This window comes from Neolamprologus brichardi, chromosome 23 (assembly GCF_056152115.1).
Source record: "Neolamprologus brichardi isolate AB-2024 chromosome 23, ASM5615211v1, whole genome shotgun sequence".
NCBI lineage: Eukaryota > Metazoa > Chordata > Actinopteri > Cichliformes > Cichlidae > Neolamprologus > Neolamprologus brichardi.
Genome location: NC_142125.1, coordinates 6232609 through 6284004, shown reverse-complemented (window position 1 = coordinate 6284004; position 51396 = coordinate 6232609). Strand labels below are relative to the sequence as shown.

The 51396-nt window shown below is 40.0% G+C and overlaps 6 protein-coding genes across 9 annotated transcripts; 2 read left to right on the top strand and 4 right to left on the bottom strand.

Moving 5' to 3' along the window:
• Nucleotides 1–332: 332 nt before the first annotated feature.
• Nucleotides 333–9859, top strand: fsd1 (fibronectin type III and SPRY domain containing 1). Its single transcript, XM_006809388.2, has 13 exons — nt 333–522; nt 1236–1331; nt 1410–1541; nt 3304–3405; nt 3627–3649; nt 4077–4198; nt 6455–6664; nt 6753–6851; nt 6964–7111; nt 7205–7287; nt 7678–7929; nt 8146–8234; nt 8340–9859. The coding sequence occupies exons 1-13, from the start codon at nt 508–510 to the stop codon at nt 8448–8450; spliced, it is 1482 nt and encodes a 493-aa protein (XP_006809451.1). The 5' UTR covers nt 333–507; the 3' UTR covers nt 8451–9859.
• A 671-nt stretch (nt 9860–10530) lies between these two features.
• LOC102776568 (signal-transducing adaptor protein 1-like) lies at nt 10531–16240 on the bottom strand. Its single transcript, XM_006809389.3, has 13 exons — nt 16103–16240; nt 14210–14281; nt 13979–14098; nt 13669–13725; nt 13422–13573; nt 13003–13134; nt 12581–12650; nt 11933–12035; nt 11745–11843; nt 11223–11294; nt 11037–11087; nt 10790–10921; nt 10531–10669 (listed from the first exon to the last, which is right to left on the bottom strand). Exons 1-13 carry the CDS (start codon nt 16187–16189, stop codon nt 10605–10607), a joined length of 1212 nt encoding a protein of 403 aa, XP_006809452.2. The 5' UTR covers nt 16190–16240; the 3' UTR covers nt 10531–10604.
• A 2662-nt stretch (nt 16241–18902) lies between these two features.
• On the bottom strand, nt 18903–22703 carry LOC148095979 (uncharacterized). 4 transcript variants are annotated; one of them, XM_087836054.1, is made up of 8 exons: nt 22544–22703; nt 21427–21513; nt 20944–21084; nt 20684–20823; nt 20431–20567; nt 20232–20325; nt 19992–20091; nt 18903–19874 (listed from the first exon to the last, which is right to left on the bottom strand). In XM_087836054.1, exons 1-8 carry the CDS (start codon nt 22662–22664, stop codon nt 19009–19011), a joined length of 1686 nt encoding a protein of 561 aa, XP_087692180.1. In that variant the 5' UTR covers nt 22665–22703; the 3' UTR covers nt 18903–19008. The 4 variants fall into 4 exon arrangements, 3 of the variants coding, with proteins under 3 accessions (XP_087692180.1, XP_087692181.1, XP_087692182.1); XM_087836055.1 differs by having other exon boundaries at nt 20684–20802; XR_015717184.1 differs by lacking the exon at nt 18903–19874 and having other exon boundaries at nt 20009–20091; nt 20296–20361; nt 20457–20567.
• Nucleotides 22704–26644: 3941 nt separating this feature from the next.
• LOC102776856 (ras-related protein Rab-11B) lies at nt 26645–31515 on the top strand. Its single transcript, XM_006809390.3, has 5 exons — nt 26645–26828; nt 28043–28238; nt 28328–28521; nt 28615–28695; nt 30550–31515. Exons 1-5 carry the CDS (start codon nt 26789–26791, stop codon nt 30693–30695), a joined length of 657 nt encoding a protein of 218 aa, XP_006809453.1. The 5' UTR covers nt 26645–26788; the 3' UTR covers nt 30696–31515.
• Nucleotides 31516–34376: 2861 nt separating this feature from the next.
• marchf2 (membrane-associated ring finger (C3HC4) 2) lies at nt 34377–44753 on the bottom strand. The gene is made up of 5 exons (XM_006809391.2): nt 42352–44753; nt 38490–38787; nt 37901–38096; nt 37407–37616; nt 34377–37306 (listed from the first exon to the last, which is right to left on the bottom strand). The coding sequence occupies exons 2-5, from the start codon at nt 38684–38686 to the stop codon at nt 37148–37150; spliced, it is 762 nt and encodes a 253-aa protein (XP_006809454.1). The 5' UTR covers nt 38687–38787; nt 42352–44753; the 3' UTR covers nt 34377–37147.
• An 82-nt stretch (nt 44754–44835) lies between these two features.
• Nucleotides 44836–49262, bottom strand: LOC102777446 (ras-related protein Rab-11B-like). Its single transcript, XM_006809392.3, has 5 exons — nt 49104–49262; nt 47134–47329; nt 46393–46586; nt 46198–46278; nt 44836–46108 (listed from the first exon to the last, which is right to left on the bottom strand). The coding sequence occupies exons 1-5, from the start codon at nt 49141–49143 to the stop codon at nt 45963–45965; spliced, it is 657 nt and encodes a 218-aa protein (XP_006809455.1). The 5' UTR covers nt 49144–49262; the 3' UTR covers nt 44836–45962.
• Between the last annotated feature and the right edge of the window lie 2134 nt (nt 49263–51396).

The window sequence follows — 51396 nt, the reverse complement described above, 5'->3', positions numbered from 1 at the left end:
GCAGACACAGAGTTTTGTCTTTTTAGTAGCTAAAGTAGATACAGAGATTTTAAAAATAACAGGAAAACCTAAAACCATATCCAAGAAGATTTTTTATTGGGACCCTAAATGGCTCTGTATTCTATCTATCTATCTATCTATCTATCTATCTATCTATCTATCTATCTATCTATCTATCTATCTATCTATCTATCTATCTATCTATCTATCTATCTATCTATCTATCTATCTATCTATCTATCGCGTTGTCCTTTCTCTGACTGCACCTGAAAGCAGCATCCCTCACCCGCGCCACCAGAACATCACTACCCAGAATCCCCCCGTGCCGCATGCGCCCCGCTTACTACGGCCCAAAGGCGTTGGTGGTTGGTGTCCGTCCGAAGATGCGTTGCTCTCCGGCAGCATCAGTACCAGCTCCGCCGTGCTAATACACCAAACCCCGGGGGACGGAGGAGACATACCGGCGGTGTGTGGAGCTGCGACCGCGCCGGTGCACCTGACTGCAAGATGGGAGACCAGAAGGTGAGCCGGAGCCGGGGGAACAGGTGTCTCTGATGGGGGAAGCCGTTTCAGGGCGTAGTGTACAAAGGAAGGAGGGGGAGACGCGGCGATATGAGGGAGTTTGTGGATGCAGCACGGGCTTGAATTTCTCAGTCGTCTTGTTTTTGTACTCGGTGTTTGTTCGGGTGGATGTGGGGTCGTTTCTGTGCTCGCTTTCGACCGCTTTCTTATCGATAAGTATCGGTGTAGCAGTCGGGGACGTGGGGAAGGGGGCCTTGGCGTAGCTCCTCTTCCATCAACAAACATTGCACAGTTCTTCTGTATGAATGGGCTTTTTCACTGTGGCGTCAGAGCAGTGCAGCAGGAGTGGCAGCAAATCAAAAGTGTGGGTTTTTCTGTGTAATATCGTGTGTCCGGTCTTTGAAGTCGCCTGCGTAACGATTGCGGAGCTGCATTATTAAATTATAAATGCGCATCCTTCCGCCCTCCCTTTGCGCCGAGAGTAGGTCCCTCTCTGATCTCATCTGTTTAAAAGGGAGCTCAAAGCCTAAAGCTCTGTGTCCACTCATCAGACAAGGGCTGATTAACACATCTTATCCACAGAGGAGGCTCTCCTGTGCGCTAATACAGGGATCCTGAGCCTGCCTGAAAGGGTCAGATTGTGTGTGAGTTCAAAGCAGAAATGTTAAGAAAAATCTGAATTGACTAAAGGAAAATTTTGTCTTTTTCTTCAGGAATCTCTGCGGAAGATCACCCACACACTGGCCATGAAGAATGAGGAGATTTCCAACTTCATCTGCACTCTCAAGCAGAGTCTGGACAACTTGGAGGTACAGTAACGCGAAGGGCTCAAGTTAAATTTGATCTCAAATGATACCCTGAACGTTTTTTTTCTGTTGCGACACCAGGCAAACTCCAACCGGGTGCAGGAGGACCTGGAGTCTGAATGCAGCTCCCTCCATGCTGTTCTGGACGAAATGAAAGAAAATATGCTGACCCGTATCAAACAGGAGCGAGCAAGCCGTACCTATGAGCTGCAGGTAGCTGTTATTGTTTCTTGATTTGAAAAGTCTAGATCTTTTTAATCGGGGGGCATCATTACATGTCTTAGACTTATTACATGTCTGCATACGAAAGCTGGTGTTGCATCAGTGCTTGTGAGGACGTTGTTTCATTCTTTGTTGTTGTACATCCCATGCTCATCTCTTGATCACTGATTGAGTAAGGCGGTTCGCAGGATAAAACCGGAGCCTCCTGACCTTTAAGTCAGACTAAAACTAAACTTTTCTAAGTGAACAGCAAGCAGAATGCAACGTACTTTAACACGATCTGTTAAAAAATACTGTAACTGTACAGAATACAAACCACAAAAATACAGATAACAGGTTTAAGTGGAGCATCATCGTGTCTCTCTCGCGTTTGTCTTAAGATCTATGTTTTTTAATGCCACTGTAATTTATAATATTGGTGAGAAGCTTTTATCCTTCAAGCTGAATTCTAAAATGCTTCACATGTTCGGTTGTACTTCTCTTGAAAGTGTGTTGACTTTATGTGTCATTTGTTGGTTTGGAAATGCCTCTGAGGCATTAGGAAGACAGTAAGAATAGCTAGTAATATGTTGGGAAGTGCGTTGCCAAGCTTAGAAAGATTTATAGGGGACTATGGAGCAAGACAAATAATATTGCCACTTCCTTTAAACTGCTACCATCTGCACGGTGCTGTTGTTCCCCTTTGTTTGGGAAAAAAAAAGGTCCAAACTGTCATTTATTCCTCGAACCATGAACCTCCTGAACATGAATGGTTCGGCCAAAATTGCCCCAAAGATGCAAGGAGACTGAAAGTGTCCGTATGTGATTGTTTTGAAGTGGTGTGTACAGAATCAGGTGACTTCTGCTCCAATCAGCTTTCAATGATTTCCACCATAGCAACACTGTTTTTTACTTTTTTTCCTTTACATTGCTTTAGCTTGTTAAAGTGCTTTAAAAAATGAAGTAAGAAAGAAGACCATAGAGAGAGAGAGAAGAGAAATATACGCTATATGCCTCAAAACTTACTGAGCCATCTCCACATTACACCTGCAGGAGCTGTTCAACCATGGAAACCCATGCAGTGAAGCTCCCGGCACACAGTTTTTGTGCTGGTGTTAATGCCAGAGGAAGTTTGGAACTCTGCAGTTACTGAGTCAGCAGAGCGTCGGGGAGTTTTATGCACTCGGCGACCCCGCTCTGTAACTTTATGTTGTCTGCCGCTTCATGGCTGAGCTAGCATGGTTCCTAAACACTTCCATGTTGCAACAAGCCTCTTACAAGAGATTTCAACAGAGGCATCCTATTACAGCACCATCGAATTCAGTGAGCCATGCAGTCTGTAAAGGCAGACTGCATGCTTGATTTTTATACACCTGAATTCAAAGATTACGAGGCGTGGTCCGATACTTTTGTTCATTTTGTGTAACAATAAACTTGCAGCTGTGGAGCCAGGGGTACCTGCTGAAATGCTGCAGAGAGGAGGTGAAAATGACTCATCTCAAGTTTGCACTTTTTGCTTTTTGACTCTCTTTCTTTGCAACATTTATTCCAAACTAGCTGCATGAATGAAGGCTGATATTTGTTTTCATTCATCTCAGGTCAAAATACCAATAATTCAAAAACCTCTGTAGCCTCAGGACTGAGCGATGACTCTCAAATGATGCAGCCAGCTCCATGGCTTCTGCTGGCAACACAATCAACTTATTATACAGACGAATAACCTGTGGGAGTTTGCAGATGCGCTCCATTTGACTGTAAGTTGGTCTTTTCTCAGAGTCAGCTGAGCGCCTGCTCCAAAGCCCTGGAGAGTTCAGAGGAGCTTCTGGAGATGGCCAATCAGACGCTCTGCTCCTCTGAGACGGACGGTTTTACTCAGGTAACTGCCAGTCATGCTGCTGCGCCGTTTGATGTGAATTTCAGTGTCCACATACGATCGAATCTGTCCTCCTTGTGCTGTCATACTAGCAGTGATTTTAACATGGCCACCGGCAGCTTTTTGTGTTAAATGACAACATGATGGGCTCCTACTCAGTTCTCTCTTCGCTCCGTGTCTCTCCTCTTTTTTTTCCTTTCCCTCTCTGTGCTTCTCCTCTCCAGGCGGCCAAAGACATTAAGGATAGGTATAGTACTCAGCAATCCATTGCTTTCCTTTTGTCATAGCCTCCTGTAACCAGCGAGCCATCTAATGAATGTAGCGTGCATGCGTTCAAACCTGTAGCCACCGCACCCATTTCATAGACAGTAAGCACGATGGAAGCTTTCCACTCTTTTGTCTCTGTGTTTCCCCACTGTCATCTCGAGTCTGTGCCATCCTGTGTCAGCCCCTCCCTGGATGAATGCTGCTCCCTCTCTAGCTCCGCTTTTTGAATTAGGGTGATGAGTTCAGCGCTAGTATGTCAGAAATGTAGTTAGTGGTCTTTTCTTAGCGAGCAGTACTAGAATCACCTGTTTTCTTCTTTGTCGCCCTCTGGTTCAGTTCAATAATAGACCCGCACTTGTTTCCACCCCACGTCTTTGTGTGTTTTTTGTGTGTCTCTTTCTCCGCAGCGTCACAATGGCTCCAGCCTTTCGCCTCTCCCTGAAGGCTAAAGCCAGTGACAACATGAGTCACTTGATGGTGGATTTCAGCCAGGAGAAGGAGATGTTGCAAGGACTCAAATTTCTCCCAGGTCTGAAACAAAGGAGTTGCTGACTTGCACAACATTAAAGCAGCAATCTGCTTCTCTACTTCTATTTAATTTTACACACCCGGTTGATTGTTTAAAGCTTCTGTTTAAAAGGGATAACCAATGATAAGAAAGTTACACATGCACACTTAGTTACATCTATACTCGACTCTTGTAATGCACTGCATACATTAGTAGGTCAATTACTGGTTGATTATTTACAGGTAGTTCACTGACTGGGACAAAAAAAGAGAGATCACATTAGTCCCGTGTTAGCAGCCATGCACTGGCTCCATGTGCACAACAGAATCCAATATAAAGGAGAACTGTTTGTGTTTAAAGCCTTAAATGGTCTTGCACCTGGATATGTGGTAGATAGTCTGCCTCCATACACTCAAGATCATTAAAGTGTGCCACTCCTGATCATTCCTCTGATTGATGCTTCCTGAAAAGGGAGATGTTTGCCTCGGCTGTTTTTGCAATCAGATGAGCATCGCTTGTGACGGTCGTTAAATCTAAACTGAAAATGTACCTCTTCTTTTTTTTTGTCAGGCTTTTGGAAATAGTTAATCTCTGGAGGATAGGTTCCTGCTGTGCAATTTTATGTAAATGTTGTGTAGCATCAATATTCAGGAACATGTTTAATTTATTTAGTGTTAGTGGTTTTTAATGTGTTATATAAATAAAGTTAAAGAGAGAAGGGCTGAAGGTCAGATAAAATTAGGGGCTGCAGTACAGCTGAGCATAAGATTAGTAAGGATTATTTTGAACTCTATAAGAGTAGCTTAGCATGATTCAGAGTCCAAGAATTTAAATATGGAGCTGAAATTGAGGTTCTCCTTAACAGCTCTAGTTACTAATAATTACTTTGAGTAATTATTAATTACAGCTGTAGTATTTTACTATAATTAGTAACTAATTACTTTACAGTTTTTGTCTGAAAAATTACTTTTTTTGGTATAAAGTCTGCATCTAGTCATGTCATTGTCGGCTCTTGTCGAGTGCCAACCAATTTAATGGGTTTCAGTTGTTTCTCTGATCAGCAGAGCTGCACGTGAGGACACAACTGTCTCGATTGCATCGGAAGTTAAACAATCTGTAACCTGCCTGCTCCCTCGTACAAAGTCCAGGTATTTTTTCACTAGGTCATATAGTAGAGCAGATAAAATATGAGGAGAGTTTACAGCAGCTAGGCGGGATGTGCGTCTGTTCAGGCAGCGAGATCTCCTAAACTAAACAGTGTTTTTGAAGCAGGCTGCGTGATCCGGTGTGCTGCATGTGGGAAAAGGGGGGAAAATCTGGTTAATGTTCCCACCTGAGTTCATGTGTGAAAACTGTTTTAAGATTAGAGTTTTTGTATTGTTACACCTTGAACTGCTACACAGTACATGTAGTCTAACTTCACCTCAGTGAATTTCAAAAGTAAGACGATGTAATCTAGATAAAACAACCCGAAATGAGTCACTACACATTACACTTAATTTCACAACACAATGAAGTTAAGAGTTCAAAAAAATACTTCTGAGATTCTGGTCAGGCTGTGTTTGGTAGATAAAGTATAAGCTGCCACCCTGGAGGTGTTGTTAAGCGCAGTGTAGGCATTTTTGTGTTTTTTTTTTTTCTCAACCAGAACAAAAGAAAGGGTCGATGTTTGCTGTGTGTTAAACTTCCTGCAGTATGTTCCACTTACCAGCATTTTTTTATATTAATGAGTCAAATGAATACATGTGATGTGACGGGGAGTTACATACAGCAATAAAACCACAGAGAAGTATCACTCCACAGCTGTGCGAGACCTCCTAACCTCGTTATTGCACCGTTGCGGTTTGACAGCCTACATATGTAGTGTGGGTCTCAATCTGATCTGAATCGCCTGCTTTTAGCTGTAAAGCTAAGACACACAGAGCTAAGGCACACTGCCGGTTAAACAGGATACAGTAAATGGAAAAGGTGAAAGTTTATCAGATGAATGTGAGTGAAGACTATAGTTGGGCACAGAGAAGGTCGACTTTTTTATCAAGTGCATGTAAAAAAATAAATAAAAAAATCTAATAAATATTTATATTTTGCCACAAGGTCATATCAGACTTCTTTTAGGAAAATACTGCCCCCTTGTGGTATTAAATGCAGCTTTAATATTGAACTGTTACACTTCTTGACTATTTTAGTACCTTTTTTAAATGAAAACAACACTTAAAGAGTATGGAAAGTTGATGTTGGACACAATCTGTAACAGGTAAAAACTCTTTTTGTCTTCAGTTCCTGCTACTCCTGAGATCCAGGTGTCAGAGTGCCAGGTGTGCGACAATACGGTGACTGTAGTTTGGAGTTTACCAGAGCCTGATAGCAAGATAGACCACTACATAATAGAACACCGGCGCACAAATCACGAGGGTCCACCTCGCATCCGAGAGGACTACCCCTGGATGGTGGTGGAGGGGATACGAGAGATGGAGCACACTCTCACGGGTAGGAAGAGGACTGTGAGGTGATGTTTGGCATTTATAGTTAAACTTTGAGTAGATTTGCTAACCTAGAAAACGTCCCTAATTCCAAGGTCTGCGCTTTGACACCCGGTACTTGACGTTCAGAGTGAGAGCGTGTAACAAGGCTGTGGCGGGAGAGTTCTCTGAGCCGGTTACACTAGAAACCCACGGTGAGAATACTTGGATCTGGCTGCTCTTATTTTACTCTGACTGACAAAAGATGTGGGGCTTTTCAGTTTTCTGTACACTAAAAGAAAAACCTTACTTCTTTCCCATTTCCAGCTTTCACTTTCAAGCTGGATGCTGCTTCAGCTCATCAGAACCTGAAGGTGGAGGACTTGAGCGTTGAGTGGGACAGCAGCGGAGGAAAAATACAGGACATCCGAAAAGACAAGAACCGAACCAACTCACCAATGCACTCCCCAGCCAGGTTTGTAAGCTGCTGATTTCATGTGCTAACTCGCATTATGAATAAAGCTCAGAAATATTGAATCTTTCTAGCTCGTGTCTTTTCTGTAATCAGGTCAGCCCTGATGTCGCCTAAGAGAGCACCGACCGCCCGGCCCGGCAGAGACAGGTTTACAGCAGAGTCGTACACAGTGCTGGGTAAGAATACGTGCAGCAAAAAAAGAGGGAAGGACAGACACAAACTTGTATGTGCATTACCAAACCGCCTCAGATTGTAGATTGTAAGATACAATGTTAGAAAGTTACACAATAAAGTAATCTGATCTTCCTTACCACCCAAGGTGAACTAGTTAGTTGGTGTAATGAAGGCTTTAAACGAGAAGAAATGATCCAGATTTTTTTGTTGTTTCTTTTAATTACTGCACTTTTTACAGTTTTGGATATTTTAAACCTTAATCATTTCCACATACCTAACTTTTCAAATCAGATTTCCATCTCTTAGCGAGGCAGTTGTTACATAACCACAGCTGTCAGCATGCGTAAAGACAGTGGCGATTGTTTTGACGCTGGCCTTATGTGTCGTGACAGCTGACACTATGATTGATGCTGGACAGCAGTACTGGGAGGTGCGTTTCGACAAGGAGAGCAAGGCCTTTGCCGTGGGCGTAGCCCTGCGGAGCCTCGGCCGATTCGACCAGTTGGGGAAAAGCAGCGCTTCCTGGTGCATCCACCTGAACAACTGGTTGCAGCAGAGCCTCACAGCCAAGCACAACAACAAGGCTCGAACCCTCGACTGTCCCATCCCAAATAGCATCGGAGTCTACATCAACTACGATGAAGGTAGGATCCAAACAGATCAATGGGTGAACTCAAAGATTTAGTTTGCCTCAGCCACAGTTTGGTAACTGGAGCAAAATGAAATAAAAGAAAAAGTTTAGCGTTATTTGTGGATTAAAGTGAAGCAAGAATAAGGCTACTTTAACTTCCACACATTTTAAAAAGCAAATCTTTATAAAATAAACCGTTAAGTATGTTTGCCTTTGTGTTTCTCTCCAGGTATTCTGTCTTTTTACAACGCCAAAACTAAGCAGCTGATGCACACTTTTAAAACGAAGTTTCAGCAGCCAGTTATCCCAGCGTTCATGGTGAGGAAATTCAAGCCTATTTTTGTCTGAAAATTTTGCACCACCTTCTGATTTTTATTTATTTATTTTTTTAATAAACTGGCTGTCATCTGCTGCCCCCTGCAGGTGTGGAACGGGAGTTTCTCCATAGTGACGGGCCTGCAGGTTCCTAGCGTGGTGCAGAGCGGCCAGAGGAAGAACAGCGGCACCAGCAGCTCCAACGCCAGCCTCAACTAGACCCATCCATCCACCTAGCCAACTGGACTGCTCCCACCTCCACCCAGCCTTGGTCAGCGCCGCAGATCATCTCCTCTGCCCTGACGGCGGTCGAAGCCATATCGCAGAAGAGTTAAATCACTGGAGTATGACAGTTTATCCTGTTCCACATGCAGTGTCTGTGTTGCATAGAGACAAACTTTAGGTGGGAAGAGGTGGGTCTGCTGCTCCCTCGGTGACAGAACTCTTCAGATGTATGACTCTGGCTGTTGTGAATGCTGGCGATACAGTAGGTGTAGGCTTGCTAGGTTTCCCGTCTCTGCACATCCATTTAGCACCACTGCTGCTAGAGCACTGATTTAGCGCTGGCCGCTGTCCATCCTTCTGTCAGCCGAACTGTTGTGCAGCCAGCTGCCGGTTCAGGGTTACGCTCTGTCCTGTCTGCTCTCTCTCCCTGTGCCTTCCTGCTCATTTCCAAAAAGATGAAATCGGGTACGCTAATAAGCTTTCTGTTCCAATTAAAACTATGTCAGAAAATTTTGGGTTAGCGGTTATTACCTAACCAGCCAGCAACCAACATACGGTCTATAACCCAAATAACAACCTGCAGCTACACACAGTTACTGAAGTCACTGAATCGCTGCCAGCAGCTTTTAGATACAAGAAATTAACATATTTAGGATGCTGAATTTGTTTTGTTGCCAAGGCATGTGCATTTAACAGTGTCTACTGTATTTCATATAATAGCCAGGACCCACACTTTGGGCTCTTTTGGCTCCTGCTGAGGTTTTGTTAGTTTAAAATCAGAGATGGTGTTAACTGTGGAGGAGTCTGTCGTACAGACTAAAAGTCAGAGGCAACTTCCTTCATTTTAACTCCTTGTAGTGAAGTCAGAGCGCTCATGTGGCTTCTGGATTTTTGAAATGATTGTACTGTATACTCACATAACTGCACTCTAATGCTTGTCCCTGTATATGCACCATTTCTTTTGCAGCAAAGAGTTCCCATTACGAGTAGTGGGCTGATTTTAGTCCTAAATATAACAAATAGCTAGGCAGTAGCTGGAGCTAATAAATCATATAATAAAGATTAGCCATTTATGGAGCCACCCAGGTGAGAAACTAAAACGATAAACCCTGAAAACTTAGTCTGAAGTCTGTTTTTGTGCACCGCCTGACCTTTGAGAAGCATCCACCTCGTGCTGTATGTAACACACGGTAACAGTGTTGCTTTGCCACATTTCTCCCTCTACGTGTGTTCTGATTAATGTAGCCTGCGATGCTTTAAAGAAGCGAGAGTTCTGTTGACTTTGTTTCACATGCTGACAGATGTCAGAGTTTATTGTAAATAGTTTAATTTTTTCCACTATAATGTGTCAGTCATTGAGGTAATAAAGGAGTGAGAGCACTGTGTTTGTCCGTGGATGTCTGTCTCAAAATGGAAATCAACAAAGGAGGACAAAAAGGTTTGGCTGTATGAATAATACATAAAACAGAAAGAGACCTGTCACAGACCGTCATAAAACCGATCCTGTTGCTGCATGGCACCTACTAGAATTTGCTTGATCACATGACCTGATGCGATAGAGCAAGTTTTACTTCAGTAAAAAAAAAAAAAAACATTATATGCAATACATTTACAGAAAACAAAAGTTCATCTGGCAGTTCTGTTTTTCTTCATAGGGCTGCATCACTAAAAAGGTGGGCAGTAATACACTGTAGTTCAAATATGAACATCCTGCCTGTAAGGCACAATATAACCATTGTAGCTATGGAAATCTTACAAAAACAAAAACACAAACAAAATCTAAAAACACTGATAAATGTGATTCAATAGAACAAGGGAGAAAAAAAAGTGCCACTTTCATTGGCAAATGTGCAAAATGTACAAGAGAAAGGTATAGATAATGTGACATGTGCACTGCTCTTTACAGTTGATTAATTTGCTAATGAGTGTCCGAGAGAAGCAAAAATCAATAGCACGTTAATCTTCTGAGAGGCTTTGCTGCTTCTGTGCTGCCGACAGAGCCGAGCTACACTGCGGAGCAGGGGGAGGTTATCAGCGGCCCGTTTCTGCTCCCATGTGTCGGTTCATCTTGCAGGGACGGTCTGACACAGCAGCTTGGCCATATTGTCACAGATGGAGATTGCTCTCAGGGGTTCCTGTCACGAGAGGTCACTGGCACTTTCCCTTGTTTTTTTCCAGCCGAAGTTTCAGCTCAGATATTGTTTCGCGAGCAACTAAAAGATAAACAGATTATTAAGTTCAACATGAGAAAAAAGTAAAAATAACTATTTAGAAAAATATTAAATGTGTTTCAGATTTCACTGAGGTAGGAAAAAGCCTTAAAGTAAACCTACGCTGATTATCGGGCTCTGTAACACCTTTCACCTTCACATCTTGTTTTGTGGTTGAAACAGAGGAGGGAAAAAATTTGCGAGGTGCAGGAGTTGGAGGCATGAGTGGAATTTTCTGGGTTTTCCCTTCTGGTTCTGTAGTGAAGACAAAGACACATACAAGGGGGGAATTAGCCATGCAGCGTCAAAGTGAATATTTTCCAATAGTTTCTTAAATTAGAAAGCGAGATAGCGATCGAGAGCGACTTACGTGGCAACGCATTGACTGAGGAATCTTCTGTCTCTTCTGCTTCCTCATTCCCTGTTTGAACACAGACATTGCTTAGAAACAGAAACTGGAAAAAATGAAGTCACACCTGTTTACACTTGTGAAACACAACAAAAACTCATGATTGATGAGCTGATTGATGGCACATGTGGCAATGGTGATACTCACAGTTCTCATTCAAATACAAGCACTCTTCCACTGGCAATTCCTCTGGTTCAGCAGATGGTGTTTTTCTACAGACTGGAAAATAAAAGACATGATTTTGATTATTGGAGCACCTAATAAAAAAGAAAGAAAGAAAATGACCAGATTTTAAACAAAAAAAAAAAAAAAACAGGTACTATTTAAACCAGCAACCTTGGGAAACCACAAATGTGCAGACAATAAACACGGCATATTATGTTCAGGTAAATAAAGGTTAACGTAATATGTTTTAGTCACAGGAGTCTGGAATGAATTCATTATAATTCCAAACAATTGTTTACTGTGACCTGTAAAAACACAACATTCACATCAGTCTAAGTTTAATGGTAATTAGCATTTAATTTCTAAGTCCAGAGCCAAAAGAAGAAACTAAAGTTAAATCACTAAGAGGAATCTCCCAACTGTTGAGGTCAAAGCACCAAAACAAAGAGGCTTACAAAGCAGAGTAAACAGACTGATGTATGAGTTTGTGTTAATGGGAAATACCTGGTTTGGGAGGCTTGGAAGGAAGGCTTGGTGGAGGACCTTTTTGCGAGGGCTGCTGAACACTCTTTTCTCCATTTTCATTATCAGAAGAAATATAAGCTGTTAAAAAAAGTCCATAGCTTATATTAGTCATGGAATAATTATTACAGAAGAACAAATAGAGAGACTATATCAGGTTCTGTACATACATAATTTCTTTTCATATGGTTCTTCAATAATGAGGGGAATCAAAACTCCATCAGTTGACGTCACCAAATAGCTGATCACATCGTGCAGAGTGTCACAGGTGACCTGCACAGAGAGAATAATCAAATACACAAAGTTAACAAGGGTGTGTGTGTGTTGACTTGGTCATTTATGGACCTGCAATGATAAATTGTCTTGCAGGAACTGCAGTGAGCACTGCTGCTGAAATTCACTTTACAGACTGAGGTGTGTCATGAGAGCGCAGAAGGAAATGCATGCAACTTTCAAGCACAAACCCAGCGTTGTACCCGCAAACTAATACAAAAAAAAAACCACACACACCAGGGCTGAGTCATGAAAACAGCAGCCAGATTAAGACAATCATCTGCTGCCATGACAATTTTATTCCCACCACAGCCTTTACTGTTAAACACCTTATTCTTTTCCAGGAGGTCATAACACTTTATAACACTTGATCTCTATCACCAATAAAACCATGAAAGCCACACACAGAAGATTTCATAAAGCAATAAAAAAGGCAAGACCTGCATAGAGAATAAAAGATTCCACTTAAGTTACTCAGTTGCTCGTTTATTTGAGGCGCACATGTACAACTGAACCCAGAATTGGGCTTTAGTGTTAATACTCACTTTAGGCTCCACATCGATGATGAAGCCGCCGTCGTGTTTTCGGATCACGCGGTAGTGTTTGACTAAAGGGCTGCAAGAAAAAAAATGAATAAAATGTAAAACCTGAATAAAATACCAGCATAGTTATTGCTATCAGCGATGTTGGGACACTGCAAAACGTAACGTAAAAACAGAACAAATAAATCCATATTTCATTCATAATAGAAAAAAAGATGAAATGTTAATAATATTTTTCCTAATACGTTGTCTGAGTTCTACTGTGAATATACAATATGATGGGTTTATGAGATTTTCAAATCACTCCATTCTGTTTTAATTTTACGCAGCATCACAACTTTTTTGGAATTAAGTTTGTATATTATTTGTGTTACGTATGAATGAGTGAGCACATGTTTATATCTGTGTCCGATGTGTGTGCGTACCTGTCCAAGTCCTGCCTGGTGCTGACAGCGAAGGAGCTCCCATCGCTTCCAGGTCTCAGCAGCAGGTTTCCTCTTTTGACTTCTCTGTCAAGAAGCAGCTCGGCCTCCAGGCGGGAGACATTGTGGTAACAGCTATAGGAATGACACAAATGTGTCACTCATCAGCAGCTGAGCTCGGTATATAATTAAATTCTAATGGAATGCATATGCAAAGAATGTTTCTGGCATAAGAGTCAATCTTGACTTCTTTCCAAAGAAAACAAAATTCCAACATGTCTGGCTTTTGTTTCTTTCCCGAGAATGAAAATGCAAATAATTCAGTTAAATACCAGTTAATGCATTTACAGTTATAGCAACACCTCTTCGCCGTAAACATAGTCAGCAACAGTGCAAAAGTCACGAGTGTCTTTGATACTGACGCTGGCATGTCTGCTTGTAGGGTGACATAAGAAGGGCAGCTGGTCTCAGCAGATGGAGGGCTGTTCTGTTTTCTCTCCGTTTCCTTTTGTACTGCCTCTTTCAGCATGTGGATCTGACCTGGCAGCAGATTCAGAGAGGTGGGCACGGCCAGCTGCGGGAATACATAATAATAATTTTAAATACTCTGCGTTACATCAACAGCTTGTTATTTTTCTATAAAGTGAGATAAAGGTTTGTGCCACAGACCTCAGCCACAGCTTGGATATAGCCCTTCCAAAACTCACGAACTTCTGCATTTGGGACCTAAAGAAGTGACAGAGGAGGAGGAAAAGGTCAAAAACAGAACATCCTCCTGTGATAGAAATCAGACCAGTTGCATGTATTCCACTGTGTGTGAATGTAGTTAGAAAAAGCACGAAGTATAGATAAAGTGCTTGTGAGAATGGGTGTGACTGGGTGAATGTGACATGTTGTATAGAGCGCTTTGAGTACTCCGGGAGAGTAGAAAAGCGCTATATAAGAATCAGTCCATTTACCATTTACCATATTCCCTTACAGTGAATTTGATATTTCCGCCTTTCAGCCGGAGATTGAATCTGGCTGCATCCAAGTTACGGTCCTGTCTGGTCTCATCTGTTACTGAGATAAATCCACTGAGATCCAGTTTCTCTATGTACTGATAAAACACACACAGTCAAAGAGGGTTAATCAAGAAAAGTTTGGGGGGTTTTGTTTGTTGTTTTTTAAAAAGAATAATTCATTTGTGAATTTCATTAAGTCAACTCACATCGCAGTCCTTTTTGTCATTGAAGAAAAAAAGGGTGTTTCCACAAAGGGCGGTCCACAGTTTCTGAGATGTCTGCACACAAAAAGAAAAACAGCTCAAGAAAAGTGACGAATCCAAACACGTGGATAGATATTTTAAAAATAAAATCATCCATTTTCTTTTATCCATTTCATTTATTTCGTTCCAAGTAAAGAAGAAAGGAAAGTTACACAACAAGGGAAAAAACATCAACAACAACAAAAACCAGGCTGATGACATTTCTGGGAAAGACCTGATGAGTCAACTGATTCCTTTAATGCAAAGGAAACCAAGAAACCTCAACAGATACAGGTGTATGATATTAATAACGCTGCTCTACATGCTTGTTTGGATTCCTTTGGACCTGAGGGGAATCATGATGCTGCATCACTGAAATAATTAAATGTGTTGGTGTGTAAAGTGTGTCAAATCCCAGTATGTGTACGAACAAAGTTAGGATTGTTTTCCATTAGTTTTTATTTTGCTTGTTTGTTTGGTTTTTACATTTTTGTTTTCATTTCAGCTTGATTTCAATTGATTTCTTTGTTTTTGATTTGATCAGTTTTAGTGTTAACTCTGCATTTGTCTGTTATGCAAGGTTTTACTATTGTGTGGCTGTCACACTGTAGGAAGTTCAGAATAGAGCAATGCACAATGCAAAGATTTTGTATGAAGTCACGCAGACGTCAGTTTCAGTCAGCGGGTACACCAGACTTGTTTTGCCTGGACTGAGAAAACCAGAGATGTATATTTCATGTATAATTTCATCTTATTTTGGTCTACAGACAAAGCAAAGACCCGGATGAAGCTCTCTTTTTCCATTTTCCAACACTGTGACCTGCTGGTAAATATTAAGGCTGATGGCAAAATCTCTAAGGCATTGGATGCCAAGCTCAAACAAATTGTGTTGAATTTATAAAGTGAGATAAAGGCTTGCCCTTCAGTCTCATGTGCACAGTCTTATCAGTAACGCCTTGTAAGAACAGCCCTCAGGATTTATGATCTCTAAAGCTTGATGTTCTAGTTTATATCTTGTGTTAGTTCCTGGTTTTCTCAAATGATTACGACAAAACCAGTAAAGAAGTCAAACCAGTCTGACAGGCAGTGTCAAATGACGAGGAGCTTCTCTACCACAGTAAACAACTTTTCCCCTGTTTTTTCTATCTAGGTCTTTTACCTACATCTGTTTTAAAGGGTAACTGAGCAGTAACCATGCCAATGCAGTGCTGTTTTATCATTTTAAGCATAACGACTAAGTACAAATATTACATTGGAGTACAGTTTATATAACCATGGGCTTGTGCAGGAAACAAAAACTACAGAACTACAAACAAAATGAAATATTGCCCAAAAAAGCATAGAAGTCCTCTTTGAAGTCACTAAATGACCCTGACATTAAAATGAATAAGTAAGTAGAAATATTTAACAGTTGGCAGTTGTTAGGAACATTAATGGCATGTTACGCACATGGTTGGCAGGTCAGTCATTCATGTTCCTCTGTTGTTACCGCACACACGCACACACACCATATTTCAGAGTAATTGATTGCTTTACAATAAGGAAACGAATTTGACAACATTTCAAGCAAAAGTGGTCACGTTTTTGCACTTTTCAGTTGTAAGGATTTGCGCTTTTTCTCTCTCTTATATATAAAAGCAAATTCTTTTGGACAGTAACAATCAATAGAAAGACTTTGCTTCATCAGGTCTTGATCATTTATGAGAAATTCATGGACATTTAAACTCAAAAACTGACTAAACTGTTTGAAAGTTAAAAACCTGAAGCCTCGATGGAAAATAATGACATGTTTGCTGTAAGCGTGAGTATACAACGGTCAAATATCTGCACAAACAACCAAGCAAAACTCTTATTTACCTCATCATTGAATGATCTCTTCTCCATGTATCCTTCGTAGTAACAGTTTGGCAGCTGGTCCCTCGGTCGCCTAGTTCGCTTTGCCATCACAGCAAGTGTCGTTGTTCAGAATAAGTCAGATTATACTGTGAATACGAACTCAATTCTCCTACAAATGTATGAAAAGTGCCCCAGCTGCCTGACTATAAAACAACTCAGTCCTTGGGCCACGCCCTCGACCAATGATTGGTCAAAGAGCGAAGTGGGTGGGTGTTTCTTGAGGACGGGAAACTACCTTTTCTTGCAACTTGGAACAAATTCCAGCGCCTGGTATTTACACCTTAATGAACTTCAAAAGAACTAAAGCACAATGCTCATAAGAGCGTGTATGTTCTTCAGTCATTATTTACAGTAAATAATTCACAGGTCATTAAATGGAAACAACGCAAACCATAAACCATAAAGCTGTTGAGCTGGAGCGTTAGCTTTTTAAACATGCCATCATCAATGGCCACTAGTAACTAGTACATGTGTTTACCACTTCATTTTTATTTTTCATTTTTTATTTTTTATTTTTTTTTACATTTTCATTAACTTTGAATAGTCAGCTACTCATTCACAAGTCTGCTCCAGAACCATTTCATCTGTTTACCTGTTTCTCAGGTATACAGTTTCCAGATTTCTGTCCAGAGACCTGCTTTTAGAAAATCTCTGACCTGAATTCATAGCTTATTTCAAACCTCTGAATACAGTTTGTTTGTAGATTATTCACTGCTTTGAAGCACAGTTGTTTTAGAATTTCTTATCGTGATTATTTTTATTTGGTTTTAAATTGGCTCAGTCCAGAGTGTGTTTGCTAATTTCAATTTAGTCTTCATTGTTTGGGGATTAGGCCTTTTTAAATGGTTATAGTATGAAGGTTAGTCATCTGGGGCACTCTGATTAAACATTTGCACCAAAACTTGCTTGGCAGGTTGTGTTGACATACTCTGACGAAACTGGCAAAGACTAAAACCAAACTGATTTTTATTACTCTATATTTTTATTTTAGTTTAGATTTCTAAGTACACTATGTGTTTTCCGCTTGTTTTCTGTTTAATTGGCCTTAGGTTTAGTATTAGTAATAGTAATAGTAATCTTTGTTTTGCACGTGCTGCAGGTCCCATAGCTCCACACAGTATGGAACTATGAGGAAACAATATACTCCATATAAAGATTTTTGATTCATTTTGAATTATTTTAAAGTTTATAACTTGGGCATGCTTAAAATTACTTGTAGTGTGCAGGGTCTTTACAACATAATTCAAATTTAATTCAAATGTTTGTGATTTGGCGCTCCTTTCCTATAAAATACACAGAAGTTAGGCTACTCTATAATACAGCCTGCACCTTTAAAAAAAAAGTATAGTGTACTAAGGCTGTAAGATGGGAAATGGTGTTTGTTTTTTATAACCAAGAAATTGCACATTGCTTAAATTTGCGTGGGCTCTCTCCAGGTATTCCAGCTTCCTCCCACAGGACAAAGGCATGCGCTTAAGGGCGTCAGGTTAACTGGTGAATCTAAATTGTCCAAATGTAAATGAAGTGAGAATATTTTGACTGCCTGTCTCTCTTTAGCCCTCGTTAGCCCTGCCTACAGGCGACCGGTTCAGGGTGCACCACTTCCAAGGTACAGCAACAAATGGCGGGATACGTCAAGGTGTGATCTTGACGTATCACGCCTAATCTTTCGGTTAATCAGGAGCCATAACTTGATATCATCACGGTTTTTAGTAAAAATAGCACAGGCTTCTTTCAGATAGCATGAAACAGGTCCTGAGATTAACCATCAACTTGTACTTTATTCTCAATCTTGTCAAAGTTTTTTGGTAATCTGATTCCATGAGAACGTTGCTGAACTCAGTGTTGCGTAAAAGATCACGTAGTAATAATCGTGTATTTTTTCTGTTGCTACAAAATGAACTGAGGACACGAAGTCACATATTCAGATGGCAGCGCCACCAACAAAAACATGTTTTTGTCGATTTTAGGGCTGTTCCTCGTGTTGAAATAACTGTGCAAACACACGACACAAAGTAATGCAGCAAAAAAATAAGAATAAATAGCAGTTCCCGAATTTACGTTAAGGTTGGGTCTTGACGTTACCTTAGCAGTGTTTACTCTGTGAATGTGTGATCTTTGATCTTTACAAAGTAACTCACTCTTAGCCATTATAGTTTAACATCAACAATCCAGTCTAAGGTTCATTTACGCAGGGCTCATACACAGTAAAATTCGGAGTGTTAAAATAACACTTAAAGAGTTAAATTTAACACTGGTCGCAAGTCTATTTGGTCCCATTCGGAATTGGTGTTAAATCGACTCTTTCTATAGTGTTAAAATTTTAGAGTAAAATTAACTCTAAATAGAGTAAAAATTTAACACTGAGTAACACCGCAGAGTGTTAAATGAACCTAACACTACTAGTAGTGTCATATTATTTACTCTATCATAGTGATAAATTAACTCTATTTGAGTAAAATTCCACTGATTTTTAACACTGAATTGAGTTGTTTGAAATTAACACTGGAGGTTCAAAGAACTCTGATGAGAGTTGATGTTAATCTATACTGTGTTATTCATACACTAATCTCTAGTGAAAAATTAGCTCTCATAGAGTAAAATTTTAAATTAATTTTACACCAAGTAGTGTTACTAAAACTCTTCCTGTAGTGTTACCTTTACACTCAATTTAGTGTTTTGCAGCATAAAAACCTGGTTTCTAATAATGCTTTAAAATATAAAACAAGTAAGCAAAAACCACAACTAGATAATACGTTTAACGGCTTTATTTTGATGTCAGGCTCAAAATATTAAAACATCTCATGTAGTGTACATAAAACACTACACACACAAAAACAGTCATAAAACACTTTAAAACAATGAATTTAGTTCGGCATAAAATGACAATATGGAACCACATACAGGGAGGAATCAGAAGTGCCATACTTCATTTGAAGATCAAATGGTTTGAAGTAACACAGCTCTTTTATGTTCAACACCTTCAGCACCATATTGGGGTGCATTCTGACCTTAAATGCATGAAAATGGTCATCAAAACACAAGGTTTCCATCAGTTTTCCACAGAGCAATACAATGTCATCTTTCACAACAATACTTTTGATCTTATAAAACACTGGAATCTCAGACACTACCTCTGTACAGATGATAAAGTCATGGCGGTACTCTGTACCACGATGCTTTATCCACTCAGCTGAAAAAACACTGGTAGACAACGCAGCTCCAAATTTTAAAGCAATTTCTGGACCTTCTTTCAGCTCTCCAAGTGTCACCATCTTTCCTGGTCCTAAAGCTAATCTTTCAAGGCTAAAAGACTCCCAATACATGGCCATACAACTTTGGTGTTTCTTGGCCAATGTCATTGTAATGTTTTTAAAGCTTTTTAATTGCTTCTTAAAGAAGTTATGTTTGGCTTTGTAACGCATGCACCACATGTGCAGAATTGGGCCAATATTTCGTATACTGCGAGGGTAATGTATCATGAAGTGATGCTTTGGTAGGAGACTGAGTGTGGGAAATAACTGCTTAAAGAGCTGATGATGATCAATAATCAAATGTTTGAGGTAGATGGTCATACCTTCTGACAGCACTGGTGAAAACACAATATTGACAGAGAGAGAGATTGCTTCCTTACACTCATCCTCACTCCGCACGTTCTCTGTAACAAACTGCAACTCTCGTCTGACAGTTGGTCCACCACACTGGTCTTCACCCGATGATCCATCTCCTGGTGCTAGACAATATGAAATACAACTTTATCAAAACTAATAATAACATTTAATAACCATTATTAATACAGAACCACAATTTGGAACTGTATTATATGTTTCCACTTAATTATAAATGTTACCTCCAGATGATAATCGCCTCTCTTTAGCAGTGCATCTCTGTATGGTTTTAATCCTCCAGGCCAAGTACCCAGTGCCACTCTCGCCATCATAATAATGTTCCTTGGAGAGTGACATATACAGACATTTTGTTTAATTTATCAGTAAGTTATGTAACCATGAACAGTTGATAAGGACATACATTTTGGCAGGATTTAAAATTTTGATTTTAGTTGTATCAGTTATTACTGTTAGCTACTTACATAGCCATTTTTTGAGTATGGGTCACTGAGGTAAGGGAAAAAGGTTAAAATTTCTCTGGCATACATTTCTTTTACCTGCCGTGGTGGTGATGTACTGCAAGATCAAAAGGAAAAGAACTAGTCAGCTTCCCTGGAATTAATAGAGATTTAAAATAATTTGAAAATGATAGTAAAAATCACAGGGCCAGAAATAAATTACCCATTTTTTTCTGTCATGTCAGCTACCAATATGTTGACCATTTTTCTTCTGGTTTCATCCACCAGGGACTTGGTCCGATTGTACTCATTTATTATACGTTCTCCACCAGGTTTGCTGGTGAGAATGGATTCCACCAACTGGAAAAAACAATAAAAACATTCTACATGTTGATATAACCACTACAGTTCAGAACACTTAAACTACAAACAAAAAAGACACTATTAGAAGAATGTGGAAATCTGTTAACTCTTACTTGCTTAGCTTCTGCATCCAGCTTCTGACGTTTCCTCAAAGGGCTGTCTGAGAGGATGACAGTATCCTGTGAATCTGATGAATGTGGCGATGATAACTGGAACCGCTCAGGAGACACTTCTGCAACAGATGTTTCCAAACCTCAAAAATAGGAGCAAAACAAATCAGTTTAGACTCATTTTATACACTCTTTGAATAAACAATGTAATAATGACACACACAAAAATGACATCCAATGAAACACACATCATTCAAACAAACCTGTTTCATATTTGATGGTTAGTACTCCGGTTGAGGGATCTGTTACTATATCCTCAAATACATCCTCATCCAACTCAGTCCCTGAACTATCAAAAACTTTCACTCCTTCTGTTACGGCTGGCACACCAAACTTTGCAAATGCTGGAAACAAGCACACAACTTTGTGTAAACAAAAAGATTACATGACATCTAATGTTTTGTAGCTTAAAATTAAGATCATTTCAAGATACTTCTTCAAAAGTGAGTCAGATAAATAAAAGCTAAATTATTAAGCGACACTAACATGCTTGATAAGTGGTAGATTAAAATGGGTGACACTCACATTATGCAGTTTTTTCCCCACTAAATATACATTCATAACTAAGATGCTTCCAAAACACAGATCATTTTCAATTAATCATAAAATGCAGTTTGAAGAGACTAAATAACAAAAAGAACGTAAAGCCCCTTGTACACCTTTTTTATACAATGTTGGTTTCTTACCGGCAATCAAAAACTCCTTAAGGCTTGGCTCAGATACTCTAACAAATTTCTGCACACCTCCGAGTTTTGCTTTAAGCAGCATGCTTCCTGTAGACAGTAATTTCTTATAGTCAGTGCTCTTCATTGAACTACAGTAAACAGAAAATGTGAATATTAAAACAGTCCAATAAATACCAGCAAAATAGCCTTGCAATGTTATTTCTTACTGTATGTTACTTTTATGTCAGTGTAACAAGGTGTTTCAGCTCTTTGGCAGTAGTTTTTAGCCCTTTACTAAATGAGTATTTCATCTACAAGAGATATAATCCTCAATACAAAGTAAGTTACTACTACTTTTTACCATTTGTCTGATCTAACTTAGTACTAGGGAGTCAGTATTTTGTCATCATTAGGTAACATACTGAACAGTCTGGTAACCAAAATGGAAAAAGGAGCGGGGTAACTTTTGTCAATACCATCAACTCACAATAAATACAAACGCTGTCATCTTAAATTCAACCTACTAAAAAAAAGCATTAAAAACTGAATCCTGGACATTTTGGATACTTTATCAAGCTTATAACACCTGCTGGTTGTACTCCTGTAACTGTAAAATCGCTGAAGACAGCCAAATTAAAATAAGACAATAACCTTACTGAAAACGACCTCTATATCTGGTACATAGGTATCAAAAAAAGAAAAATGTAACATTTAGTGTAAACCTTTAATTAGTTAATGCTTGGGTTATGTAATTTAAAATTTAACGATAGCGAATTGCCCGCGCACTGAGGTTAGCCAAAATGCTAGTTAGCGAGCTAATGTTAAGATGTAAATCCCAACACATGGAGGGTTTAATTTAATGGAATTTCGAACATGCTAGAACACAACACAATCACCACTACACACTGAAATAAATTTTGATAACAAGCCTTACAGTCCAACACTGACATCAGTCAACTTTTTTTTTTTTAGCTAATTAACAACCTTACATTAGCATACAGACAGTGTCACATTTGCTTCTGGTACAAAATGAAATATATAATAAACATGGACAAAAGGAATGTAACCTTATTTTAATGTGCTATCTGTGCTTAAAATGTCGAATTGTTGGTTTAATAAGTAAATATGAACAACTTACCCTGCAACTGATGTGAAGAAAATGGCGTCCTGAAAAATCCTCTTGGTTTGAAAACGAGTCTGTGGTGGGAGGAGCTTTCTAGAGTAACGTTGACACTGCCTCTTTTAACTCCACGAATCATCACCCACACTGGGGGGCGTTTTGCTCCAGCTGTTGTTATAATGACTCTATTAGAGTAAATACACTTTAACACTGCTGATTTAACACTGGGAAATTTACTGTGTACCTATACACTGTAAAAAAAAAATGTCCGTGAACATTACAGTGAAAAACAAAATTCAACATTACTGTTAAAATAGTACAGAGTTACTGTAAATCAAGAAACATTAAGCTATGTAAAATTAATTTTTACTGTTAATATATGTTTTTAGGTGAAAATGTATTATTGATTTGTAAAAAGAAAAAAAGAAAGAAAAAAAAGAAAACTTTTGCTCTACTTTTAACGCTACGTATAAAGCCAGCCTCCATTCTGAAATCAGAAATCATAAGCTCTCAATTTCTACAGAAACAAGATGTTAAATATTATTTCTTTTAGTCCTTTTCAGACAACAAAATGCAACTGTTTCCGTTTAAATAGGGGTTCACCACCAACAATCCAACTTTTAGGCTTTGAACAGAGATATGTCGCTGTGCCATCTTGATTCAGGCGAACTGAGTGAAGCACGCGGATAACATCCAGTGTATGAATGTGAGAGTGAATGAATAGTGGTATTGTAAAGCGCTTTGAGGGGTCCCGAAAAGCGCTATATAAATGCAATCCATTATTATTATTATTATTATCCACGGCACTCAAGTCCCGAGGTCTGCCTCGACCTGACTCATAGTTACGTTTCTTTGAAGGTGCGTCATGTTACCTGGAGGTTTCGGTGTAGTTTCCGGTTTCTTAGTGAAGACTATCCGCAATGATGCACAAATGTTTCCAAGTTTAAATCATCATTTACAGCCCATCTGTCACGGAAGCTCACTTTTCAGAGCGCAATATTAGTGAAGTCATCTGTCCCAGTCTGTTGACGTTGGCCCTAAAGTGTGGGAGGCAGTTAGAAAGACAGACACAGATATTATAGTTATTACCTGAATATCCACAACCCAGTGGATGTGTGGGGTATATATATATATATATATATATATATATATATATATATATATATATATATATATATATAAACACATATATACTCTGAAATGTTTGTTTGTTTGTTTGTTTGTTTGTTTGTTTTTACCCAAATTTAGAATAATGGGTAACCTTTACAGGTTTGTGCCTTACATTTGGTAGAATCAGGACCATTTGAAGATGCACCTGGTCATTATTTTTTCCACCAGTGTGTGAATGCGAGAGTGAATGACTAGTGGCATTGTAAAGCGCTTTGGGTGCCATGAAAAGCGCTATATAAATCCAATCCATCATTATTATTATCATCATTATTTTAGCTGTACGGGCTGAAGTGGTACAAACTCCAAAGGCTGAGATTTACAGTCTATTCCTGGTAGTGCAACAGGGGCTTCAAAGTCATAGAACTGCCAAATGGGATTGACTATCCCTTACTATAAAGCGAGTAAAACAATCATCATTGCGTATCTACCGCAGCACCGACCTGTCAAAATAACCACAATGAGAACAGATCATAAGCTCCGGGTAGAGTGCCCAGACAGTGATGTAACACAAGTGTCAAATATCATGCAGGACCAAAATGATGTAAATTGACATGTTGATCAAAGTAAGACATGAATAAACACAACTAATAGGAAATTGTTAAGGAAAAGATTCGGACACAGTTGGGGAATAACATACAGTGTAAGATGGGGATTGAATAAATCTGAAAATGTATTCAATTTATTTATTAAGATAAACAAAAAGTGGAGGTGTCGTCAATAAAAAGGGCCCCGAAGTCCCCCGTTATTGTTTGTCTCTGCTGGCTCTTGACCTGCATGTGCTTACAGCGAACACCCCGGGAGCTTTTTTGGTTTCTTCTTGGTATTTGTTGAACTTGCAAGTTCAATAAACCAGCTGGCATCGAACTCTGCTCTTCTTCTGTGATTTTTGTGTTTTGGTTTTTAACTAGTTGACAAAGCCTGAATCCACATCCTATCAACATGAATACATTTTGCAAAGTCTTTAAAATTTGCAAATCCACAGCTCTCCACTTGAGTTCCTTTAGAAGTGAGTATTGTACTTTAGTTGTTTTTTTAAACCACATTTAGCGTGAATCACTGTTTATAGTGGTTGATTATGAATTCTTGTGTTCACAAAGGTGTTTAGATGATGGACACAAAAGTTGAAACCAAAAAAAAAGAAGAAGCAACAGCGAGTGCACCCAAGAGTCCTCGCCCTCACTGCAAATCTCTCTGATTTCTGGTAAGTGGCTGCACAGTTTATTGTACATTCATTTGACAAGAGAAGGGTGTAGGGGTTTTTTTTTTGTAGGTGTGCCATCTTAAGTTTATTAGTTTATGCATTTGTTGAAGTTAAGCACTGCATAAATATCACCATTTCAAGAGCTGATGAGATTCAAATATCTTGCCAGTGTTGGCCACACAGGTTCCTTTCTTTAGCTGTTTTGGGCCTTTTCTACATTTGACCACTGTTCAAAAGTTTTGGATGGACTTGGATGATATAGATTTGTCAGATTAGTTGTAAGTAGAGAGTTGGTTCAGACCAAAGCATTGCTGTCCCCTGGTGTTGCTTTTTTGTCCTACACTTGTCAAAAGTTTTGCCAGTTACACAAAGATGTTTCTATGATACAGTGAAGAACAATCACAAAGGCTTCATAAGTTTCAAAGATTTCATTTAACAAATACATATAAGTTTAGTTTTGGTAGTGCCAAAACATTTGGCCACTATTGTACAGCTTGATTGGCCTGACGTCCACAGACTGTAACATGGGCAGCAGTTTATCACGTTTGTTTGGCCAATTTTTTTAATTGTTGGATCTTCAAAATAAATACACAACACGTTTTTTAATATACAAAACTGTTTAACCATTTCTCAGCACAGTGCAGCTGGAGAAATCAGTACTGCCAACTTTGTAAGAGTGTGGGATGGCTAGCACTCAGTTTCATCATCAGTATTATGTGTTTTTACATTTTTCTTTTTCCTTGTTTGGATGGAAAACTAAAGCAACGCAAATAAAATACTTGTATGTGACTTTTTTTTAAGTCTTCAAGGGACTCTCTGCAGTCCTGTGAAAAACTGAGCACATCCCATAATCAGTAACTTGCTAAATGTGGAATCACCTTTAGCAGCAATAACTTGTTTTCTGTGTGACTTTATCAGTCACTCAAATTATTTTGGAAGAATTCTGGCCCACTCTTATTCATTTGCATTGCACAGCTGTCCTAAGGGTTTTGAGACAGAACTTCAGTCGGGTTCAGGTCTGGACTTTGGACCATTACGACACCTTGATTGTTTTCTTATTGCATGAGCCAACATCTAGCTGTCAGACAAATGGCCTCCAAAATACTTTGGTATGCAGAGGAGTACATGGTCGACTTATTTTCTGTAATGTGTCCAGGTCCCAGTGGTTGCAAAACAAACCTAAATCATCACCCCTCTACCACCATGTTTGACAGTTTTTCCTGATATGCTGTGTTTTGTTTTCATTGTGCATGGTGAAATATCTCCACTTTGTTCCAGAAGTCTTGTGGTTTGTTCAGGTGCAGATAAGCCGTGCTGGCAGTTATTTCTGGTAAGAGGAGGGTTTCTCCTTCCTTTCCAAACAAGCCATTCTTGCTGTTTTCTATTTGTACAATCATGAACTTTAACGTGTAACTCAAGGGTGAATTTGCTGGCAGCTGTCTTGAATGTTTTCAACTTGTGAATAATCTCTCTGTACAATGAAGGACTGCATTTGATTACCGGCACCTGCCTGTTACTTACCCTCTTTATGGAAGCGGTAAGGATGTACTTGGTTTTTCATTTTTATTTTCAGATGTCTGTAAATGAAACGTCAGATACCTCAAAAACTATGATATAATTGATAACCTTAAAAACACAAAATATTAAAAGTCGAATTATAATAAGAAGGTAAATGAATGTAAAGTATCCACAGGGAGACTTTTCTCAGTACTAACCGCATCGCCTCCTCTCTGTACGCGCAACTGCGTAGCGGGCAGTCACGTGACCGTGTCAGCGGCTCCGCTCCGTGCACATTGTCTCTCGTCATCTTGGCGCACCACCCTGGTTTGGGCAGGGAAACCTACCTACTCTCATCACCGCAATCTCAAAAAGGAGGGCGATAGTATCAAACGATGGGGAACAGGGACGATGAATACGACTTCTTGTTTAAAGGTAAGCGGAACCGCTGCCGCTTCTGGACGGGTTCAGCGTCAGTTAGCATGCTAGCTGCGGTACCGCCGGGTAGAAAATCAGCTGGTGGTGGCTGCTAACTGTAGCTAACCCGAGATCCCCCCCCCCTTTTTTTTTTCTTACATTTTATTTTATTATTATTATTTTTATTTTACAATTGAAGCGTCGCTTCCTCTAATTAAACCCATATTTGCCGTTACTTTAGGTGCGGTGCTGTTTCTTTTGTACCGAGGTTTACAGCTAGCAGTTTGGGCTTTTCTAGAAAGTAGGGCGTGTGGCGCTGCAAGCTAGTGGCTAGTCAGACGGATGGTGCCATTACTTCTGCATTAATTAAACTTTACTGGCATGGGAGAGAAGTTTTCCTTTGTGGTGGCCACACGTAGACGTCTGCTATTTAAGCAGGGGCTCCAGCAATGGTCTGCTTTCTTTAGACTGCCTCCTAAAGTCAGATGAAATGATTAAGAAAACAGGATTCCTCTTTGTGCCCCCCCAAAACAAAAAACAAAAAAACAAAACAAAACTGGAGCCTGAGGGAGGAAACTCGCTCCCAGTGAAAGCAAAGAGGAGGAAACTCCTGTAGAGTCTTGTTTTGCTCCCAGGTATTTTCCAAACATCAAAAGCCAGCATATTTTCATACCAAACAAATACCAAGCCCTGATCATATGATCCATTTACTCATAGGATTACAGTTATGTTGATTAGGTTTCATTGTCAGAATGGGACCACAATAAGTGGCATCCTTATTTCCTCCCTTGTGATACTAACCTGAGATGAAACACTATGAATGGCCAAGTAGCTATCTCCTAAAAATATCAAATCAAAGTAAGGCGGTCTAGAGAAGCCGTTGGATACTGATTGTAAGATACTGATGACTCGTTACGACACAGCAATAAGAGGCCTTGAGAAACTGATGAGTCAGATTTCCCATAGAGCAGGATATTGGCAACTTCTTCCAGCCTCATTCCCAAAAGGGCAAAGTCTGATAGCTAGAGATAGAAAGCAACAGTTCAGCACTTTCAGCACGGCTGTAAATTCTGTGGTAAAATCTGTAATGCTGCAGCTGAAAATGAGTCTGTTTAAATTAAGTAGAAATCCAGTCACTGCTCACAGACTCGCCTATGGGACACTATTAAAAGTACAAGTTCCTTGAGTGCTTTTCATTTAAAGTCTAAATAAAATTTTTGTATTGTTTCTAGTTGTACTAATCGGAGACTCTGGAGTAGGGAAAAGTAACCTGCTGTCCCGTTTCACAAGAAATGAGTTCAACCTGGAGAGCAAGAGCACCATCGGGGTGGAGTTCGCCACCCGAAGCATTCAGGTGGACGGCAAAACGATAAAGGCTCAGATCTGGGACACAGCTGGGCAGGAGCGCTACAGAGCCATCACCTCAGCGTGAGTGTTTTCAGTTTGTCTGAACTAGCTTACGCGATCGTGCTGTATTGACAGTATTTTAATCGTTCCGTTTGTGCTGGTTCACTTAGGTATTATCGCGGTGCGGTCGGAGCTCTCCTAGTCTACGATATCGCAAAGCACCTGACATATGAGAACGTTGAACGTTGGTTGAAGGAGCTGAGGGACCACGCTGATAACAACATTGTCATAATGCTGGTTGGAAACAAGAGCGACCTCCGACACCTCAGGGCCGTGCCCACTGACGAGGCCCGAGCATTCGCAGGTAAATCGCACTGAGACACAATTATGCTAAACAGTCTGCGCTCGGTGTGATTTTGTGCAGATCTCAAGTGTCGAACGTCTCTTCTCGTATTAGAAAAGAACACACTCTCGTTTATTGAGACGTCAGCATTGGACTCCACGAATGTAGAGGAGGCATTCAAGAACATTTTAACAGGTAGGAATGCACACAGAATTTTTATTTTGAAATCTGATAAAAGGCATCTACCAAAATCATAATACTGGTAGTGACCAGTTCATGTAATTTCATCAAATGTTTCAGTATAGATTTTGTCACTGTGTGAAATGATTTTTGATGTCCCCAAAGTCCGTTATTAGTTGAATATGTTGACGATAAACAAGTATGGGTAACTACATTAACTATTGTTAAAATAAGTCACGTTATGCTCAATATTTTGACCGCGATTTTTAAGGTTAGTAAGTTCGTTTCAATCTTAGTGAAGGATTTTTTTTAAAACTTGAATGTTCCAGTCATTGTATGTGCAGTATTATACATGTTAACATCTGTATGATGACATGTAGATGCACTTTATATTATAGCTTCCCAGTGTGCTTTTTTTTCTGAAAAATTGATTATTTGACTGCTGTAAATGTAGTGAATTAATGTTAATGTTAAGCCACTAACACTGACCTATGAATCATTGAAGCATAAAAAAGCCACCCGACTCAAGCCAATGGTAGTGTTTTGCATCAACAAGGTGATTTTCAATGAGCTTTATCTGAAAACTTGGCGTAGCTTAGCACGCTGTGCAGCATATCCTTAAAACAACAGGGGAAACTGGACAAATGAAGGACAAAATAAGAAGTGGCACGTCTATCAGTATCTTAAAGTCATGGCTATCAAGAAGCCATTCGTAAGGGGGAATAAATAGAGAGAAAAGGCTGGTGTTTGCCAAGTTACACAAGAATGGGACTGAAAAATAATGCCAACAGGTCTGATGGAGTGATTAATCCAAATTTGAAAATTTTTGGTTTATATTGCCATCGTTTTGTCTGGAGGAACTCGGGAGAGAGGTACAACAGTGAGTGTCTACAACCATCTATAAAACATGGTGGACGCTCTGTCACGGTTTGGAGCTGCATTTCAGCTAGTCGTGTTGGAGATCTTGTCAAAATTAATGAATACAGAAAAGAACGGTTAGATTTTGAATGAGCCAAATCTGAGCAACGGCTTCATTTGTCAGTGATCCCAAACACACTGTCAATCCAGTAAAGGCATACCTGAGAAGAAAAACGCATAACAGAACACTGTAAGGCGAGGACTGGCCTCCTGAGAGCCCAGACGTCAACATTATTGAAGGAGTGTGGGATCATCTTGTCAGGGAATGGGGGGAAAAGACATCCGTTATCTAAAGAAAAGCTTTTAATGTTCTCCAGGAAGCCTGGAGAACTATTCCTGAAGACTATGCTGTCAGTTTCCTTGTAAAATGTAAAGAAATGATGGCGAATCAAGACTTTTTTCTGACAGTAATGTATGTTAGTTGCATGCCAAATAGAAGCAGGAAAAAAGACATTACATTTATATAACTACTGTACACACTTTAACATTTATTAATTCTGGGGATTTAGGCATGGGTTGTTATTAATGTTTATTTAAATTTGGTACATTTTAAATGCCCTCATATTTAGATTAGTTTGATCAGTAAATGTAACTTACATGCTACTGTTAAATATTTATTTATTTAATAACACATTTCTTTACACCCCCTGGTTAAAAATAGAGGACTGAGAGAGAAACAAACCCCACCTCAGGGTGACAAACTAGTGTATTCCTTGGGCTGATCCCTGGATAAATGGGAGGGTTACATCAGGAAGGGCATCTGGCATAAAAATCTGTGCCAGATCAAAACATGTGGCGGCGACTCTGGGAAATGCACGAGCAGCTGATAGTACCTTTTTATATTTAATCTGCACAGCCAGTTAAATAAATAAGAACATTAAAATTTTAATGATGAACATTGCAAAAGTGTAATTTTTTTTCTTCTTCTATATTTCGCAAATTTGTCTGCAGAAATCTATCGCATCGTGTCACAGAAGCAGATAGCAGACAGATCTGCACACGACGAGTCTCCAGGCAACAATGTCGTAGATATAAGTGTCCCGCCAACCACTGACGGGCAGAAGGGCAACAAACTCCAGTGCTGCCAGAGCCTGTGACGCTCTGTCCAATGACACTCATCCTCTCCTCCACATTCACCTCCACATCACATCACCTGTGCACTTTTTCCCCCGTAGCTCTGCTCACGGCCAACTCCCTCACCACTTTAGCCTCTTTTCTTTTTTTAAAAATTTTTTTTAAACCTTTACTTTTGTTTTATAAAGTACTTTTGAAGTCACTTGTGCTCTTCTTTTCTGCCATGAAAGAAACATTTCAGAAGCCTTTATGTCACTCAGTCAGTCTGCGTGAAGGTTCCTGTTATCCAGGAGCAAGGCAGTCTTTGCTGTCTTACTGAAGCCTGTGAAGTTGTTCGAACTGAAACACTGTCCTCTAAAGGGAGGTTGTGAGATACATTTCAATGGTTACCACTAGATGGTGCTGTGTAAATAAACTACAGTTACTCCAACCAGGTGAAGCAGTATTGTGCTATTTGACAGTGTGGCTCTTACATCCTTCTTACATCATGCCAAAAAATATCCTCATTATGTATTTATTGAAGAAGATTTGGCTGAAGTCGTTGTTTTACTTTCAGTTTAAGAACTGTGTAAATTTACAATAAAATCCTTGACTGAAGCAGTTTGTTAAATGGATATTTAACATACTCTGACTTGTTTGGTTTTCGTTTGTTTGTGTTTTTTGTTTTTGTTTTTTTCTCATCAGAAATGTACTGAACTGCGTGGACAATTTTAAACTATTCCACACAAAAACATAAACTGAAATATTGTCATTTTAATTCTAGCTCTGAAGTCACTTAGATAACTATTTTACATGTGTAAGTGTAAGGTAGGTGAAAAACATTAAAATGTTCAATGGACTGGTACTTACAGTGCTTTTCCTCTCTGACTTCTTTACTTCATGCTTTTAATCACTTTTTAGCTGGCACACTCTGACGTCTTTCCAGTAATTGGAATCTCAGTATCTGACCAAAGTAGCCTAATAACCTCCTGAGCTCATAACTGCTTACATGTTATTGTCTCATTCTACTAAACTCTACTAATGTAAATATTTAAAACTTTAAATTACGCCTTTTTGAAGTTAGAAAACTGGGTTTTCTAATCTGAAAATACAGCTGCTAGCACAGAAATTTAAGTCGAATCGAATCTTTGATCATAAATTTGATTACTGTATTTTATTCTTGGACCCTGATAGAGTACAATTCAGTTTATATTGCCAAATAGCATCAACAGGGTGCTTTATATTATAAGGCCCTACAATCAGACAACCCCCTCTTTGAGCAAGCACTTAGCGACAGTGGGAAGGAAAAACTCCACTTTAACAGGAAGACACATTCAGTAGAGCTAAGCTCAGTAAGGGGAGGTCATCCACCACAACTGTTTGGGGTTGAGGGCAACAAAATAAAAGACACATTGTGGAAGAGAGCAAGAAATTAATGATTAAATGCGGAGTGGTATATAAAGATATAGTGAAAAGGTGAGTGAAGAAGAAGCACTCAGTGTGAAACCCCCTAGCAGCCTAGCGTAGTTACGGGAGGGTTCAGGGTCACCTGATCCAGGCTTCGTTATAAGCTTCAAAAAGGAAAGTTTTAAGCCTAATCTTAAAAGTAGAGAGTGTGTCTGTCTCCAGAATCCAAACTGGAAGCTGGTTCCACAGAACAGGGGCTTGAAAACTGAAGGCTCTGCCTCCCATTCCACTTTTAAATACTCTAGAAACCACAAGTAAACCAGCAGTCTGAGAGCAAAGTGCTCTTTTGGAGTGATATGGTACCATGAGGGCCTGATTAAAGTGAGTTGAAGGATTTTATATTTGATTCTGGATTTAACAGGGAGCAGTGTGGGAAAAACATGCTCTCTCTGTCTTACCCCTGTCAGCTCGCTTGCTGCAGCATTCTGAATCAACTAAATGGGCTTTTTAGGGAGGTTTTAACTTTTCCTCATCCATTTATACAATGGATCCATCTATACATATACGTTTTCCTTCTGACTGGCTACCGCTTGCAAACAAAAGACCTGAACAGCAGGTAGGTCGGCTCCTCTGTTCAGAGCCAGCTTTGTGCACTTGATGACTACATTAGGGGTGAAAATTACTTGTACATTCACTGAGGGTTTTTTTTTTTTTACTTGAAACTGGTCATCTTTAGTATGAGCATCCACCAGTGTAACACTGCAAATACACTTACTGGGCACTGGGTAGGAACCTTTACCTTCAAAACTGCTTTCATTCTTCCTGCCATAGATTCAACAAGGTAATGCAGTTCTTCCTCAGAGATTTGTGGCCATACATCCATATCTCCTGTTCCACCACATCCTAAAGGTGCTCTATTGCATTGAGATGTGGTGACTAGCCCATTCGAGTGTAGTGAACTTATTGTTTGAGATGATCTAAGGTGTTGGACGCAGGCATTAGAAGCTTGGTATGCCGGTGATAAGCATGAAGATCGTCAGCGGTGGGTTGTTGTAGGAAAATCTTCACCACGACCTGTCATCTGATCTGTCAGCACAAGGCAGGATGAATCCATGCTTTCATGCTGTTTGTGCCAAATTTTCACCCTGCCACTCATGCGTCACAGCAGAAGTGGAGCCTTATCGGACCAGGCAACGTTTTTCTAATCTTCTATTGTCCCATTTTGGTGAGCCCATGTGAATTGTAGCATCAGTTTCCTGTTTTCAGTTGCCAGGCGTGCCACCTGGTGTGGTCTTCTGCTGATGTAGCCCAGCTTCAAGGTTCCCGTGCTTTCCACTATCCTCTTCTGCATACCTCGGTTGTAGGGAGTGTTTGAGTTACAGTTTCCTTCCTATCAGCTCAGAGCAGTCTGGTCATTCTCCTCTGACCTCTGGCATCAACAAAACATTTTCACCCAGAGAACTGCTGCTCACTGGATATTTTCTCATTTTCATGCCATTCTTTCTTTGGGAAAACCCCAGTACATCAGCACTCAGACCAGCCTGTCTGGCGCCAACAACTACATCATACTCAGAGTCACCTAAATCTAATTTCTTCCATGTTTTGATGTTCATCAGCAGTTATCACCATGTCTAAATGCATAGTTTATGACATGTGACTGACAGCTCAAGATTTGTACCTAATGAAGAGGCCAGAGAGTGTATATGACAGGATATAAAGAAGTCCCCTTTTAAATGCAGATAAACACAAATATTTTAAAAATACATCGCCATTTTTTACCTGAGTATATCCTCTGTAGCTCTTTTGCATCTGGTCACCATCTAGATCATTTTTCTTGGAGCAGCACACCAAGATTTACATCTCTAGAATGCAACTGCTGTCACTGAGAGCAAGACAGGCAAGTAGGAAAGCAGAAGAAACAGCTTTTAACATTGCTTCGACTCCTAATAATAACCTGTGAAAAACAGCTTTCCTTCCTGGAGAGCAGACCCTCTTCACAAAAACAGCATATTTTGAACTTGTGTTACTCTAAGCTGCTTATGCCGCATGCAGCGGACAGGAAGCAGATACTGAGCGAGTCTCCACGGATACCATAGAAGGACTTGACATTAGCGGTTTGTTTTTTTTTCCATTAGGATTAGCAAGCTCACTGAGCTGAATTTCAAAACAGACTTAATGACATGTCTTCGTCACTGCACTAGAAGGATCCATTATAACTACACTATATAACATATATGACAATTCTTTACCAACACTACACAATTGCAGACAAACTATCACTGACAAATTCATGATCACATAATTTATGATTATGTTTTATTTGCTTTGCAAACATTTCTTGGCTGATTGCAGGTACCAGTACATTGATGAAGACATCCCTTCACCCCACAGCACACCATAAACATTGTAGTATTTAACAATATTAAAAAAAAATACTGAGGAATAGCAACATAAATTGCAGATGAAACAAAAAAATGTGTTCACAAATGTGTTATAACGCAACATTATTAACATTTGCGTGTTCATTTGTGTGAGTAACAACAAAGAAATCAAATAAAAATCCCTTTCTATATTTGCTTTCCCGACTCAAAATTTGTCTTAAACGTGTCATGACACTTTTAGGACAAACACTTTAGACTCTCTTTTTATGTTTCTCTAAAAACACTGTCAGAAATTCTTAGTAGCCAAAAAAGGAGAAGTGTTGCATAGTTTGATGCAACTCTGCAGAGACTCCCAATACAGGAAATAAGTTTGCATTGCATCAAATAATCAGTTATTTCTTGCACTACGTCGTACAAACAGATTCCAGTACTTTCTCGGGTAAACACACAGATGACCAAATTAATCATAAGCCCGTAAGGCAGACGAGCGCACCGCAGTACTGCAGGGTGTAATCCTTTGTTCTTAAAAACACAAACAAATATTTATCTGGGGCAGAACGCGGATCAAACGAGCAGGAGTGAAATGTACCAAAGGGAACTGGTAATGTAAACAAGGAAATGACTCGTTACTGGTAATGCAGCACTGTGAGAAAAGGGAGGAAAACACAAGCATATGTCAACATTCCTCCTGAAAACAGACATCTTTACATGACTAACGCTTCACCACCTACTTAACTGGTAACCTCATTTCGGGTTTACCACATTTATGTAGCATTAACAAAGGACCGGAGGGGAAAATGTACGATGCTTACTGGAAACTAATAATTTCACTGATCTGATTTGTCTGCTGAATGTTACCACAAGCCCTTTCTAAAAACACATTGGCCTCTGATAAATTTTACATCACCACACACCACATCATGTTAATAAATTACTATTCAAGCCTGACTGATTTAAAGGTAAATATTTAAATAATTAACCAAGAATGATCGATTTTGCCCATTTACTAAATGCAGAAGCATTCATTAAATGGAACTAAATCAAAAGGCCTGCACAGTTTGATCACCATGACGGCGTCATGCATCACCAATTCCTTTCTTGGAATTATAATCAAAAATCCACCAAACAGGTCGTCGTCAGGTTAGTTTTAAACTTATATCGCTTTAAACACCCCCTTTAAGGGGAGGAATTCTTTTAATTGCAACCCATTAAAAGACAAATCTATAAATAAAAATGATTAAAGTATTTCAGACCAATACTAAGCTGAATTGGCTTCATTAGATCCACTGAATTAAATTATTTTTTTAGTAGTACATGTAATGTTGGGAGGGTTTTTTTTTTAATCTACAAGCTTATCTCCCTGTGGACAGCCTACAGCATGCGTTAAAAAGCAATTAGACATCTCCCTGTAACCTAAATTAAGCATAGAGAAGAAACAATGTTCCACGTTACAAAAACTGGACCATCATATGACCCGGAAATCTGAATACCAGGCACACGCTGTAGTTTGTAATCAACTTCAGCTATCTCCCAACTCTACCAACACAGCCAGTCCCAGGTGAATCTGGTCAGCAGGAATTCTCTGACTGTTGTGATCATGAAAAAAAAAAGAAAGACACATGAAAATGCAAAAAATAAAACGCCAAAAATGAATAACAAGCAACACCGATAACGCTTTAGTACACTGCCCCAGCCACCACAACAATACTCGTGATGGAGTTTCTATCCATCTATATAAATATAAATACCTACTTGTTACATATTGATAGTACAAGAACCTCTATGAGGACACTGTTAAACCCTACTTCAGTAGGAATAGGAAAGTCATTCGTTCTTAAGTGGTTTAAAAAAATGATTTTAGAATACAGTAAGAGTAAAAAAAAATATTAACAGTGCTGCTTGCATGCATAACTGTGCACGTTGGTAGAACTGTCTTCGTGTACTGCGAAAACCTCGATGTCCACAGTGTTTTATTGCACAAGTCTCTGCTTTACGAATGTTATGCAGCCGCCTGGTCTCGGAGGAGATGATGTAAAAGCTGTGAGTTAAAAGATTCCACTCAGATGACATATCCAGATGTGGCTATGAAATAAAAATTAAAGATCAAAGCTTTTTATCTTCACACTACAGACTAATATGTGATTATACAATGAGATCCTCAGTGGGCAGAGAAGAGAAGCCCCAAGTAGGTAAGTGCGTGCCCACGTAACACACGATTAAAAGGCGTATGTAGCAGTTGCTTTTATCATCGCAATACACAACGAGTAGACGTGCTATACCTGACCATCGATGCAATCATTCAATTTCACAGTCCTCTTTAACAAGTTTACTCAATCCATCTTGTTTCATGCTGTCAGTTTTAGCCAGTCATGTTGTCACATCTGTGATGATGAGACAGCTCGGCTCCATTTCTGCATGCTTCCACCACCTTCACCGTTCCTCAGTGCCTTTGCATAAACTTGGTCAACACCTGACACGAGGACAGGCAGATTCCTTTAAAATGTGCTACTTCCTGCACCCATGTGAGGATTACAAAATGATATGTGAAAAAATATGAGCCCATGGTGCAAAGAAAAAAAAAAGCGACACACACAAAAAAAAAAATCCCCACAGGTGTTTCTTCAAAGTCAAAACTGTGGGCAGGATGCATCGGGAATCAGCCCTCATACGTAAAAGATGTAATAATCACCGACTATCTCCGTTTGGTCTCATACGATGCTCTCACTGGCCGATTTTTTCATCAGTTTATTAGAGAGCAAGGAATGCTGGGAAGAGTTCGACTCCTTGGCTTCGGGGATGAGCAGACGTACTTTCTGGTTTGTTCTCCTCCACTCAGAGTACAGCTGACAATGGTAGCGGAATGATACCTGAAGAAAACCGAAGTGCAGCATTATACATCAACTTTTCCGAGTGAAAATGTCTGCTTTACAGTAATAATGGATGGGAATTCTTTTTTTTTTTGTTTACCAAAGTCCAAAGGACGTAGATGGTGAAGAGGGCAATGGTGAGGGCAATGAGGCCCACAGCCTGCAGCCAGCTCCTCAGCTGAAGATGATCCTGAGCGCCCCTCAGGCAAAGCCAGCCAGAAATAGCTGCTAGAGGAGTGATAAACAGGAAGCACACCATGTCACAGAACAGTGTTCTCTTCTCATTACGGGGGCCGGGATCTCGCAGCCACTGTGGGGTAAGACGTAGGAGGGAAGAAAAACAGAAAGAAGTCAGACTGTGGCAGAAACCAGGTAAAAAGAAAGAAGCTAATGAAGAGAAAAGACATTCTGCATTAACAAAGAAGCAAGCAAGCAAGCAGAGAGATGTAAAACAAGAAAAAGACGGATAAAAAGCACCATCACACTTTCATACACACACACACTCATTCACAACCAGCAGCCCAACCACGATGAATAAAAAGGATGAGAAGAAGGATTGTTGCAGACGAGGCAAAGGGCATTGACCTTTGTTACCTCTGTGAGGGGCCTCGGTCGGCGCTCGATGCTGAACTCTGTGTGGCAAAGCTCACAATAGCTGGTGTTGGAGGACGACAGCCACTTCTCTAAGCAGCTCTTGTGCACTGTACCCAAAGTGCCTGTGCAGTCACATGGAGACAGGAGACCCTCGCTGCTGCCTCCTTCGTGGCAAATACGGCAAATGGGACCATCACTGAGATAAAAATATACAGAGATTTTTATAAATGGCAGGCATTGTCTGCATGAAACACAGCAAAAATGTTTTACCATTCTATCCCAAAGACAATAATGATAATATTCAATGGGTGTGTAGTGAAGAAATGTGAAAAAAAAAACAAGCTAAATGGAGAAGCGCGTTGTCTGAAATAGTGTTAATACAAGGCATAATCACAAGTTTAGCAACTTCTTTCATTAAAAGAAATAATATATATATATATATATATATATATATATATATATATATATATATATTTTTTTTTTTTTTTTTTTCTTCCTATCTCTGGAGAAGCTGCCATCACAATACAATCCCATTCAAAGTTTACCTGTGGAACATCTTACAGCAATAACAGTAATATTCTTAAAGTACCTTTGTGCACTCATTGGTTTGAGCACAGAGGACAGCAACCGTCCATCTATGGCTGTGACCTGGGTGACGTAGAGCGCCTGGCACCCGTCACCGCCCGCTTCCTCCACGCTCTTCCACAGGCCTGTGTTGCTGGCACAGTCACACAGAGAGCCGGGGAGGTGGCAGCACCCGCCGGTCGTCATTGTTACAGGGTCCATTCGCTGGCAGCACGGATGGACTGGAGGGTGTGAAGGGTTGGAGGTGAGGGGAGGCTGGGGGAGTGCCAGGCACAAACTGCTCCTGTTTTTCTCCAGTCGCTCTGCAGAGAAACAGACACACACAGACAATGCATTATAGTTTTTAAAAAATGTCTGTGGTGGAGAGATAGCAAGTAATTTTACTCCAACTTAATATACTAGAGAAACCCAGTTTTACTCTGCAAATGCTCAAACGAAATAAATGGATCAAGGAGACAAGTTTGAGTGATGTTTTAAGTAAGTTTTTTTGTGTGCTACAGTGTGCACTTGTCCATTAATACTTTAGTGTCCAGATTAGGCTCGTCGGAGGGAAGTTCTGGGTTTGGAAAAGGAACTTATGGAAATCAGCTACAGTACAATGCCTGCACTATCATGATGACTCATTTTATGTTTGCTATATTATGCTTACAGTCCATCTGTTTTTATTGACCTTCATGTTCATCACTAGCAAACAACATGGTATTACAGTTTTGCAATAACCCAACTCACCACTTCCCTCTTAATGTTTCTAGCACTGTCAAGGAAGTCGATAACTGGGTTACTAACCAGATAACTGATCAAACAGACACTGACGTATAGCATTTTATATAAATGTGATAGTAGACCAGAGTTTGTTTGTCATTTGGCTCACTGCAGTACTGTGACAGAGTTACTTAAATGTCTGTAGTCTGTTTCACAAATGATTAATTTCCTTCCACGTGGGAACGGCTAAAATTATCCAGAAAAGACGTTCCGTCTTTTAGAAGAAAGCTGTCCGTTTGGAGGTGGGCCAGTTTGCCCAAAAGCAGCTGCTAATCCATTATAAAACCAAGTGTGAGGTCAGTGACAGTAAGTGTGATGTGCAGCAGTCTGATAAACAGCTGTCTTAACCCAGATAACCCTTAACAACATTTTTTTCTTGCTGTCTCAAAAATGTATCCTGTTCTGTACAAATGAATTAGAACACAATAAGCAAAATTTAAATACACTGATTACAACCAATAAAATAAGAAACAATAATTTCAAAGTAGCATGTCTGATATACAGTGGGGCAAAAAAGTATTTAGTCAGCCACCGATTGTGCAAGTTCCCCCACTTAAAATGATGACAGAGGTCAGTAATTTGCACCAGAGGTACACTTCAACTGTGAGAGACAGAATGTGAAAAAAAAATCCATGAATTCACATGGTAGGATTTGTAAAGAATTTATTCGTAAATCAGGGTGGAAAAGAAGTATTTGGTCAATAACAAAAATACAACTCAATACTTTGTAACATAACCTTTGTTGGCAATAACAGAGGTCAAATGTTTACTATAGGTCTTTACCAGGTTTGCACACACAGTAGCTGGTATTTTGGCCCATTCCTCCATGCAGATCTTCTCAAGAGCAGTGATGTTTTGGGGCTGTCGCCAAGCAACACGGACTTTCAACTCCCGCCACAGATTTTCTATGGGGTTGAGGTCTGGAGACTGGCTAGGCCACTCCAGGACTTTCAAATGCTTCTTACGGAGCCACTGCTTTGTTGCCCGGGCGGTGTGTTTTGGATCATTGTCATGTTGGAAGACCCAGCCTCGTTTCATCTTCAAAGTTCTCACTGATGGAAGGAGGTTTTGGCTCAAAATCTCACGATACTTGGCCCCATTCATTCTGTCCTTAACACGGATCAGTCGTCCTGTCCCCTTGGCAGAAAAACAGCCCCATAGCATGATGTTTCCACCCCCATGCTTCACAGTAGGTATGGTGTTCTTGGGATGCAACTCAGTATTCTTCTTCCTCCAAACACGACGAGTTGAGTTTATACCAAAAAGTTCTACTTTGGTTTCATCTGACCACATGACATTCTCCCAATCCTCTGCTGTATCATCCATGTGCTCTCTGGCAAACTTCAGACGGGCCTGGACATGCACTGGCTTCAGCAGCGGAACACGTCTGGCACTGCGGGATTTGATTCCCTGCCGTTGTAGTGTGTTACTGATGGTGACCTTTGTTACTGTGGTCCCAGCTCTCTGCAGGTCATTCACCAGGTCCCCCCGTGTGGTTCTGGGATCTTTGCTCACCGTTCTCATGATCATTTTGACCCCACGGGATGAGATCTTGCGTGGAGCCCCAGATCGAGGGAGATTATCAGTGGTCTTGTATGTCTTCCATTTTCTGATGATTGCTCCCACAGTTGATTTTTTCACACCAAGCTGCTTGCCTATTGTAGATTCACTCTTCCCAGTCTGGTGCAGGTCTACAATTCTTTTCCTGGTGTCCTTCGAAAGCTCTTTGGTCTTGGCCATGGCGGAGTTTGGAGTCTGACTGGTTGAGGCTGTGGACAGGTGTCTTTTATACAGATGATGAGGTCAAACAGGTGCCATTCATACAGGTAACGAGTGGGGGACAGAAAAGCTTCTTACAGAAGACGTTACAGGTCTGTGAGAGCCAGGGATTTTCCTTGTTTGAGGTGACCAAATACTTATTTTCCACCCTGATTTACGAATAAATTCTTTACAAATCCTACCATGTGAATTCATGGATTTTTTTTCACATTCTGTCTCTCACAGTTGAAGTGTACCTCTGGTGCAAATTACTGACCTCTGTCATCATTTTAAGTGGGGGAACTTGCACAATCGGTGGCTGACTAAATACTTTTTTGCCCCACTGTATATGCAAACCAGGTATACTCTTCCATGTCCAACACTTGTTTTTCAAGAGGAGATTTGACATGACAGCCAGTGCAGAAATGTTCTGTGTCTGTTTATGAGATTTTGCTGTTCAATCAAACAAGAATTTAGAACAACATCTGGCAATGAATGCTGTTTCTAACCCTCGCAACTGAGAAAAGATGATTCAACTTAAGTCAAGCATCTCACTGTTTAAATAGAAGTTAGACAACAAAGCCCTTTTATGATTATTTATAGCTCGTTTTAGTTGAGTCACACTCTTATGCACTTTGTTAAATCCTGAATTAACAGAGCCAGATGATGAACAGCTTTGTGAACCCGAAGAGCATGTTTTCCCTATTGCTGCTTGGTGTTATTGTTTATGCATACGGAGATCGGGAGGGGGTACGTCAGGGGTGATTAAGAGGTACAATCCCTGACCTAAATAAACAAAGAGGTAACCCCAAATTAAGGCAACCGCTGACTCTATTAAGCTATTGTCTTCCGAGTCTTTTAAATATCAGCTGTGTGTATGGATTCGTCAGCTGGGGAACATCAATGCAGGGATTTTGTCAAGATCAAACAAAAAATACACATTTGAATTAATGATTAATGATGGGTTTCTTACAATGATAAGCCCTCATACATTAATATGCAGTTAGCTTTCGAACTGGGGCATTTTCCTTCACTGTGGCTCGGTTACAGGAACTAACCGCTGCAGACAGATGTGGGAATTTGAACCAGACTATTGTCTGGATCAGAGTTGTATTATGATACTGTACAACTGCGCGGCAACTCAAATTAGCTGTGTGTATCTCTGCTGTTCTTTACACACGAATAACTACTATCCAACTTCGTCACAGTGAAAATGTCGTTATAAAGAAGCATTTTCTAATCAGTTTCACTTTCACGGCAGCTGTGTTGTTTGCTAGCTGTCAGCGAAGTGCTAGCCGTCCGCTTGGTGGAAAAAAAGCAACAAATAAAAGCTAACAGCTACTCACCCGTGACTTCTTCTTCTTCTCTTTCTTCTTGGTGATGTTTTAGTCCTGTTGTCCGAAAAAGCTCGCATTTCCTTCTCTATTCATGTTTAATAACTATGTATGAGTGAACAGCACAGGCGGCTAACGATGAAGGCTGCTCAGTGTAGGGCTACACCAGCTAGCAGTTCTCAACAGATAACAGTCAGGCCAGGCTTCCGCTTTCCCTGGGCTTTAAATACTACCCAGAGGGTCATCATCATCATCAGCTGCCTGCGTCTGCGGTGAAGAAACAGGGCGTCTCAGAGCACAAACAAATCCCGAAGACGGCTATAAATGTGGCCGCAAACAGCAGCGTGCCAAAGGGAGGGGCCCCAACAGGAAACATGACAGGCTCAATGAGACCGGAACAATTCACAATTCAACACAATTCAAAACCATTAACCCACACTGTTTAACACATCTGCATTTTTAAATCAGTTTTTATTCCACTTGAAGTTTTGTTTCGCTTCAGTCAGTGACATAGTGGCTTTCCTCTGTTTAGTTTATAACAGTTTAAACGGCCTCATTTATGTTTGAACTTTAGCTGTGAGCAGAATGTGAAGAAACATCCACTGTGACTTCTCTCTCTCTCTCTAAACATCTATGTACTGTGTTGAAGAGATCTGTACTAAAGTTGGGTCTGGCTGTACTTCAGTGTAATACCAGTTTGTACCACAACATGGTGCAGCGAGAAAATGTAACCTTAAACATGCAAATAATTAAATCACATCATTTATGATACTGTGCAAAAATCTCGATTCGCCCTTCATTTCTTTATGTTTGCTTCCATAAAGTCAAATTGAAAACTGTTAAAGTGATCTCGAGCAACTCATTTTTCCTTTTCTCTGCCTTGCACCCATTTTCAGAGTGTTTTTTGCTAGGTGAACTGCTTACAACTGACCTATGTAACATTCACGCATATAAAAATGCTGTAAACTCAAGGGATGAACCAGTGTCATGTCTATATGTAACATGACAACTTAGCAAAGAAATAATTTTAAGTTTATGTTGAGACACGTTGTTACTAAGAGCCTATTTAAAGCTCTTAGTAACAACTAAGATTCTATTTTAATCTACAAAAAGTCCCAAAGATACCAATTTGACAGATATAAAATAGTATCTATGCACCAAGAAGGTGATCCTCAAAGCTCTATTAGCCAAAAAATTAGCACATCTCAGTACTGTACGTACTAAACCTTGAACTTTGAGGAAACTGGACAAGTGGAGAACAGAAAAATGTCACAAAGGTAATGGATGTATGCACTTAGAAAAACAGTGTCAGATTTTGATAGACTGTGGCCTGTAGAACTATGTCTGAAGACTACTTAAAGAAACTACAAGAAAGCTTGCCTCAGAGTTCACACTGTGTTGAAGAACGAAGAGGCCAATTAATGACTCTGAAGCTCATTGGAAGTTTTCTTTCTTTAGCCCAGTATTTTCATTTAAAATATATTTTTCCCAGCTAAAATTACATACATCCCACCAAATTGCATAGTGATTCAACACATATTGTGGTCTATAATAGCCACAACTATTAATAGAGTATGGTTACATATGTTAGTTTAAAGACAAAGTCATTAACCCAAGCAGGTGTAGAACAAATTCATGATCATAGTGTCTGTTTGAATCAATGACTATATAATAGAGGTGCAATGGCCAAGTGAGTCACCTCATTTAAAATCCAACAGAGCAGCTTTTCAGCTACTGAAGAAAAACCTGAAACCTTCTTTTACACCAGCAACACCCTCAGATGCACCTGAAAACCCTAGGTGCTTTTCAAAAAGTTGACCTATGTACTTGAGGTCAAGGTCATTGAGATTCCAATTTGTCCGAGATTTTTATCAGATGTACTCATAGGATGAATTTGAAAACTTTGTCATCTCGCTCTTGAGTTATAATGCTCACAAACCTTGTCGTCAAGGCCACCTGCTTTCTCATAGTAGTGTACTCTCAGAATTGGCACTTCTTGTTTTAAATGTGCTTTGTAGACAGAAAAGCCTGCCCTGAATGTGCACTGAGATGTTACATGTAGTAAACTATCCTAATTTTATCGCTTTAACCTTATTTATACATTTCTAATAATTTTGAATACAACCTAAAAAAGTAGGTTTGTATCCCAAATGCCTAAGAAACCCATCTGTCAATTATTAAAACAACCCACCTTAAGATATGAGTAAACTGAGTAAGGGATGCCAAAATAACTGTCTGCTGTATGGTCATATAGACAGGTTTTAGTTATGATTCAGTATTTTCTGGTGTAATGCAAAAGTAGGAAAAAAGATTATATCTGCTCAGATTAAATTCACATTTAAATGTATGAGATGCTTTCTTATGAACACCTAATGCATGACAGCACCTCAACCAGATGGGTGGAAATATTTTCTTCCACCCAAGTATGAAAACAAAATTTGCATTTCTGATTTTCACTTCCATTTTTTCAAGTAAAACCCATTAATGTTGCTGAAGTGAAAGCAGTATGTGGGGAGTATTTATTTATTGGTTTTCCAAGGATAATGTTCTGAGTTTACAAACTTTTATCAATTCCTGTTCAACAGTTAGGATTAATGACAGCAATGGCTCATTTGGTACAGAAATGTTACAAATTCAACTTCATTTTTCCTTTTCTGTCAGCATTGTTTTCCTTACAGGTAGCAAAATGCTACCTGATGAAAATTTTATGCCATTTTGAAATATAAGGTTCCACTGAAATAACTGGACTCTAGTGCAAAAACCCCCAATCTAATTCTGAAATTAAAGTTTGACATCATGCACCACAACTTATAACAATGCATCTCCTGTGGACCGTTACACATTTGTTGCAAATAGCCTGGACCTTTTAGCAATCACCTGCAATCGTAACATCCTTGAACACGGTGAAATAAGCTTCCCCAAAACTGATTCTGATTGTTTCCTTTGGTATGTTTGTGTACAAAACTAAAATTCACTCACACACACACACAAACAAACAAAAATGTGTCATGTGTTTCATGCTTGCCTATAATGAGTCAGTCATTCATAGCCAGTCTGGTTCCAAGCTCATGCTAATTTCATGCCAGAGTGGGCACACAGCGCAAAAGAGGAAAATTAAAATTAAAGAGGCAACCAGAAACTCTTGACAGACCACACATCAGCACTCCAAACGAACCTTCCTCTCATCTCCTCTTCTGCACCCACATTGCAAGACAGGCAGAATCAGGTCAGCCCGACATGAAAATGAGACTCCACTATAGCAGATTAGGCTGAGAAAAGGAACCGAGTAAAAACACCTCTGAGCACTCATAAACAGGCCTACCGATCCCTCACCACTCCTTCAGCAGGAGCGGGTCAATAGGATCATCATCTAGTGAATTAAAAAGAGATTGTAGTTAACAGCTTAACAATTGTCTTTCTTCTCAGTTTTCGTATTTTAGACAAGTTGTTTTGACACGGGACTCAGACGAACAAAGAAGAAAACAGCATAAAGGAATGTCAAATCTAAGAGTCTCTGTGTCAAACACTTCTGAACCCATGAGGGTAAGATGACAGCATCTGACAGTAGAAGGGAAAAGAGAAAACTCTGACACAAAGTCAACCAGAAATAGAAAAAAGGAGGGTCACAGGCTTTGGCAGCAGGGGAGTTTGTTGCCCCTCTGCCCATCCATGGTTGGGGGGACACTTATGTCTACTACATTGTTGCCTGGAGAATCTTCGTGTGCAGATCTGTCTGATATTTGCTTCTGCGATACGATACGGTAGATTTCTAGGAAAGAAAACAATGGCATAAGAGGAGGTCTAACAGTAGAGTACCTGGATGATTATTGAGTTGAGTTCACACTTTTTATCTTTTACCTGTGAGAATGCTCTTGAATGCTTCTTCTACGTTAGTGGAGTCCAAGGCTGAAGTTTCAATAAATGAAAGAGTGTTCTTTTCTAAGGTTAAAAAAAAAGAAAGAAAAAGGATTTTTATTTTACAGCAATTGAACTGAATGTTAAGGAGCTACTTTGACTGCTCCAAAGCAAAACAAAGAACACTCAAAAATCCACCTGCAAATGCTCGGGCCTCATCAGTGGGCACGGCCCTGAGATGTCGAAGGTCGCTCTTGTTTCCAACCAGCATGATGACGATGTTGTTGTCAGCGTGGTCCCTCAGCTCCTTCAACCAGCGGTCCACATTCTCGTACGTCAGGTGCTTCGCAATATCATAAACTAGGAGAGCCCCGACTGCGCCCCGATAATACCTGATGAAGATAGAGGCCATAAAGCCATCATTATCAACTAACTTTTTAACATTAACATGGTTTAATATTAGTTTAAACCATAAATAGAAATTACAAGCCAAATGTATTTTCTTTTACACTTGTTTTGATTATAATTGGTGACTAATAACAGTTTCATATAAAGACACTAAGGTTCCATCCCCACAGAAATAAGGAGGACACACAAACAATACAAAGAAAAAAAAAAAAGAACAGGACCCAGTGATCCAATGGAGCAATGGCTTGCTGCTTTTGCTGAAAACAATAGTTTTACTACATAAACAGCTGTTACAAAATGGTTCCTCTTGGGTAATTAATTCCTCCTGATAACAAAAGGAATTTGGACAATTAATTTATTTAAAACTGGTACCAGGTCTGGCAACCTAAGGGGTTCAAACACGTACTACTCAGCCACAATTATTAGCAAAGACACATCTCATTATACATGTCTAAGTGTGTGAACATTACCCTATAAATAACCATTACTAACGTAACACCTTAAGTAATGCATACGACAAAACAAACTCACGCTGAGGTGATGGCTCTGTAGCGCTCCTGCCCAGCTGTGTCCCAGATTTGAGCTTTTATCGTCTTGCCGTCCACCTGAATGCTGCGGGTTGCAAACTCCACCCCGATGGTGCTCTTGCTCTCCAAGTTGAACTCATTTCTTGTGAAACGGGACAGCAGATTACTCTTCCCCACTCCAGAGTCTCCAATTAGTACAACTAGAATCAAAATACACACCATACACATGAAAAAACAAAGGAAACAGTAGACCTGCTGTGTCAGCGGTCTACCATGGCTCACTTAAGGCTGCAGCATTCCCACCCCTGTTACGCTGCACAGCCAGCCCAGAGAATTTTTTTTTTTTTATTTAAGCAAGTCAAACTCGCCACAGCAGATTGCCTGACCCTAACATCCTCCTCTGTCACACCAACCCTCTGCAACCTCCTCTGAGGTTTTTCTCTTTTTTTCCTTGCTGGCAGCTCCATACTCAACATCCACTATTTCTTCTCTGCACATCCAAATAATCTCAGACTTGCCAAGCGTTCTATCTAAATCCCTCTGATGTCCTCATTTCTAATCTTGTTCATTATGGTCCCACCCAATGAATATTTTAGCATCTTCAGCTTTGCCTCTTCCAGCTCGACCTCCTGTCTACTTCTCATTATCACCATTTCCAGGCCATACATCACAGTAGGTCTCACTACCATCTTGTAAAGCTTTGTTTTCACTCTTGCTGCTGTCTTTCTGTCACAAATCACACCTGACACTGGTCTCCATCCACTCTACCCTGACTTTACCCCAGGTATTAAAACTTATCTACCTTCACTACCTCAGGTATTTGCATGCTTACCTATTCACCTTTCTCCCTCTCATTCACAGAGGTATTCTGTCTTGCTTCTACTGACTTTCATTACTCTTCTCTCTTAGTTCATACAATCACCTATCCAGACTCTCTTCTAGCTGCCACGTACGCTTACTACAGATCTAGTATCGTCTGCAAACATGACAGTTCACAGAGAATCCGCCCTGGCCTTATCTGTCAGTCTGTCCATCACTACTGCAAACAAGAAGAGGCTCAGGTGGATCAGACGATCCGATCCCACCGTGAACCCAGTGTCACCACTGGCTCACTGCCCTCATACATGTCCTGCACCAGCCTCACATACTTCCCTGCTACCTCTGACTTCCTCATAGAGTACCACAGTTCCTCTGTATCGTTTGTTTTCTCTAGATCCACAGAGACAGAGTGAAGCACTCTCTGACCTTCTCTACACTTTTCAAAGAAGGCATCACATCTGTAGTGCCATACCGCTGCTAACTTATCATCAGCTTTGTTCTTATCCTAGTTTCCACAACTGCTTCCCCTTTTCTTAATGATGTGGCTCACCAGCTTTAATATTTTTAACACTTAAAAGAATCATTTTTTTTTAACACTGACATTTTCAAACTGACTTTACGCTAGAATTTCACTTTAACTAATATAAGACATATTTTGTCTAATGTTAACGTGACGACAAATAAATCTGATGATGTCAGAGAGAATAAAATGACATTAATTATTCCTGTTAGGCATACTCAAGGTCATTATCACCAAGTTATCCAGCTAATTGATTTACGTTTGATTTACAGATCAAATATAATCAGAACATGGGTTCGTTTCAGTTAACTTCAAAGTAGGAACGTCGTTGTGATGTTAGCGGCTAGCTACTTAAACACACTTTAAGCAGCCTGACAGCTGCCGTGTCTAAACTTACTCACTGGGATAAGGTGTATCCTAAAGCTAGGGAATGCACATTTGTTTACTGAATTTCCAAACTCTACCTGCAGCAGCGTCAGTTTTTTCAGCAGGTATCGTTTCATCGTTTGCTACTTTGCTACCAGTGGAGCTAACTTTAGCATTACTGACTTCCTCAGTTGCTCCTGTTGTTACCGAGAGCCATATTAAAGACGACCGAGCAGCTGACACTCATCCCCCTTCAGACATAAACTTACCTTTGAACAGGTAGTCGTATTCATCGTCTCGGGCTCCCATTTTAGAAGACTTATTTTTTAAAACTTTAACACAAACAACAACAATAACAACAACAAGCTTCTCCACCAGCAGGTAACAACCAGCAGGCACCGCCTTCTAGGAAGAGGAAAGGCACGTGAGTTTTGCAACTTCGAGTTAGGCCAATTGAAAAGTTAATCTCATTGACTGACAGACAAATCCACCAATCACATGAGTTCTTTGAAGATGCTGGCCAATCATCGTGTACCTTGAAAACACGACTACCATCGCAGCCTTTGTTCTCCTAATTTGGATGCTCGGAGCCTTCAGAGCTCGTCGACGTACCCCCCCCCCCCCCCCCCCCCCGCCCTCCACACACACACACACACACACACACACACACACACGAGAGAGGTATTTTTTTCTTGTTTTGAAGTAAAAAGTATTGCACAATATACACCAAGACGGAAAGACTATACTACACTGTGCTAGAAAAGCAGGATATACCATCTATTATTGTTATACCATGTTCACATTCTATCTATATTTATCTTTTATCTTTTTCATTTACGTCATTATAGTTGTAGGTAACTATAATACCCTGGTCAGAAATAGTTTAATTGTACCCGAGAGGATGTGCCTAGGCCAACACAGGCAGCTGGTGATGCAATTGTTCTTGTTCTTACAATTAGAGAAAAAGCTAGATTTGAGATTACACTCAGGTGTGCCTGTATGTCTGTGGTCATTGCCTGTGGCAGAGATAATGTTCTACTGATACATTATATTTAAAGGGCTGGGCTAAAGAGGTTAAAGGGATTATCTCGAATGAGATCATGTGGCTTTCCTAGCTTTCTGCTTTTGCATGTGCAAATTTACAGCCTCTCCTGCAGTCCTACAGCCATTCTCATGACCTTAGGAAAACAATCTCAATGATGTTAAAGCATTGTGATCCAGAGCAAAATATCAGCTTCTTAGATTTATTTTAGTTATTTAAAACATATTTTGGTTGTTTCTTCTGATAAATCTTTGAAGTGGCACCACCAAGTGGCCATATTTATAGCACTCTACAAAAACAACAACCAATGTCATGCTTACAGAATTAATAATGGGAGACTTCCATTCAGCTTTTAGAACTGAAGAGGCCATTCGAATGAGAGGTGAAATGCCTTTAAGTTGTAAAAAAAAATCTGACATAGACAATACTCTAGATGCTGGACGGGTCACATTTCAGGTTTCCCTATATGTTTTGTGGCCTCATACAGGAGTTCTTAAAAACTTTGTCCACTGACCAGAACCAAGCCACTAAAGGATTTGCATGGCCGGGTGAATGACTTTTTACAATGTAAATATTGCAAAGGAAACATTGTGCTGCTAGCAACTGTTTTATCTGAGCCAGAGGTCTGAGTCATTGTTCGGTTTACCGCCTTGTTACTGACAAAGACATTACCCCATAGTCTTTTTACTACCAAGCAGAAATATGGTGCTTAAGCCAAGGAGTCATGTCAGTGCATTTCTTTGAATCATCGCTGTTTCCAGTCGTAAAGCTGAGACATGTTTTTTCTTAAGAGAAAGTTCATCATCAATTTATATAAATGGACTGTTCACAGGATATTGTTTTCAGTGACAAGTTTGGCATGTTTTTTAAATAGGTTAAGATAAAAGTTACGTGGAGATCAAACTGGGCAGCATGTGACCCATGAATTAAAATGTTTTTGACTCTTTATTACTTACTAATGATTTGTGGAGTCAGACACAGAGGTTTATGTGGTAAGTTTCTCCTGTGGCCATGTTCAAAGTTTTGTTTCCATGTCACATGATTATTTTGCCAGGACTGTCAGAGAAGCTAATGCAGGGCATGTTGAGGTGCACTGTAGGAATGACAGATGGGTTCCACGTGGGGGTGGGATTACTTCAGGGATCAGCTCTGAGGCCCCTCTTGTTTGTGGTGGCAATGGACAAGTTGACAGACGATGTCAGGGAAGGGTTTCTGTGGACGATGATGTTCGTAGATGACAGTGACAATAGAGAGGAGGTGGAAGAGATTCAGGAAAGGTGGATGTTTGCCCTAAAGAGGAATAGAAGGCAGTAGAAGCAAGACAGAATAAATGTAAATAAGGGAGATGGGTGTAACAGTGAAGATGCAAGGAGTAGAGGTAGTGTAGATAGTTGAGTTTAAATACCTGGGGTCAATCATCCAAAGCAGAGAAGTGAGAAAAAGTGTACAGGCAGGGTGGAGATGAGTGTCAGGATTTATTTGTGACAGAAGGATAGCAGTTAGAGTGAAAGAGAAGGTTT

What these genes read in the sequence shown, in the direction of transcription:
- fsd1 (XM_006809388.2), top strand. An exon ending in GCCAAAGACATTAAGGATAG is followed by an intron (nt 3,650 to 4,076) that starts GTATAGTACTCA and finishes CTTTCTCCGCAG; the next exon opens with CGTCACAATGGCTCCAGCCT. An exon ending in GGTTACACTAGAAACCCACG is followed by an intron (nt 6,852 to 6,963) that starts GTGAGAATACTT and finishes TCCCATTTCCAG; the next exon opens with CTTTCACTTTCAAGCTGGAT.
- LOC102776568 (XM_006809389.3), bottom strand. Translation starts at nt 16,189, where the DNA reads ATGGCAAAGCGAACTAGGCGACCGAGGGACCAGCTGCCAAACTGTTAC. An exon ending in CTACAAGCAGACATGCCAGC is followed by an intron (nt 13,135 to 13,421) that starts GTCAGTATCAAA and finishes TCATTCCTATAG; the next exon opens with CTGTTACCACAATGTCTCCC. An exon ending in TCATCGATGTGGAGCCTAAA is followed by an intron (nt 12,036 to 12,580) that starts GTGAGTATTAAC and finishes CTCTCTGTGCAG; the next exon opens with GTCACCTGTGACACTCTGCA.
- LOC148095979 (XM_087836054.1), bottom strand. Translation starts at nt 22,664, where the DNA reads ATGATTCGTGGAGTTAAAAGAGGCAGTGTCAACGTTACTCTAGAAAGC. An exon ending in TTCTTCACATCAGTTGCAGG is followed by an intron (nt 21,514 to 22,543) that starts GTAAGTTGTTCA and finishes TACTGTCTACAG; the next exon opens with GAAGCATGCTGCTTAAAGCA. An exon ending in GACATGACAGAAAAAAATGG is followed by an intron (nt 20,326 to 20,430) that starts GTAATTTATTTC and finishes TTGATCTTGCAG; the next exon opens with TACATCACCACCACGGCAGG.
- LOC102776856 (XM_006809390.3), top strand. Translation starts at nt 26,789, where the DNA reads ATGGGGAACAGGGACGATGAATACGACTTCTTGTTTAAAG. An exon ending in TACAGAGCCATCACCTCAGC is followed by an intron (nt 28,239 to 28,327) that starts GTGAGTGTTTTC and finishes TGGTTCACTTAG; the next exon opens with GTATTATCGCGGTGCGGTCG. An exon ending in ATTCAAGAACATTTTAACAG is followed by an intron (nt 28,696 to 30,549) that starts GTAGGAATGCAC and finishes ATTTGTCTGCAG; the next exon opens with AAATCTATCGCATCGTGTCA.
- marchf2 (XM_006809391.2), bottom strand. Translation starts at nt 38,686, where the DNA reads ATGGACCCTGTAACAATGACGACCGGCGGGTGCTGCCACCTCCCCGGC. An exon ending in AAACCAATGAGTGCACAAAG is followed by an intron (nt 38,097 to 38,489) that starts GTACTTTAAGAA and finishes TTTTTATCTCAG; the next exon opens with TGATGGTCCCATTTGCCGTA. An exon ending in GACCGAGGCCCCTCACAGAG is followed by an intron (nt 37,617 to 37,900) that starts GTAACAAAGGTC and finishes CTTACCCCACAG; the next exon opens with TGGCTGCGAGATCCCGGCCC.
- LOC102777446 (XM_006809392.3), bottom strand. Translation starts at nt 49,143, where the DNA reads ATGGGAGCCCGAGACGATGAATACGACTACCTGTTCAAAG. An exon ending in TACAGAGCCATCACCTCAGC is followed by an intron (nt 46,587 to 47,133) that starts GTGAGTTTGTTT and finishes TATCTTCATCAG; the next exon opens with GTATTATCGGGGCGCAGTCG. An exon ending in TGAGGCCCGAGCATTTGCAG is followed by an intron (nt 46,279 to 46,392) that starts GTGGATTTTTGA and finishes TTTTAACCTTAG; the next exon opens with AAAAGAACACTCTTTCATTT.